A 63,696-nucleotide genomic window follows, 5' to 3' on the forward strand; every position below is an offset into this window, starting at 1 on the left:
CGAGTAAACCTGCACTCTGAGAACGGAGATCTCTGCCAGGAACATAAGGCACTATCAGGCCTTGCAAATATCGCGGAGCTAAGCCGTTTCGGGCTTTATACGCAAGTATAGCATTTTGAATTGGGTTCTGAATTTTACGGGGAGCCAATGGAGCGAAGCTAACACTGGAGAGACGAGAACCAAAAGCATGAATTAGTTTATACGCATCACTCTGCAAGAGGATTTTCCTAATCTTTGCGATATTACGGCGATGGAAAAACGCAATTTTACAAACCTGATTAATATACGGTTTAAACGACAAATCCTGATAGAAAATAACACCAAAGCTTCTCATAGTTGCACTGGAAGCCATCGCAACACCATCTAATCCCTTCCTAAAATGCTTTGGAACAAAAATAATAACCTCTGTTTTATCGAATTTAGAAGCAAAAGATTTCCGGACATCCAGTCCTTGATGTCCCTAAGACGGTTCTGTTTCATCCGGCTTCATAGACAAATAGAGCTGCGTATCATCAGCATAGCAATGAAAGTGTATGCCGTGATTCTGGATTATACTTCCCAATGGCTGCATGTATAAACTGAACAAGATTGGCCCTAGCACTGAACCCTGCGGAACACCATAACAGACCATTGACTGTTCTGAAGAAACCTCATGTACATGAACAAACTGGAACCTGTCAGATAGATATGATTTAAACCAACGTAGAGCTGTCCCTTTAATCCCAACAACATGCTCTAACCTGTGCAGTAAGATGCCATGATCTACAGTGTGAAAAGCAACACTGAGGTCCAGTAGAACCAGTATGGATACTAATCCCTTATCTGAGGCCATAAGAAGGTCATTCATGACAATGCTGTCTCTGTGCTATGATGCATTCTGAACCGTTGTGAGTTGTGACTCTTTGTCAGCTTGGCTACAGTGCTGAACAGAAAACGTGGGTTACTTTTTTATCCTCTATCAACGATGAATAATAAGCTGTTCTGGAGACCCCCCCCCCCCCTCCTCCTCCCGCCCAGTGCTCTTGTCTCAGTTCATCAAATTGAACCCAGGAGTATCAAACCAACGGTGACAAACCCAAATCTTGTGTCCAAACTAGTCCGAGCCTCTGAACTGGACTCTCTCAATGACCTTGTCATAACCCCAGCCATACGCGAATACACATGAATGTCAGAGAACGGTTCTGGTTCATTGCTGTCACTTCCAGATTATGTCTCTCATTCTCCCCATGTATAGCAAGTGTCTCTCTCCCTCAGGCTCAGACTCGTTCTGTCATTCTGGTTCTGGTCTCTTCAAAGATAAACTTCAATGTAAACCAACCTCATTCTTCATCATTCAAGCAGAAACTCTTCCTGTTCTGTCAAAACAGCAGTGCAGAGGTAGCTCTCTGCAGTCAGGAGGGACTTAAAGGGACTAAACCCAACCCAGATCTAGTCTGGTTTTGGTTCTGGTCTCTTAAAAAATAAACTTCAATGTAAACGAACCCCATTCTTTGTCATTCAAGGAGAAACTCTTCCTGTTCTGTCAAAACAGCAGTCCCGAGGTAATGATCTGCAGTCAGGAGGGATTTATAGGTGTGAAACTGATTCTGGTTCTGTTCTTGGTTCTGATCCTGGTTCGGGACATGCATTTTGTCCAATTTAACAATCTTCATTTATCTGACTACTGATTTTAATTGACAGGGGTGTGTTCTGGAACTCATCACAGTGTATATTCTGGTACCAGATTTAGTTCTGAGCTCACAGTCTTCTGATGCAGACGTGACAGTGGGCCTTATTTCAACTAGGTTTAATCATTCTATTTAACACTTGAAATATGCATCTGAATTCAGACTTGCCCCTGATCCTGCATTTGGACCATTACCAGCCTGGGTTCTCGTCCGTCTGTACAGGTAGAGTCTGCTGGTTTTTTTGATGGAAGGTCAGAGCTGCTGCATTGTCCTCCTGATCCCAGTTTGTCCTTTGAATGAGCCTGGACTGTCCCAGTCTACCTGCACCCCCTGACTTAACTGGGCTAACAGAGTTAATTGGGTTAGTTTGAGTAGTTGTCTAAACTGGGTTAACTGATGCAGCTGGGTTAGCTGGATGAGGTCAGTTGGTTTATCTTGGTTAACTGGTATACATATGTCAGCTGAGCAAGCCAGGTTAGCTTTCTGAGGTTCACCAGTTGGTTTATTTCTTAGTTTCTTGTTCTGCAAAGTCCCAGCCGTTCATGTAGTAGTCAGTTTCAGGTTACGGTTCTGTAATGAACCGATTTATGACGTCCACAACTGAGGATGAAGAGCTTATGCACATCCTCATCTTGTCATCAACAAATCCCGCCCCATATGACCCTTATGACCATTTTCATTTCCTTTTCTTTTTTTCCCCATCAAGATGTGTGTACCAAATTATTTTCTGAGATGATACAAATCCGTGGTCAAGAGTAGATGCCAAAAATTGACAATAAATGATACAAAGACAAATGCAGTTTTTTGTTTATCAATTGTTTCTGCTTCCTGAAAGAAATTCCATTTAGATTTTTATGTGAATGTATTGTGCAGGCACTTTTCTGCTGCTTTGTCGTCATTGCTTGCTGTTATGAGAATGTGCCTTTTTTCTTTTCTTCTTTTGCTTGGGGTAGGCCTCTGTTTATGTTTTAAATTAAAACGGTTGAAGACAAGTGAACTCTGGACAAGCTTGCAGCCTACATGAGTCCTGGTGGGCTCGCCAATAACCACCTTTTCACCTTCATCATGGCGCACATTCATGGTATTCTTGTGCCTGCCTGTCCCCTCTGTTGATGTGCCTGGCAGGCAATGAGTGCAGCAGAAGAAACAAATCCTGTGAATTGCAATAAAATTGATATTTAGCATTTCAAAAAAACAAAACAAAAAAAACAAAAAAACAAATCCCGCCCCCGACCCGGCACCCGGGATCACTTGTTATGGGCAGAGGCCACCCTGTGGCAGTTAATGTAAAAAGTACGAGCGACTGCTAAATTGGAGCGTTAACCATGGGGGATCCGCCAATGTAAAAGCTTGAGTGAGCTGGGTTTGCTGAATTAGGGAAAAGTGTTGTGACTTAGTGGTTAGTGCTGTTGTCTCACAGCAAGAAGGTTCCAGGTTTGACTCTTGGGTCCAGCAGGAGTCTGTGTGGAGTTTGCATGTTGTCCTCGTGCTTGCATGGGTTTTCTGCAGCTGCTCCAGCTTCATAGGCAAACATACATGCTCTGTTTTTGATTGAAGACTGAGTGTGAGTGTGCATGGTTTGTCTGTCTGTGTATGTGACCGTATGTCGGACCGGCAGCCTTTCTAGGTGTATCCCTGCCTATCAGCTGTAATGAGCTGGGATAGACTCCAGCAGAACTCCGTGATCCTGTACAGACTGAAGCAAGTGTTGGAAATGGATGGATAGTTAAATTAATTGAGCTAGCTGGGTTAGCTTAGTTAGCAGAGCCTGGTTAAATGCAGTGTCTGGTCACTGCTTGCTCAGTTTATGTAGTTTACATACCATGTGTATCATAAACCTCTGGAAAATGTTTCTTCTAAAATTTACAAGAGCATGTTGAGCATCACTTTAGTTTAGTTTAGTTTAGTTTTATTTAGCACATACAATAAAAATAACATCACACAAATAAGTGCAGTTAAAAGAAACTGCAGGGAGGAGCGAGCAAGCCAGTAGGCTTATGAGGAGCCCCCACCTAATAACATTTAACAATATAGTTATTTTACAAAATCATAAAATAAAAAAAAATAATACATCATAAAAATTGCATGCATTGCATTGCATTGCATGCATGAACATGAATGAAAATAAAAATGACTGTTGACCTATAAAGACATGATCATGAAAATATGAATATTATGCTGAACAAGTGGCAACACAGAATATGAAGTACAAAAGAAACATTAACAGTGGGAAAAGCAAGAGCTTTCTTGGCTACACTGTTGAATTAAATGTTCTCTTGAGACTTTTGAAGATGGATAGGGACCTACAATTGTTTGCAATTTGGTACCAACTATTCCAGACTTTGACACCTCTATACCTAAACAAAAATTGGCTTCTAGATTCCAGACATTTAAGCGGATGTAGGGCGAGGGCCTGCCGTGTTGAGTAAGAATGAAAGTTTGTAGCAAAGTATGTCCTAAAGCAGTGATTCTTAACCATAGGGCCGCGGCCCACACTTGGGCCGCGAGCGCCATCTAGTGGGCCGCCAAAAAAAAATCAGTTTTGTACGTGTGGGCCGCGAGGGCCGCGGGACTGCATAGCAACTCCCAACCAAATGAGGAGAAGAAGACACTCAGCTAGCTGTACGTGTAATAGTAAGAGAAATGGTGTGTATTTACAGAGAAAATCCTTCATTTTGCACAGAGTAGGTTTAGATCCGCCAGGATCAGGGATCGATTACTTGGGTCTGCGCCCAGAGCGAGCGAGCACGGCGTGCTCATTTATCCTGACGCGTCCCCGCGGCCGGGGAGGTCGGCTGAGGCTGCCGCTCGGGCGGTGGGCTCCGTCGTTACTGCTGAAGGATGGTAGATGTAGATGCGTGGGCCGTCGTGTCTGCTGGACTGGACTGTTTGGGCTTTCGAAAAAGCATCGGAAAGTAACTGCTGCAGCGCGACCAGAGAGCTGCGGTGCGGGCTGTGCCCGTCGCAGCTGATCAGGCTCGGATGAAACCCGACACACTGAGTCCTGACAACTTATTAATGTAAATAACTTAAAGTAAAATACAAACTAAGTTTTGTCCTCGCTGTATTTTTAAATATGCAACCCGGAATGGACAAATTCATCCTGTTCAGTCTTCCCACTGGGACAAAACCAGTGTCTCATACGTTCAGAGACCGTGGCGTTCAAAGTGCGAAAGTGAAAGGCCACTGAAACAAAACACAAAGTTTTTCATCAAACATATCCACTCAAGTCTGAACTGAAGTCACAGAAAAATAAACTGACCATCCTGCCCATGTTTGGGTCCAGATACAGCTGTGAAGCAGCTTTCTCCACAGTGAACATAATTAAAACTAAATATCGTTCCAGGCTCAACAATGAGCACCTTCACATGTGCATGAGAACCTGACACCATCCAGCCCAGATTTAAAGTCCTGACAGGAGAAGTTAGAGCTCAGTTCTCTCACTGAACGACAGAAAGTGAGGGCATAAGATTATAACAGGGGAAGAAAGAGAAACTGCAAAACTGTTAAATTGTTAAGATGTGTTTATATTAATTTAGTATAAAAATGTGTTGAGACAATTAACAAAGAAAAGGGGAAATTCAAACTGCTGGTAGAGAAATAAAATAAAATTTGAAAAATAAAATAAAATCTACTTTATTTTTAAGAGAAAAAAACATGTTTAATTCAAGTTAAACATGTTAATTGGCAAATATGTACTTTTTTTAATATAACAGTCAGATGCAGATGTTGATACAACTATGATTAACTATGACTATGATACAACTATATATATAATATATATAATATATATATATATATATATATATATATATATATATATATATATATATATTATGATGTTCTGGACCTTCGCTTGATATTTAATATGTAATGGGCCCCGGGCCACTCTGTACTGAAAAAATTGGGCCCCAAGGTCAGAAAGGTTAAGAACCCCTGTCCTAAAGTACGGTGGCCGAAACCCGCCATTGCTGAAAATAAAAGAAACGCTGCAAATAAAAAGAAACACTGCGGCAAATAAAAGAAACGCTGCAAATATAAAGAAACGCCGCTGCAAACAAAATAAAAAAACAACGCAAATAAAAAAGCCACAACGGAAGTGAATTACCGGGGACTATTTTTACTGATGCACCGGTGTTTTTTACGTGAGAGGAGAAGAAGAAGATGAAGAGGACGTAAGTGAAAAGGAAGAAATAAGAAGAGCGAGGAATCAGAAGAACAACAAACGAGAAAATAAGTGAAAAGGTTAGTGTTCAATGTCGCTACGTGTAATTTTTAATGTGCAACACCGGTGCATCAGCAAAAATAGTCCCCGGTAATTCACTTCCGTTGTGGCTTTTTTATTTGCGTCGTTTTTTTATTTTATTTGAAGCAGGGTTTATTTTATTCACAGCAGGGTTTCTATGGGCTCAAATTAATGCCATAAGTATTTTGTATCTGTAAATAAACTTTGTACTTGTAGAAATATTTTGTGCGTGTGCAAAAAATATTTGTACTTGCAAAAAATATTTGTACTTGTAGAAATATTTTGTGCGTGTGAAAAAAATATTTGTACTTGTAGAAATATTTTGTGCGTGTGTAAAAAATATTTGTACCTGCAAAAAATATTTGCACTTGCAAAAAAAATTTGTACTTGTAGATACAAAGCTACAAACTTTTTTTACAAAAGCTACAAACGTTTTACAAAGCTACAAACTTTTTTTTACAAAGCTACAAACTTTTTTTACAACTACGAGTTTTGGCAGTGTTTTGACGTGCCAAAACTAACAGCCAATCAGCGATCTTTAGCACGGGTTTCAAAGCGTTTCTGGAGAGCCAATCACCACATTGCATCGCCTACTGACGTCGCCGCCATATTGGATGTTCAAGACTGCGCTGCAAACTAATACAAGTAAATGGACTTATTTTCATAAAACACCTTTCTACAAAGAAATGTACGTTTTACGTCTCATTTATTCATTCACACACGCACTAATATACTTGGGAAACAATTAGGCACCAAATATAATATATTTAATTTTCTCAGATGGCAAAAATTAAGAACTTTATTGATCCCACATAGGAGTAATTCATGTTATATCAGCTATAGAGAACAAGGTAGTGCCGAAAAACAATATATATCCCCCCTCACAAAAATAAGAAAAATACAGAAACATATTCTCTCATTAACAAAGCATATTTTACATCTTTACACATTACATTACATTTTATGTTATTGTTATTTTATTGTCTGAAAAATGGTTCAAATATGTTATTTTGTTATTTTAATTTTTTTTTATTCGTTTTGTTGATAAAAAAATATGTCTCTATTTTTGTGAGGGGGGATATATATTGTTTTTCGGCACTACCTTGTTCTCTATAGCATGAATATAACATGAATTACTCCTATGTGGGATAAATAAAGTTCTTATTTTTGCCGTCTGAGAAAATTAAATATATTATATTTGGTGCCTAACTGTTTCCCAAGTATATTAGTGCGTGTGTGAATGAATAAATGAGACGTAAAACGTACATTTCTTCGTAGAAAGGTGTTTTATGAAAATAAGTCAATTTACTTGTATTAGTTTACAGCGCAGTCTTGCCACATCCAATATGGCGGCGACGTCAGTAGGCGATGCAATAATCTGATTGGCTCTCCAGAAACCCTTTGAAACCCGTGCCAAAGATCGCTGATTGGCTCTTAGTTTTGGCACGTCAAAACACTGCCAAAACTCGTAGTTGTAAAAAAGGTTTGTAGCTTTGTAAAAAAAGTTTGTAGCTTTTGAAAAAAAGTTTGTAGCTTTCGTAAAAAAAGTTTGTAGCTTTGTAAAAAAAGTTTGTAGCTTTGTAAAAAGTTTGTAGCTTTGTATCTAGAAGTACAAATATGTTTTGCAAGTACAAATATTTTTTGCAAGTACAAATATTTTTTGCACACGCACAAAATATTTCTACAAGTACAAAGTTTATTTACAGATACAAAATACTTATGGCATTAATTTGAGCCCATAGGTTTCTTTATATATGCAGCGTTTATTTTATTTGCAGCTGCGTTTCTTTTTGTTTGCAGCGTTTATTTTATTTGCTAAGTGTTTATTTTATTTGCAGCAGCGTTTCTTTTTGTTTGCAGCGTTACTTTTATTTTCAGCAATGGCGGGTCTCGGCCACCGTACTAAAGTGCTTAGGAACATTTCCTTCTGAGGAAAATATCTTGTAAAGAAAAATGCATATTTTGTAACTGTTGATGTCATAAATAGTAAGAATCTGGAGATTTTTAAATAAGGGAGCAGCAGTAGCATCCCAGACAGATTGAGATGCAACTGCAAGTCTTACAAAATGATTCTGGAGGATTAAGATTTTATGGAGAGTAGTTGTAAATGTACTCCCCCAAACAATATTACAATATGAAAGGTGAGGATAGATTAGACTCTGGCTGCTCTGGTCATTCGGATTGCCCTGGTACCTCTGATCATAGACATACTGTACGTAGACGCCTCATGACATGCTGAAACGTAATCCAGCGTGGCCGCCATATTGGATGGGTCTCCTCACTCCAGGCAGAATTAACTACACTGGAGTTACAGTTACAGTTACAGAGTTACAGTTACAGTTACAGAGTTACAGTTACAGTTACAGAGTTACAGTTACAGCCAGCACACGCAAGAAGCTGCAAAACAGTTCTTTTTCAAGGTTTTTAGCTCCCCAGCCCCAGTTCAAGCCTAACAGGGTAGTAGAAGACCCTGGATTTACCTGGATTTATTTTTATAGATAGATTTATTGAGGGCAATAAGAGAAAAAAAAGATTTACAATAACAATAGAAATATCAATATTTTGCCCTTTTTTAACTTTTCAAAACAATAATTAAATAAAAATAAATAAATAACACCCCTCTCACACCCCTCTCCCCTTCAAATAAATTCAAATGAACAATCAAACTTGTTTCTTTATTTTTTATTTTTTATTTTTATTTTTTACCTTGTCTGCACACATATTAATGATTGATACCATGTAGGTAAAAACCATATATATGTGCATTATTGCTATATTTAATATATATACATATATACGCCTACATACGCATACACATACATACATAAATATATACATACAAACCCAGTGATTTTTTTTTGTTTATTTATTAAAATATAAAATTAATTCATTTATACATTTATCAATATGCCATACCATATGTCTTTGTTAAAGAGCATAATACAAAGTCTTTGTCTTTGGTCTCAAAGTCTTTGGAGACCCATCCAAGATGGCGGCCGTGCTGAACGTCCGCTCCAATAGGCAGCGTCAGTGTATGAGGCGTCTACGTATATATGTCTATGCCTCTGATCACTCTACTTGACCTCTGGCTGCTCTGGTCATTGGGATTGCCCTGGTCCCTCTGATCCCTCTACTTGACCTCTGGTTGCTCTGGTCCTTCAGCCTGACCTCTGATTTCTCTCATATTTCATATCTATGTTTCCCTCAGGCTGCTCTCTGGCGGCTCTAGTCTCTGTGGTCGACCCCTGGTCACAGATTTCCTCCTGGTAGCTCTGACTGTGCGGTGTAGTTTTCAGGAGCACATGCAGCGTAGCAGAACACCTCTTCTACAGTACTAGTGGCACAGCAGCGGTTTGTTTGGATATTTTTGAAGTCACTTCAAAGGCACCAGCATGTTACTGCCATTGCTGCTGTTGCCAATGGCGGGAGGCCATGATGGCACTCCTGCCTACGTGATGTTTCTGCAAGTCCTGACAGCGAGCCGATAAGCAGATAAGGATGCATGGATAGAGACAGATAGAAGATGAGCACGTTCAAAGGTAACAGGAATGACTGGTTTCACATAAACAGCCAGTGGTCAGCTGATGTTTCCCAGCATTCAGTGGGCAGGACCAGCTGTGGGCCTGTGATTGGCCAGGATACATTTAGTTTAGTTTACTTTATTTCGGTCATGATATCACAAAAAAAAAGAATAAAAATGACAACAAGGAAACGAATACACTGTTCAAAGAAAACATTACAAAAAAGTTTCCAATATAATAACATCTAGACCGAAAAAGGTGTAGGCTGAAGCAAAGCTTATTATTTGCCCTCAAAAAGATTATTTAAAGTAATGAAATAAAAGCAGGAAGTAAGAGATAAGACTGCCAGTAAAACAAATTGCCTCCATGGGGATAACAAAGATTCCTCAAGAAATAAAATAAATAAAAAATAAAAGGTGCAGTCTACATGTTTCCTTCATCCTTAAATAATCAAATCAAATCACTAATTAAATAAATACCCAGCTCAACATAGCAGCATCACCACTCATTAATTTGATATAGAGAAATCATCCTTCTTTTCAATGTTTGTTTTAAATAAGGTTAAGGTTCTACATAATTCCAAATCCCTCTCCAACTTATTCCATCCATCCACCGCTGCAGCTGTAGCATCTCAGTTTGGTGTTGGTTCTGATTTTTGATTTCCTGTATCTGCTCTCCCCTCTGAAGTTGGAATTGCTTTGTCTTAAATACATTAATGAGCTGAAGCATGAGTTTAAAGCTGTGAAGATGCTGAGGGAGTCCAGCTCATAGATGGATGGATGGATGGAGGGATAACTGATTTGATATTTGGATTCAAACAGACCCATCACAAAAGACCAGGGAACAAAAGGTGAACTGATGAGCTAATCTCATTGTTTAAACAGCGTTGCAGCGTTGGACGAACTAGACACACCTCCTCTGATGTCATCAAAAGGTTTCTGAAGAATGCTCTAAAAGCCTCTTTCCCCTTCCTTTACACTTATTCCGATCAAATCTATTCCAACAGTGTCACAACTGAAAGATCACCTGAAACAAGTGTTGCCACATGTGAAACCAAGACTAACAGCAGCACAAAAACCAGGGTTATTAAAGGTGAAACCAGGACTAGCAGAATAAAAACCAGGACTACCAGAACTAAAATCAGGACTAACAGAACTAAAACCAGGACTAACAGAACTAAAACCAGGACTAACAGAACTAAAACCAGGACTAGCAGAGATGAAACTAGGATGAGTGCAACTAAAAACCAGGACCAGGACTGGGTGGAACTGGGAGTTGGGGGGGTTCCCTGATGGGGCTGCCAGGCTCTGCAGCTGGATGTGTTTGTCTGCAGTTTATCCTCCAGATTTGCGCGTAGAACCATGGTAGATTCTTCTGGCTGAGATTCCTATCAGAGTCTGAGTCACAAAGTGATGCAAACATCCTGCGACTGACAGATGCTATCAGAGGCGATACACATCAGACCGGCACTGTCATGCCTGTTTAAGAAGACAGTACATTTCTATGAGTCGTCCTGCTCTGATAAGACTTCTCACGGCACCAACAAGAGCTGGGGTGAAACACAGCTACAAGAAAACACACGTAGAGGCTCACGGGAACTCCCCAATCGCTGCAGCACTGCTGACCTGGATGCGACGAGCAGGGTCTCGGTCCACTCTCAGACTTTTCATCTTCTCTTTCATCTCTGTGTCCACAGTTTTGCTTCTTTGGCTTTGAAGCTGATATGATTTTCACTTCTGTGAGCAACAGCAGCATGTTTATAGGGGCCGTCCTCTATCATCCATCAGCTGCCCGTCTTCCATCTTCTGCCTCTGTTCCAGCTCCACATGTGGCTACAGAAGCCGAGTCTTAGAAAGCTGCACACTTTTACTGTGAAATCTCCTCATTCCAGCGGACGCCCGCTCCTTTTTCAACCTGGAAAACTCTTCCAGGATTCAGGCCACAGTCCACAACCTGAAGCAAGGCCGTAGGTTTGGTCTCAACATTGGTATGGAGGATATAACAGCATAACCTGCATGTACACTTTTAGCTGGGGACGGGACATTAATAAGACCAAACAGATTGGGTGAACGGGGGTCGGGGCTACATTTGTCATGAATATGAACCTAATTAATAGATAGGCTAAATCAGGGGTCCTCAACCCTGGTCCTCGAGGGCCGGTGTCCTGCATGTTTTAGATGTTTCCCTGCTTTAACACACCTGATTCTAATTAATCATCGTCATCAGCTTTTCATCCAGGGCTGCACAATTCTGTTAATGACACAGTCACTTGTATCATGGTGCAATGAAGCAGGGAAACATCTAAAACCTGCAGGGACACCGGCCCTCGAGGACCAGGGTTGAGGACCCCTGGGCTAAATGATCAATGCAAAATAAATCTGTATTGACTTATACTAACTGGTTCACCTGATACAGGGTTCCATTCAAACCTTTGTTTTCAAAAAATACTAAAGAAACATTTTGAAAACTTCCACAATATTCCAGGATTTTATTAGCAATTTAAATTGCAATATTTGAACATAACTTAAATTATATTAACATACACAATAAATGTATTAAGTGTACTTTAATAATCTCTTAACTATCTAGAATGCAAAAAATAAACATTTGTCTTAAGACATCTCAACATTGTCTGTCTAAATAAATAAATTAAATATAACTAAAAAAAAACAAAAATAAATAAAAATGGAACGTTCCTTCAGGTTAAACACTACTGCTTTTGTCCACAAGCACAGCCAAACTCATCAAAAAATGAGAGTTCCTTTGGGCTGCTTTAAGACCACATAAATAAATGGCATGGTCAAGTCATCAGCCAATCAAACGTGCGTTTGAGGAAAAAAAAATGGACCGGCAAATTCAGCAAGTGAAAAAGGGTAAATGTAAGTCTGAAGATAATGAAATTATTCACTTAATAATGGTAGGGTCAATTCTATCCTTACAACATTTGGGAAGACAATCTAAATTACCTTTATATCTGAACTCATTATATAATGCAAATAAAGTTGCTTAAAAGTTGGTGGGGACAATTTGAGCCTCCTGAAAAGTTGGAAGTGTTATGTCCCTACCGTCCCTATGCAAACCTACACCCTTGACCTGAAGTACCGGATCCAGACCTGAAGTTAGCGCCTCCTCCTTGTTTCTTTTGAGTATAAAAACATAATAAAAGCTCAGACATACAGTCATACACTCACTTCCACGTTCAGGCACACCTGGTGTAGCTACTACAGCGGTCAGTGAAGGTTCAACATGTCTCTCTATTTAACAAACCAGAAACCAAATCCTGAGTACCCCCTTACAACTTCCACAGCATGTAAGAGTAGCAGCCAGTAGCATCAGCCTTTGGTGATCTTAAACACGTGTGACACCTCTATAAAAGCAGATTTAGGTCTGTGTGTTAGCATGATGACTAGAGACAACAGTAATTGTCTCAGAAGAAATTGTTGTTGCACATCAATAAAAATAGAGTGTAGAACATAGAAACCAAATCATAATAGGAAAAAAAGGTTATTTCAAACCATTTGGAGCTCAATGTACTAAAGTGACTATTGACAAAGATTATTGATATTTATAGATTATTGACAAAAGGAAACATTGAAGACACCTGCCAGTCTTCCCAGCAGTGGTGGTAACTGCAGATTTACCCCAAGGTCAAAACCAGACCACCAAACTGGGACTAGCAGAGCTGAAATTGGGACTAATACAACTAAAACAAGGACTGGCAGAACTGAAATCAGGACTAGCAAAACTGAAAACAGGACTAGCAGAGCTGAAACTAGGATGAGCACAACTAAAACCAGGACTAAAAGAACTAAAACCAGGATTAGCAGAGCTGAAACCAGGAGTAATAGAACAAAAATCAGGACTAACAGAACTAAAACCAGGACTAGCAGAACTGAAGTCAGGACTAGTAAAACTTAAACCAGGACCAGCAGAAGCAAAATTAGGACTAACAGAACCAAACGCACACTAACAGAACTAAAACCAGGACTAGCAGAACTAAAACCAGGAGTAGCTGAACTGAAACCTAAACTACGCTGGAAGTGAACATTTTCAACAGGACCTTCCAATAAAATGTTGTTTCAATTGTGAAATCAAAAATTACAGTTTTTTTTGGTCTGCATATATATAAATGGTTAATACCATGTTGGTACCCAAGGAAACGCACAACGAGCACACGAGCCCCGGAAATCTGTAAGAGAAAAAAAACAAACAGACACGAGAACAGGCAGAGACACAGAAAAAGGAAGATGACACAGTTAAAGACCCGGGGGGAAACAATCAGGGCAGCTGGGAACAAGGGAAGTCAAACGTACAATACAAGGACACAGATTTTCAAAGGAAAACAGGAACTAATAAACAAAACCATGACTCTTGCAGAGACTAACGTGAGGACACCTGTCTGACACATAAAGACTGGCTGAAACTGGGTCATGTGACAGGAAACATCCCAAACACGGCAGCAGATCGACATCAGAATGATTTTTATCAACACGTGTACTTGTATGTACTTGTGTATTTTCTTTGTACTTGAGACGTGAGAGGTCATCATCTGCAACGGTAGTTCTGTTCCAATTCTTAAGTCCTCATCTCAAGTTCGGTCCAGATCTCCAGATGTGTTCCTGATCATTTTATCAAGGATGCAGCCAGTGGAGACTTGAGATGTGGAAGTATCCCAGAATGCATTTTGCACCAACAAGCAAAAGGAGAGGAGTACAAAAAACAGTTATAGCTTTAGTCTTAAGATGAGTTCATGGAAAAATATAACTGTTATAACTTCAGATTTTCTGAACAGTTATGACGATAGAGGCTTATTTAAAACGTCCTCTGTTTTCAGTTTTAAGGGAGTTTTTACCTGCCATTGTTTATGTAATAATTGCTCGGGGATCATTTTCTAGGTCTCTGGAAAGATCCTAGAGACACTTGTGTTGTAATAGACGCTATAAAAATAAAACTGAATTGAATTAACACATCAGATAAAGTCACAGTTATAAACTACTACTACTGTAATTTAGCAGACACTTTTATCCAAAGCGACTTACATCTGAGAGAACACTTCAGCACTTCAGCATAAACACTTCAGCTAGAACCCTATAGGACTAATATTAATATTAATCTATTGTGTTGACTTGTAACGCACATCCGACCGACCACGCCTCGACCAAAATCTTCCTCCGCTCAGAAGAAACTAGTCCCGTTTTGGTCCCGATCACGGGACTCTTGCAGGGTTTTGAGCTCTGAACTTTTACTTATGTAAGGCTGGTGTACAGTTAAGCCTTACCTTATTAAATTAAACCTTTTTGGGGTGGTGAGTAGGATAAACACGGGGACAACTTCTGCTGAGTTCCAGTGTACTTTAATGTCCCTCAACAGTGTAGGATTTTAGAACATCAACACAGCACCTAGTGCCGTACTGTGGCGTATCACTCCGCCCAATCTAAAACAGACTAATCACTACAGATAAACTGACTAGTGTCATTATAGTCCCTGATTTACAGAATATAAAGAATAGATTTATAAAATAATGAACCCTGAATTACCAAAATAACCTCCATCCATCCATCCATCCATCCATCCATCCATCCATCCATCCATCCATCCATCCATCCATCCATCCATCCATCCATCCATCCATCCATCCATCCATCCATCCATCCATCCATCGTCTGCCGCTTATCCGTTCCCGGGTCGCGGGGGCAGCAGCCTCAGCAGAGATGCCCAGACTTCCCTCACCCCAGACACTTCCTCCATCTCTTCCTCCAGCTCTTCCTCCAGCTCTTCCTCCAGCTCTTCCTCCAGCTCTTCCTCCAGCTCTTCCTCCAGCTCTTCCTCCAGCTCTTCAGAGGGGAGTCTGAGGCGTTCCCAGGCCAGCCGAGAGATGTCTTCCCCGGGGTCTCCTCCCAGTGGGACATGCCTGGAACACCTCCCTAGGGAGGAAGGACATGCCTGGAACACCTCCCTAGGGAGGAGGGACATGCCTGGAACACCTCCCTAGGGAGGAGGGACATGTCTGGAACACCTCCCTAGGGAGGAGGGACATGCCTGGAACACCTCCCTAGGGAGGAAGGACATGCCTGGAACACCTCCCTAGGGAGGAGGGACATGTCTGGAACACCTCCCTATGGAGGAGGGACATGCCTGGAACACCTCTGTAGCACGGTGAGTGCCACGGGGGCCCGACCGACAGGATGGAGAGACACAGAGTTTCGTGCAGACCCTTTTATTTACCCAAATCACACGCGTGCACAAGCACCTTCACAGCAGCTTCACAGGAGAGCCCTTGCTGCTGTGCAGCTATGCCTTATGAAGGCTGGCAGGGTGGAGAGGCTGATTGGGCCCACCTGTGCCCTAATCAGCCTGAGTGGGTGCAGCTCCTCCACCCTGCCACACACCCCCAACGCCAAACTCGCGCTGGGGTCTGTCCGGCCGAGCCTACTCCCCCCCCCGCCCTCTCGGAGCGGGGGAGGAAGCCCGGAACCCCCGGGCCTTCCTGGTCGGGGGGGTCGTCCCCGGCGTCGGCCCGCCCGCCGTGGAAGCCGCTCTCGGGGCCGGGCCCATGGTGGTCTTGGGCCACACGGTGCATCCAGGACCACCTCCTCCTCCGTGACGCGGCCCCGCGCCAGCTGCCGGTGCGCCTCCGGGACCGCTTCCTTCACAGCGCAGCCCCGTTCTGGAGCTGGTGCGTCCAGGACCGCCTCCTCCTCCTTGACACACTGCTCTGGCCGCTGCTCCGGCCCCGTCTCTGCAGGACCCGCCGCTGCTGGCGGCTGCGCCTCCGCACCCGCCTCCCCAGCCAACTCCGCCTCCATCTCCCCCTCCATCTCCGTCACCGACTCCGTCCCAGGAGCCGTCGCCTGGCGGCCCGCAGCTTCTGCCTCCCGGCCTCTAAGCTGCGGCACCGCCAGCGCTGCAAACCTCAGACGGGGTGCAGGGGTGGGTCGCTCTGTTGGCCACGCCGCCTCGGGAGCCGTCGCCTGGCGGCCCGCAGCTTCTGCCTCACGGCCTCTCAGCTGCGGCGCCGCCAGCTCCTCCCGCGCTGCTGCGGCAAACCTCCGGCGTGGCGCAGGGGTGGGTCGGTCCGCGGGCATCAGCGCCGCCAACACAGCGAGCTGATGCCCGCCCTGGTCCCGGCGCAGGGCGGCCAGGTCCGTAATGGCCTGGGCGAGCGCGTCCAGGGCCCGCTCCATGCCTCTCCTCCCATCGGGCCCCACGTTGGGCGCCAGTGTAGCACGGTGAGTGCCACGGGGGCCCGACCGACAGGATGGAGAGACACAGAGTATCGTGCAGACCCTTTTATTTACCCAAATCACACGCACCTTCACAGCAGCTTCACAGGAGAGCCCTTGCTGCTGTGCAGCTATGCCTTATGAAGGCTGGCAGGGTGGAGAGGCTGATTGGGCCCACCTGTGCCCTAATCAGCCTGAGTGGGTGCAGCTCCTCCACCCTGCCACAACCTCCCTAGGGAGGAGGGACATGTCTGGAACACCTCCCTAGGGAGGAGGGACATGCCTGGAACACCTCCCTAGGGAGGTGTCCAGGAGGATCCGGTACAGATGCCCAAGCCACCTCAGCTGACTCCTCTCAATGTGAAGGAGCAGCGGCTCCACTCCGAGCTCCTCCCGGGTGACCAAACTCCTCACCCTATCTCTAAGGGAGCGTCCAGCCACCCTGCGGAGGAAACTCATCTCTAAGGGAGCGTCCAGCCACCCTGCGGAGGAAACTCATCTCTAAGGGAGCGTCCAGCCACCCTGCGGAGGAAACTCATCTCGGCCGCTTGTATCCGCGATCTCGTCCTTTCGGTCACTACCCAAAGTTCATGACCATAGGTGAGGGTGGGTGCGTAGATTGACCGGTAAATCGAGAGCTTCTCCTTTCGACTCAGCTCCTTCTTCACCACAACGGTCCAGTACATCGACCGCATAACTGCGGACGCTGCACCGATCCGTCTGTCAATCTCACGCTCCATCGTTCCCTCACTCGTGAACAAGATCCCGAGATACTTGAACTCCTCCACCTGAGGCAGGACTTCTCCACCCACCAAAATAACCTTCTTAACAAAAATAAATGTCCTCTTACACTTATAAGGTGAGCATGAATCAATCTTTTTTTATGATGTAAAATTGTATGTATTTATTTACTATTATTTATTTATTTGATTTTAGTTGTTAAATTTCCGGAAAAGAAAAAATTCTAATCATACATGAGAGAAAATATTCAGTTTGTGGCTAAATATTTGTACTTGTATGAAACTGAAGATGCATAATGCAAACCTGACATTTACATTTAGTTCAGTTTGTGGAAAATGGTTGGCCTGGCTTTCTCTTTAAAACTTAAACAGTTATAAAGCATTACAAACTGTAACAATAGGGCAAACGCACAGCATTGTTTTGTATTTTGTGTCTTTCAAATAAAAGACCATTTTTTCCAGTCACATGTTCCTCATTCAAGGTTGTTAAAAAAACACTGCTATAATATCGTATCGTTATCGTGACCTCAATATCGTGTATCGTACCGTATCGTGAGATTAGTGTATCGTTACACCCCTAGTAGAGAGGAACCCCTGACCTGTGGTTGTACGGTCGCACGGCCTCTGGGTGTGTCCAGTAGGTCCTGGCGGCTGGTAGGGTGGGACTCCTGCAGATGCTTGTTTAAGGACCAAGTTATTACCCCAGACCTTTGTTCTCAGTGTTCCTGGTGGGTTTAGTGTTGTGGCTGGAAGTGTGTTTGGTGTTTCTCAGACACGTTCTGTCATAATACCTCCTCTCCACTGTGTCAGGGAGCGGTCACTTCCTTTTGTTTGGACCTGCATACACCTGCACCTGAACAACACAGAGAAACTCCAACACCTGTACTGCCCTATCTGCGACCGCATGGGGCTGGTTGATCAGTCTCATTGATCTGATTGGTGGAGCCCTTCACAGTGCAGAGGACTCTCTGTGCTTGTACAGTTGTGGACATCCGTCTGTACATGTACAGCAGCTCATTGTTAGGGGTGACTCTCCATGCAGCCAGCCCCGCCCCTGCCGGCCCACTGGGAGTCACAACCATGTAGCATCAAATTGAAAACATCCATTAGAGCGAAGCCACATCAGAGTGGAGGGATGAAGGGTGGAGGGCAGATGTGTGGTTGTTTGGAAAGGTATCTCATGTCAGCAGACGGATGATTTATTTAGTGCAGAAGAAGAAGAGGCCAAGGGATGAAATGATTTGCGTGTGAAAGAGCAGCGATGGAGATCAGCGGAGAAAAGAAGAAAAAAGGGGACAGGGAGATAAGAGGATAAGAAGACAGGATGAGGCAGTTGTTGGTGGAAAGATAGAATTACACAGCTCAGGATTATCTGCACTCAGCTCACCTGGTTTACAGGTGAGAGGCAGGTGAGGCTGCAACTTTAAAACATCTCTTCCACATGTCAAACGCCAGCAAATCAGAAGAAAAGGAAGAAAAGGAAGAAGGATTCTGTGGTAGTATCTCAAGTATATTGATCACAGTCTTCAGTGAATCCATACCATGCAATGTTATACACACGTAGCAGTCTGAATGAAAGGAAAGAGGCTCCTTTTGAAACTTTAATCTTATACTGTAATTGCATATAAAGAACACCAAACACATAAGCAAACATGTCTTAGACTCTGGTCTACTCTGAAACTACTACTACTACTACCACTACTACTACTACCACTACTACTACTACTACTACTACTACTACTACTACTACTACCACTACTACTACTACTACTACTACTACTACTACTACTACTACTACTACTGACACTTTTATCCAAAGCGACTAACATCTCAGAGAACAGCACAAGCAAGAAATGGAAAGGGTCCAGCATGGATCAGTGCTGGTCAGACTGCTGTGAGTCCAGTTGGAGAAAGGTGCTGCCATGCTAGTGCTGGGGTTTTTTTGTTGACGTGTTCCCTTCCCACCCAACAAAACAGTCCCTTTATACAAAAAAACTATGTCTTAAAAGACACCATCATACGATCATCTTGGCATAAGTGCATGGAGCTTTTAGAATCATGCAAAGAGCTGGACAAATCAAACTCAATATGATGCCCAGAGAACTGAACTAGATGCAGAAATGCTCCTTAAAAAGCTAAGTATTTAGCTTGCTCTTTTTTTCTCCTTTTTAAAATTATTATTTTTTTATTCCCTGATTTTTTCCCTTTTTTATCAACCGGTGCTCCTACCTAAGTAACAATCCTGGGCATTGCTCTCCCTCTGCCAACCCCGGAAGGGAGCTTGCTCGTAAAAGTGCGTATGGACCCTGTAGATCGGACAGTTTGGTAGGTCGTTCCACCATCGGGGAACAATGGAGGAGAAGAGTCTGGTTACTGATTTTAAGCCACGTTGTGGTGGAAGAACCAGGCATCTTTCACTGGAGTTGTCGAGAGGGAGTGCAGCTCTTGATGAAGGAGTGAAGGTATTGAGGAGCCATTTGGGTAATTGTTTGGTAGCCAGAAGCAGAGCTTTGAACTTGATGCTGCAACTGGAAGCCAGGGCAGGGTGATTAGCAGCGGAGGGACATGAACTCTCTTGGGTTGGTTGAAAACCAGACGTGCTGCATTCTGGATCATTTGCAGAGGTTTAATTGAGCACGCAGGGAGGCCAACCAACGAGGAATTACAGTAGCCAATGCGTGACATGACCAGAACCTGGACCAAGAGCTGTGTCGTATGTTCTGTCAGGTAGGGTCTGATTTTCCTGATGTTGTAAAGAGCGAATTGGCAAAGACTGGGAAACCGAGGCAACGTGCTCCTTAAAGGTCAGCTGGCTGTCTAACATGACACCAAGATTCCTAGCAGAAGATGTGGGCACAAGTGTGGTGGAATCCAGCTGCACGCTTATCTGAGGAGGTAAGGAGTGACTGGCTGGACAGACAATAAGCTCAGTCTTGGACATATTTAGCTGAAGGTGACGGTCCTTCATCCATGCAGAGATATCAGAAAGACAGGCCGATATTCCCATAGAGATGGCCGTGTCGCCAAGTGGGAAGGAAAGGAAGGGCTGAGTGTCATCAGCATAGCAGTGGTAGGAGAAGCCATGAGAGCTGATGATTTCACCTAGTGAGCGTCTAGAGACAACTCTGTTGTATTAGACGCTATATAAATAAAATTGAAATTGAAATTGAAATTGAAGAGGTGTATAGTGAAAAGAGAAGAGGGCCAAGCACCAATCCCTGTGGCACCCCTGTTGCCAGCTCATGCGATCTGGACACTCGTCCATGCCATGACACACTGAAGGATCTTCCTGAGGTCAGACATGAACCACAAGAGGACAGATCCCGAAATGTCAAGCTTTGAGGGTGTGGAGAGGAGGATGTGGTGGTTGACCGTGTCAACGGCAGCAGACAAGTCAAGCAGTATGAGGACTGAGGATAGACCAGTGAATCTGGCAGCCCGTAGTGATTCGGCAGTATGAGGACTGAGGACAGACCAGCAGATCTGGCAGCTCCTAATGACTCAGAAGGGGCAGTTTCAGTTGAGTGGCCCTGCCTAAAGCCAGACTGATGTGGATCAAACAGACAGTTGTCATGAAGGAACTGTGAGACCTGACTGAAGACGGCTCGTTCTAGAATTTTAGACATGAATGGGAGGAGTGAGACCGGCCGGTAGTTTGTAATCTGGGCAGGGTTGAGTGTGGGTTTTTTCAGCAGTGGGGTGACCTGAGCTTGCTTGAAGGCAGAGGGAAAGATGCTAGATTTAAGAGAGGAGTTAATAATCTGGGTTGTTGTAGGTTTGATGGTAGGTAAAATGCTCTGCAGGATATTGGTAGGTACAGGATCAAGAGGACAGGTCGATGGTTTTGAGCCGACTAGAAGTTTAGAGACTACATCCTCAATTAGAGACTCTGGAGTACTCTGAAACTCAGACTCTGGTTTACTCTGAACCTCAGACTCTGGTTTACTCTGAACCGTAAACTCTAGTCTACTCTGAACCTTCAGACTCTGGTTTACTCTGAACCGTAAACTCTAGTCTACTCTGAACCTTCAGACTCTGGTTTACTCTGAACCGTAAACTCTAGTCTACTCTGAACCTTCAGACTCTGGTTTACTCTGAACCGTAAACTCTAGTCTACTCTGAACCTTCAGACTCTGGTTTACTCTGAACCGTAAACTCTAGTCTACTCTGAACCTTCAGACTCAGGTCTTCTCTGAACCGTAAACTCTAGTCTACTCTGAACCTTCAGACTCAGGTCTTCTCTGAACCGTAAACTCGGGTCGGGCCAGAGTTTGAGGTTCAGAGTAGACCAGATTCAGAGTCTGGGCTTTGTTCCAGCCTCTGAACTCAGGTTTTAATCATGCACTGTTGGATGTTAATGTAAACCAAGGGCAAGGTAACGAGTGAGATGAGGAAAAGAGCGCAGGAATGAGCCATTTTAATGGAAGGTAGTGAAAGAGAGGAAGAAGAGGAGGAGGAAGGAGGGTGAGGCTTTGTCGGGTTTAAAGGTTCACGGTGAGGACAGGACAGGGAATCCTGTCTGGACGCGTTCTTGTCAAAACAACATTTATTACTCATACACACTGAAACCAGCCAGCGCCTAAACACAACCTCTTTGATCCTGGAAGGTTCTCAGACTGTGGCTCCGGGTCCCGAGAAAGTCCACCCGTCCCATTCCGGGCTGATGACTTCATATGGACGTCCGACAGCGGACTTCACCGGTTCTTCATGTAGGTCGGTCATGGAGGGCTTTCACATCCGTCCGTGTCGATGTGTCTAGAAGCTGGAACCAGAAACACAGAAGTGTTGCTCATCCTCAGATCTGGTAGACTGGGTTCGGGTGTGTTCAGGTACCTTCCTCAGTAAACACTGTAAATGAATAGAATAGACTTTATCGTCATTGTGCTCAGGTTACAATGACATTGGTTGGGATGTTCCCACCAAAGTGCAAAGGAAGCAATCAAAATAAGAGGAATAAATAAGTATAAAAAGCACAGTATAAAACATAAAAGCAATACAAACAATGTATGGATAAAGTGCAACAAACTGTGATCCAAATATCACTCCCACAGCATTCAAAAAATACACCTGTTCTGTTGTGTTATGTTCTGTTACTGTATGTTATGTTATGTTATGTTCTGTTACTGTATGTTATGTTATGTTATGTTATGTTATGTTCTGTTACTGTATGTTATGTTATGTTATGTTATGTTCTGTTACTGTATGTTATGTTATGTTATGTTATGTTCTGTTACTGTATGTTATGTTATGTTATGTTATGTTCTGTTACTGTATGTTATGTTATGTTATGTTATGTTATGTTATGTTCTGTTACTGTATGTTATGTTCTGTTACTGTATGTTATGTTATGTTATGTTATGTTATGTTATGTTACTGTATGTTATGTTATGTTTTGTTATGTTATGTATTGTTGTGTTATGTTATGCTATGTTATGCTATGCTGTGTATTATTTAACAGTCTAATGGCCCAGGGATAATAGGTGTTTTTGAGTGATGACCACTGTGACTCCAGTTTTTAGATCTTTACACTGGCTTCCTGTCTGTCCCAGAACAGATGTTAAAATCCTGCTGTTGGTTTATAAATCTCTGAATGGTCTCAGACCAAAATACATCTCTGATCTGCTGGTCCATGATGAACCAATCAGAACCCTCGGGTCTTCAGGGCCACGCCTACTTTCTGTACCCAGAGTTAGAACCAAACACGGTGAGGCGGCGTTCAGCTTTTATGCTCCTCACCTGTGGAACAAACTCCCAGAATGCATCAGGGCTGCTTTAAATCAATGTTGATTTCATCTCATTTGTTTTATTCTTTTGAACTCATGTTTGTCTTTAATTTCTGCTTTACTGTTTGGTTGTGAACCTGCTACAGCTTCTACTGCATGTGGCTGCTGCAAGATCTGAAAACATTGAACCTTTATTACAAATAGAACATTTCAAATAATTATATTATAGCATGAACACATCTTAAAACGGCCTTCTGTCAAACAAAAATTAAGTTATAACTTTATATTGACTCCTCTTTCTTTTTCTTTTACTTATACGTTCTGGGATACAGTACTTTGCCGTCTCAAATCTAACAAGTCTCCACTGGATGTATCCTCCATACACTTTTGAATGTCAGCCTGAGCTGCACTTTTTGCTTTGACTCTTACATTTGGGTCCTCATCATGACCCATGATATGACAGAACCACATGGACAAGGGAACAAGGAAACACAGAGATATGTTCACTAATGACACTTCAACATTTACTGTGGGAAACACAAGCTTCGGGTTAGGATATTTCCTGGACAGTAAGATTCCTCTGTAAGAACTGGCATCCATGTGCTGCAGAGTCAAAGGATTGGTATGATCCTATGTCCAGAGTGCAGACTCTGTCTGGTCTGGGGTTCGGATCAGTCTTCTTGGCTTGATCACATCTGTTCCAGGGATGTCTGTGAATGTTTTCAACAAAACTGTGTTAAACCACACATGACTGAGGAAGAAGAGGCTATAGTACTGGACCGATGCGGTACTGGAACGATGCAGTCCTGACTAGGGCTGCAATGATTCGTTGTCGACAAAAATCAATAATCAAAATTGTCGACAATGAATTCCATTGTCGACAAATGTCGCCAGACGTGTTTTTCCAATGGAGTGAGGCGTCTCACCCCAATACAATCTCTGCGTCTCAGCCGAGCGTTGTAGCGGGTAAACAAAAATGATGGCAAAAAATGACAAAACTTCAAAAGTTTGGGAGCATTTTAGCCTGGATATGGCGAATAAAAATATTAGTTGCAAGGTTTGCAAAGCAGACCTTGCTTATCACGGGAGCACGTCGGTAATGCACGAGCATTTGAAGAGAAAGCACGTCAGACAGTTGAACGAAACGGACTCGCCTTGGTAAGATATCAAACTTATTTTGGCTTTAAAAGAGAGCTTTAACGTTATGCCTGACTGTGCCTGACAAAAGTATTTTAAATTAAATGAATGCAGTCCGAAGAAGAGCCACCATGGACCCCTTTCTGCAAAAGAAACTGCTGACGGGTTTCAACAAATGATACACCAGTTCAACCCAGACACGTCCTGCCATCCAGAACCCATTTCACCCACTTGATGGAGAAAAAATATGAGACGTTTTATTTTATTTTATCATTTATTTTTTATATAACACAATTGCCTGTTTTAAAAAAAATGAAAAATAATGGACACAGGTTTATTTATTTATGTCTATACTGACTGAGCACTGTGCCTGTCCTTGGTTTTAGATAGGACATTTTATTTACTTTTTGTATGAACAGCAGCAAAGTTGAATAAAATATCTATTTTTCATTTAAGTACCCATCTTTCTCGTGTTTATTATCATTTGCCACATAATTAAAGCAACCTTATACTAAATTTAAGAAAAAATTACTAATTATCCGATTAGTCGACTAATCGTTTCAATAGTCGGTGACTAGTCGACTATTAAAATAGTCGTTAGTTGCAGCCCTAGTCCTGACCTGTCCTCAGTGGAGAACGTTGACGAACTTTGAAACCAAAACTACAACATCTTCTGCAGCCGCGCTTTACTCAAACTCCTGAGTGAACCCAGTTTGGGTCCTGTTGTGTTTACTAACTGGGTTCCTGATAGAAATGTGCGTACGGACTGGAACTGTGGTCCATTTGGCTTTAAGAGGCGACGTTTGAGCACCAGTGTCATCCTGCAGCAAACCCACAGCCCTCACGTTGTGGACCGATTCAGAGAAAATGAACAAGCTCGCTGTGACATCACACAGAGGATTCTCAGGAGTGCTTTAGAAACCTCCTTTTCTCCGTGCTGTGCAGTGCTGTGTTGGAAAAGTGTGGAACTAACAGGCCTGGGCACGCCCACGTCATGTCAATCACCGTAAGGCCAAATCACCTAAAACGGGTCCTCCGGTTAGCTCAGGCAGCTGCTACCTGCAGCCCTGCCGAGCTTCATCCTCACACCCTTCCAGTCTCTACCAGAACCACTCTCACTGGTTTCTCATCAGTGGACATATCTAAAATAATAGTGTTTAGGACTTGTCTTTATTTACAGCTCAGGTGTTAAGAGCAGGTAGCTGAACTGGTGACATCTAATCAAAAATCAGGCCCCTAAATATTCATAGATGTGGGGATTTATATAATTTTACCTGATCTGCTTCAAAACAATTCCCCCGTACAGTTGTGATGGATGTTAAATCTAACTTTGAGAGCAAAACTGTCTTCAATGAGCAAATATGTACATTTATGCTGTAAAGTTGGATATTTTAACCTGGAGGTCAATGGAGATGAACTCAATTCAATTCAATTCAATTTTATTTGTATAGCGTCTAATACAACAGATGTTGTCTCTAGGATCTTTCCAGAGACCAGAACATAAACCCCGAGCAATTATTACCATTGGGGGCTAAATCCACCAATCCTCTATTCCTTAAATTACAGATTTTGAAATGTATGGACTTAGTGAAAATTAGAACAGCAATAATAATGTTCAAAGCAAGAAATAATGCACTGCCTGAAAACATTCAAAAAATGTTTCAAGATAAAGAAGGAAACTATCATCTAAAAGGAAAACTACATTTTAAACAACCTTGTGTACGCACTACTTTTAAAAGCATGTGCAGATCAGTCTGTGGGGGAACTTTGTGGAATGGTCTGGATGAAGAAATCAAACGAAGCACTAACTCTATACGGTTTAAAAACACATACAAGAAAACCATTCTTTACAAATATAAAAATAAGGACCTCTAAAGAACTCAATTTACCTTCTGTATGTATTTCTTTTATTATTATTCTGTTCCTTATGTGATAAATCCTATATGATACAAATGTAACTCCTGCATTCATGGCTGGTCCTGGATCATCAAAGAAGTGACTGGAAATTACATGAGTTTAGGATATTGTAGGAGGCTAGTTTAATTATGCCTTGATCTTTGGTTATTAATTGTTTGTGTTATATTTATTAATTTTTTGTTATTATTTAGTTTTTTCTTTCTTTTCTTATTTTATTTTATTTTAATTTGTAATTTTTATATTTTCTATGGCATATGATATGATACTGTGAGGAAGGGACAGGACTAAATCAGCGTTCTGCTTCCTCCTGTTCCCTCTCTAACACATTATGTTGCTGTTGTTCTTTATTTCTGGATGAGACTGTTAAATTGTTTTGCTTCTTTTTTTCTTTTTTTTTTGACATTTTGAAGCTTTTAATTTGATTTGTTGTTCGAGATAAAGCCAACAATAAACAATAAAATAATAAAAACTCCCTGTCATTAGCAAGTGCTTCCAGTGGTGTGAATTTAGGCTCATTTATCCTGTCAATCACCCAGGCCTTCCTGAGATACGTCCTTGTTCAACAGAATTCTGCTGTGTTCCATCTTTACTCTTGCCTGCATGGATGCATACGTCAATTTATTTTGATAGCAGATTCATTCTGACACACTCTCTGTCTGCCCGTGGACTCGTATTAAATTAGCTTTATAGGTTTTGAGCAAAAATCTCAAAGTTCAGACATGGTGTCTGTGAACAGCAAGCTCCCTACGAGCCACTGGCAACTCTGTCTTTGCCACTTTAGTGCAACAGAACTGGCTTTATCTTTTGTATGTTTGTGTTTGAATGTCTGTACTTTCAGAGGGAGAATTAGTTTTTCTAAAGCAGACTCTTAGACTGGGATTAGAGGTTTTACATAAATGAAGATTATCATCATCTCTAGTTTGTTTGAAATGTTACAGTTGAGTGAGAGATTAGAATAAATCTGTCACATGTGAAACCAAAATAAAGACGGAAAGGTGGCTTTTGTTGGTGATTCATGGAGTGAATCGTTGTGTGATGGGAGCATACAGGACTGTCTCAGAAAATTAGAATATTGTGATAAAGTCCTTATTTTCTGTAAAGCAATTAAAAAAACAAAAATGTCATACATTCTGGATTCATTACAAATCAACTGAAATATTGCAAGCCTTTTATTATTCTAATATTGCTGATCATGGCTTACAGCTTATGAAAACTCAAATATCCTATCTCAAAAAATTAGAATATTCTGGGAATCTTAATCTTAAGCTGTAAACCATAATCAGCAATATTAAAATAACAAAAGGCTTGCAAAATTTCAGTTGATTTGTAATGAATCCAGAATGTATGACATTTTTGTTTTTTTAATTGCATTACAGAAAATAGGTTCCATATTCTTTTTCTTTTCAAAGATTTATTTTGTGGCTCTAGTGGCCTTTATTTCAAAAGTGGCTAGACGGGAAGTTTGGATGGAGAGAAAGGGGAAGACGAGTAAGGGGTGACAGGCAGGGACTCAAACCTGCATGAGGGTGACAGCCTCTCTATATGGTACACTGAGCCCAAAGGTCCAATATTCTCCTTTTCCTGAATTTCAAATATTCATAATTGTCTTAAACGTGTGCTGATGAAGACCAGAAGGCGAGTTTACATTACACCAGTTTTAGAATCACTGCATTGGCTCCCCGTGAGCTTCAGGATTGATTTTAAGGTTCTTTTATTCGTTTTTAAATCTCTTAACGGTCTTGGGCCTTCTTATCTGTCTGATCTGCTTTTACCCTGTAAACCCTGGCGGACCCTGAGGTTCTCCGGCACCGGCCTTTTAATCATTCCCAAAGTCAGACCCGTAACCCACGGTGAGGAATCATTTCACTACTACGGCCCACGTGTGTGGACCAGCCTGCTGGAAAACCTCAGGGTTAGACTGGTGATGCTTTTAAAAGCTCAAGACTCACCTTTTTAAATTGGCTTTTAGCTGATTCCTTTTAGTCTTTCTTATATACCCTTGTTTTAACTAGCTGTTCTTATTGTTTTAACCCAGGTCTTATGGTCTTAGGGTTTTAAGTGTTTCCTATGCTTGTTTTAGCAGGTCTTGTTTTCTAGATCTACTTTTAGGATTTTATGTTATGTTTTGACATGATGAATTTCCCCATTGAGAAAGAAATAAAGGATAATCTTATCCCTCTTATCTTATCTTATACTTTTAAACTCTTTTAGTGTGTAGTAACTTCATAGCCTATCTTGTCCTGCTTTCTTTTAGCTTTCAGCTCCAGTGTTTTATTATTAAGTTTAATTATTAAGTTTTATGTTTTATGTAAAGCGCTTTGCGTTGCATTTTTTATTTGTATGAAAAGCACTATACTACGACGGAGTATTAGGGCCAAACTAAGACGAAAAGAAAATTGGAAATTACAATAATAAAGTCGTAATATTATGAGAATAAAGTCGTAATATTATGAGAATAAAGTCGTAATATTACGAGAATAAAGTCATAATATCACGAGAATAAAGTAATAAAATTGCAAGATTAAAGTCATATTGTTGCGAGAATAAAGGCGTAATATTACGACTTTATTCTCGTAATATTACGACTTTATTCTCGTAGTATTACGACTTTATTCTCGTAACATTAGGCTATGACTTTATTCTCGTAATTTTACGACTTTATTCTCGTAATTTACAATTTTTTTTGTCTTAGTTTGGCCCTAATACTCCGTCGTATTATACAAATAAAGATGGCGTCCGTATTAATGGTGCCATCGGTGTAAACCGGAGTCAAGTTCTCTCGTCTGATTTATGTCTGACCTGGCAATAAAGCTTTTCTGATTCTGATTCTGATTCTGATTCTGATTTGTATTGATTTAATTTGATAAATAGTCATTTTTCCACTTTTCAGGCTCTCAGCTTGTTATTTTAAGACATGAACAGTATATAGAGGTTTTTTGAAGAGTGGCCATACCTGAAGTTTCCAGAAAGATTTTTCTACATCCACAAATGGTCCTCAATCATAGATGGACCCCACCCCTTCTGACCAGATACAGATCAAATAGAAACAGCCTGCAGATTGTCTCCGTCACCATGGTAACGTGACTGGCAGGACCACACACTGCATCTTTGTATTTTTGCGCATCTGCCCGTTCCAAACGTTGTTTCCATCACTATCCTGCATGCCTCCGTGTGTCCGACGAGTCAAGCACTAATCAACACTACAACTGTTGAGGAATTCGTTTTATTTGCACTAATTTGAAGGGAACAAAAACAGACCACTGAACACAAGTCAATATACAAACATTCTTTAGGTTAATTCCTGAGGCGTGAAACTAAAGCGATTGTAATTTTCAGTGTTTGAGGATGGACCCATTTTCTTTCATTTAGTTTAGAGATTGACTCAATGCTGAACCCATTGTTCCACTTTATCTTTATTCATAATCATCAAGACAAAACAAAAAGCCTCCGTCTGCCTGAGTATCTGTTTCAAATGTCGAGCATAAAAGGGCTTTCAGGCTGCAGGATCTCACAGAGTTTCAGAGGAACCATCAAGGGACCTTTAAAGCTCATTTACAGCAGTCCTTCATGAAAGCCGTCCTCCACATTTAGAAGGAAACTGAAAGTGTGAGGAGCAGCTGGTTTCATGATCTTTGATCGTTGATAATAAAGAACCGGTTCTATTTGTGATCATTTTAGGATCTGGATCTGGAAAATCTGATCCAGAAGACGTCTGGCTAACATTCTCCAGTGGTCAGCCTCATTTGGACCCTAAAAGATGCAAAAAACCACGCTTCAGTGTGCTGTGAAGTACAAATACCATGATTAACCATTTGATGGAGGCCTTTATTAACCAAAACCAGTTCATAACCAGTTCACCAGTTCATGCTGCACTGCATGTTCATGTCTTCATCTCAGGTTTAAAAGCAGATCTGACGCAGTTCCTGTGTGTCCCCCTCCTGTAAGAGTTCTTTCAAATATTGACTGTGTTTCTGGGGGTTCCTGCATTCCTAACTAAGAAACCAAGCTCTTTGATGAAGAGGGGGATGAAGACCCCAGGAACACCAGAACCATGGGTCTCCAAGTCCCAATCTGTGTGAATGCAGTCTTTAGACATAATTTATGTACACAGTTTGTCCGGGTAGAGCCCCCAAACAGACAAAAGGTCCATGGTTTGATCTCAGTGATGGACAGAGGCCAGAAGGTCCTATCCCATCCCAGATGACTGTTCTGACGGCAGTAGTAGGAACGCTTGCTCCGGCAGCAGTAGTCATGGCAACAGAGGTAGTGGTGCATCAGTAGTCATCGTAGCGGTACGTGTTGGGGTAGGCGTAGTGGTAGTCGTAGCCATCGGTCCGTTCTGTTTTGGCCTGAAGGGGTTCTGGCTGAAACGACAGGGACTTGATAACTCCACCCGACTCGTCCGTCACCTTCACCTCGGTGGAGTACGAGGACGAAGCTGTGTCATCCAGCAGGGAGGAGCAGCCGGGGAGACCGGGGGGTTTGGGAGGAGCACATGGTTGGTAGGACGGGAGGCTGGTCGGCTTGGGACATGATTGGTAGGGAGGCAGGGCCGCTGGAGGCTTGGGGCAGGGCTGGTAGGAGACCTGACAGGACAAAGAGACAGAAGGTTTATTAGTCAGCCCCATATGTACTGTTGACACACACAAACAGAAACACACACTCAGTTTACACCTACAACAGAAGCAGATTTTCCATCAACCATGGTGTCCAACTGCTGACCTCACTCCAGCATCCTCAGTCCACACTAAGACGCAACACAACAAGGTCCGAAACCGCCTTAAACAAATGAATCCCAAAACAGGTAGCACACCTGAGCCCTGGGGAACGTGGAAGAGGTGACACGCCTGACTGGTGAGCCAGTACTCGACTATTTGTCTGCAGCTTTGTTGCCCCTGAGACTTCGTCATAGCTAGGGATGGGAATCGAGAACCGGTTCTTGTTGAGAACCGGTTCCCAGTGTTTCAATTCCTTGGAATCGTTTGCCTTTTTTGCAAACGATTCCCTTTATCGATTCCATTGGGCGCGAATGACATCACCACGCATGTTGCATAGTTACACAACGTGCGCATTCGCGCCCAGCAGGAAAACATGGGGACAAAGCGGCATAAACGCTCGAACGTTTGGTTACATTTTACCAAAAAGGATGACAACAGGGCGACAATACTTGCAATGTGGACATTTCAACAAAGGGAGGAAACTGTTAGGGCTCGACCGGCTGGGCTTTCCTCCGCACCCTGGGAGCGCGGAGTCGGGCAGTGTGTGGCAGGAAGAGCCGCACGCTCGGCTACGAGGACGAGCCGGGCTCCAGCGGATGCTGCAGCTCGTCAGCTGATCTATGGGAGAAGGTAAAGAGCAGTCTAGCGCTAGCTTCTCCTTTCATCAAGGCAGGGAAGAGTATCAGGCCAGAATAGATGAATGTCACCAGCAGTGACTAAGTTTGGGGTGTTGAACATGTTACTGGACATTCTTGTGGAATTGCCACAGAATAATTTGTTGTATTTAGTTAATTTCTACAGAAGAATATTCATTTTATTATTATTATTTTATATTAAATACATATTTTATATTACAAATAGTTTTTCGGGGACCCCCTGGCACCATAGAGGAGCCCAAGGCTGGGGGCGTCTGAAGACCTCACTTGTATATATAAAATAAAGTTGATGCTAATCGACCTGTTTGTTCTCCTTTTTTCCAAATGAGAATCAATGAGAGAATCGATAAAGAATCGAATCGTTAAACAGAATCGAAAATGGAATCAGAATCGATAAAATCTTATCAATTCCTATCCCTAGTCATAGCTGGGGTAACACTGGTCAGTCTGAAAGAGTACAGGCCCACCAGGAGGGGGGCTCGGCTGGACCCAGACGTGACCCGGGGTCTGCAAGACTTTGCTAACAGTGCACAGTTAGCCCTGGCTGCCTGCTGCTTAGCAAGCTTCATCCCGAGACCCTTCCAGACCAACCCACAATCAGTCCCGATGGTCTGTTAGTGAAACTGACTACACAACAGGACATGTTCTCTTCAAAATGTGAAGATTGTGCTCTGAAAGGTCTTAATTCCCAATTCATGGTCAAGACACTGCTACGTATCTGAAGTGCTGACAGCTAGCCTACAGGGCTCTCAAGTCTCACGCATTTCAACAAGTTCACACCCTCTCACGCCAAACACAGCATTTCTCATGCTGATAAAGTAACTTCACCGCACAGAAACTCCAACAGTCCATCTTACAAACAAGTCCAAGGTAGACTACGCTGCTGTTTGCCAAGTGTTTGTGTGAAATAAGAGTCAGGAGACTCCTTTGTGTTGTCTCTTACAATGGAACATCCCCCTACCGAACGCTGAGCTCTCAGCTCAGAGAAGCTGTCTGGAGTTAGATGCACATCTAAATCAAGCTATTGGCAACAATCTAGCTAAGGATTAAACTGGAGTTTCAGAGAAATCCAAGTACACATGCACAAGAAGACAATCGATTATGTGTTGATTATTAGTGAGTTGCGTTTAATTCCGTGATGCTAGGTGGCGCCGCATGCACATTTGCGTTGGTGTTCTTCCGGTTCCTTTTTTGTTATTCGTTCTCTGCTTCTCCTTCGGTGTTGATATTCTGGCTTTCGCGTTGTCCTCACTTCTGGAAGGGGGTCAGTTGCTAGTTTGGCTAAGCGTCGGTTGGTATACATGCCGGAGTAACTTGAATTAGAACCACATTATCTGGCACTAATAGCTTGATCTCCAGACCTTCAGTCCGGTTCGACTACAGCCCGACTAAGACTAATTCATGTATACATCTGTGACGAGCTGATTCATCACGTCACGGTTCTGAGGATAAAGAGCACGTGGACATCCTCATCTTGTCATCAACAAATCCCTCCCACGACTCCTCCCCCCCGATCACTTCTGGTTACATCAGACTTGACCCACGATTTGCCATACCCTCAGAGGTGGGTTACTCGACATGCCACCCCAGTTAGTCAGTTAATGTAAAATGTACAGGCGACTCCTCGATTTGCGTGTTAAATGTGGGGTGTCGCTTCAGGTTTACTTTTGGTTCCTGGAGTTTCCAACAGAGAAGCAGTGCCTTCAGTCCCCAGGCTCCAGGTTCTGATAGAGCTACACAACCCCTCGGAAACCCGCGGCTCTAGAGCCGCCCTAGGGGCTCCTGGAGCTTTTTCAAAAATGTTTTGTTTTTTTGTTTTTTATCCCGGTTTTTCCCCCCATTTTATCACCCAGTGCTCCTACCTACGTGACAGTCCTGGGCATTGCCATCCTCTACCAACCCCGGGAGTTCCTGCACTGGGTCAGGTCTCCTCCTTAACCTGAGGAGTGAGCAGGCCGCATCTTTTCACCAGACAGGGTGGGGTTTCTCCGGCCGAACGTAGCGCGTGGAAGGATCACGTTATTCCGGCCAGATCCTCCCCACCCCATCTGGCGCCCCGGTTGGCCAGAGGGGGCAGCAGGAGTAGCCCAGGACTGTCAGCATGTTTTTGTGAGAGTAGCTCACATTGCTACCCAAGGGAACACGGGGAGAACATGCAAACTCCACACAAAAAGGCCCTTTCGCTAACCCCACCCAGGGTGTGGACGCTGAAGTCATGGGGGAACTAACAAAAAAAAAAAATAAATAAATAAATAAAAATAAATGTTTGACCTTTTTTCCTTTTTTTCTTCTTTTTTTCTCTTTTTCTTTTTTCCATTTTTTCTCTTTTTTTCTTTTTTTCCTTTTTTCTTTTTTTCTTTCTCGACTTTTTACTCGACATTTCGGCTTTTTTCTCGAGATTTTGACTTTTTTCTCGTCATTTCGACTTTTTTTCTAAACATTTTGACTTTTTACTCGACATTTCGACTTTTTTCTCGACATTTGGCCTTTCGCCATTTGCCTTTATTCTAAGGCTGATACAAGACTTTTCATTTACATTTTTTGCGGCTCCAGACATATTTGTTTTTTGTGTTTTTGGTCCAATACGGCTCTTTAACATTTTGGGTTGCCGACCCCTGTGATAGAGGGTTCTTCTTGTTCAAGGCGCCTCGTGCTTGCTCAGGATGGGCGATTGATCCAGTGAACATTACATGTCCTTCTCTGGGTTCCTCAGGGTAGCTGCTTCTATGAGGCAACATAAACTTGACTACACTGAACTGATTTCACTCTAATGGCAGTGTCTTATTAGCAGGATGTCCTAAAATGTCCCTGAACAGCCCCCAGCGGATAACCCTGCAGCAGAGTCGGATGTGGATCAGCCGGAGACATCAGATTTATACTCCTCACGTATGAAACCTGATGAAACCTTGAAGGCCTCATCGTTCCAGAATCAGATCATCCTAATAGCAGAGCGTTTTCAGATTCAACCCTGTTACTATCCTTGGATGAAGACTTGTGACGTCATCACACTACAGGCCACCGATTGGTCGGGGGGTTGGGAGTCAGACGTCTGAGTCAGGAGGAGGAAATCAGAGAAAGAGACTCTGACTGATTCTTGTTCATTTTATTCAACAGGCAACGGCAGCAAAAGTCTGTTTCTTGATCCAACTCTGAGGGTCAGATGTTCATAAACCTGGTGCTGAGGAGAGAATTAAAAAGGGATCTAGACGGCGATAAGGAACGACCAGATCTACCAGGAGTTCTGTCTCTTCATAGCTGCTCACGGCTCCAGCTGACTTTTCAGCAGCACAGAGACAAACTAACAAAAGAAAGCGTCGCCGCTTGAAGCTTCTCTCACTCTCATTTTTTAACTTGATATCAAACCCAAGCCACAGACCCAGCAGCACATCTATCATCTCCTCCAGGTTCTACATCTTTAGTGTTGTTGTCTTATTCCTTTAGATACACAATCAAATACGTCACAGCAGCTTCACTCCAACCTCCTACTTCTGCTCCAGGTGTGAATTGTTATGGAAAAGAAATTAGGCCGAGTTGATATGAGTAGAGCCGAGTAGGTGCTGGTGGAAAAGCGCCATAAGAACTCTAAAACTGACTTGAGAGGACAGAAACAGCCCAAGTCCTCAGCGAGCCACCGTGAAAACCCCAGCCTACCTTGGTCGTTGTAGTGATGATGGTCTGCAGGGGTGCAGGGGACCCCGGGGTGTTGCTGGGGTATCTGCAGGGATACTCAGGGCTGTAGTAGTGGTGATTATCACTGTAGGGGGTGGAGCTTTTCAGCAGCTCCTTCCAAGCTGGGGTGGGTTTGGTCTGGGGGTCAAAGGAGGAGGCGGAGGAGGACAAAGGAGCTGATGATGATGAGGGGGTTGATGAGGAACCCAAGACGGGTGCCACCCTGAAAACAAATCAGAAGCCATTTAATACCCTCCTAGACAATGAAGTTCTCATTAACAGTCAGGAAGTGTCTGGGTTCAGATTATCTCTGGATTTTCAGGATTGTTTCTGCCATCACGAGCTGCTTTTCACTTTATGCTCCAAATGTCTTCACAACCCCCTCTGAATCCCAAGATCCAATCTTATCAAGGTCTGTCGGAACTCTCAGAACCTGGTTCACATTGGTTCAGGATCTGGCTAAATTAATAAATAAACACATGGGCTAGACGGAACCTGGTTCAGAACAGTTTACATATCTGTTGTCTCTGGGAATGAACCTGCCACAGGTTTCTTGGAGCTAACCCTAACCCTAACCCTAACCCTAACCCCATAACCTAACCCTAACCCTAACCCTAACCCCCTAACCCTAACCCTAACCCCCTAACCCTAACCCCCTAACCCCTTAACCCTAACCCTGTCTCCCTACTCTGGCTTTAATCTGGTTTGGACCCTCCGTACACAGCTAAACTCTGATAAAAACCAATGCAAAGGCACTGAAAAAGAAACCTGTTAAAGAAGTTTAATGGACAGGACTGTGGCTTAGAAAGATTTTTTTTGGTTTAGACCCATCGCTTATATCTGGATCGGAGAAGTTAATAATATTGTTTGATTCCATTTTAACGTGTTTTAAACACATTCTGAAATATAATTTCTGAACTAGATCTGAATCTGATTAAAAGGTCCAGGATTCCTGGATAGGATCATGTTTGGACCTGTTTGTGAACAGTTATAAATCTTAATTTAAGCCTGAATTCGATACCTCAGTAAAAGATTCTGGTGTGGATCACGTCTCACTGGCAGATTCTGGATTCGATCTGGTCTCACCAGCAAATTCAGGTTTGGATCTGGTCTCACTAGCAGATACTTGTTTGAATCTGATCTCAAAGGCAGATACTTTTTTTTGGATTGGGTCTAACTCGTTTGGTGTTTGTGTTGGAGACTGACCTTGGATCACACAGCTCAGATGCCATGGGATATGAAGGCGAGGTCAGGTGGTACCCTTGGAACTCGTAACTGGGTCGGCTCATATACAGCCTGGGATTGGACGGTTTTTGCAGTGTGGATGGGGCCTCTCCCAGTGCATTATGGGGGCTGTAGTAGGGCTCTGGGCTTTGGAATGCTGGGTAATGCTGTGGGAAGTTGGGCTCCATAAAGGAGATTCTTTCTGCTGGTTCGACACAGAGAAGGGCGGGGCCCAGAGCCTGAAATGATGAAGCAAAAACGCAGCATTAGTGCTGCTGCAGTGCTGCAGTTGTCTCCGTTTGTTTGGAGGGGCGTACAGTACCTGTGTATCGATGAGTCTCCTCTTTGGTGTGAACTGGGGTGAACTCACTCTTCTCTTTACTGAACTTCTTCTAGCTTCAGTTTCAGATTTGGATTCTGGCCTCGGATGATCATGAACACCTTTAGCCTAAAAGACCACAATGTTACACAGATATAATATCAGCAACAGAGAGCAGCATGGCATACAGTATATCTAGACCAGGGCTCGGCAACCTGAGGCTCTAAAGCCGCATGTAGCTCTTTAGCGCCGCCCTGGTGGCTCCTGGAGGTTTTTCAAAAATGTTTGACTTTTTTTAATTTTTTCTTCTTTTTTTCTTCTTTTTTCTTCTTTTTTTCCTTTTTTTCTCCTTTTTTTCCTTTTTTTCTCTTTTTTTCTTCTTTTTTTTCTTTTTTTCTTTTTTCCTCTTCCTTTTTCCTTTCCTTTTTAATCTCAATATTTCAACTTTTTTCTCGACATTTCAACTTTTTTCTCAACATTTTGACTTTTTTCTCAACATTTCGACTTTTTTCTCGACATTTCGACTTTTGTCTCAAGATTGTACTTCAACATTAGATTGTACTTCAACATTAATCTTCTCGAAGTGCATAATGAAAATAAATATCTTCCCCCAGTTATAGCTAATATAGAAACATGCAGTACAAATATGTCTGGAGCCGCAAAAAATGAAAAGTCTTGTATAAACCTTAGAATGAAGGTAACACATGCTGCATGTAGCTATATTAGTTATAACTGGGGGAAGATATCACGAATAGGCCTACACAGCCACAAACGGTCAAGGAAGTGCACTGGCAAGTATCCATAGTCGATAAACGACTGACGGAGGCCGACGGGGGAAGATATTTATTTTCATTATGCACTTCGAGAAAAAAGTCGAAATGTCAAGATTAATGTTGAAGTACAATCTTGAGACAAAAGTCTAAATGTTGAGAAAAAAGTTGAAATGTCGAGAAAAAAGTCAAAATGTCGAGAAAAAAGTCGAAATATCGAGAAAAAAGTCAAAATGTCGAAAAAAAAGTTGAAATATCGAGATTAAAAAGGAAAGGAATAAGGAAGAAAAAAAGAAAAAAAAGAAGAAAAAACAAATATGTCTGGAGCCGCAAAAAATGAAAAGTCTTGTATAAGCCTTAGAACAGGGGTAGGCAATTCCGGTCCTCGAGGGCCGGTGTCCTGCATGTCTTAGATGTTACCCTGCTTCAGCACACCGTGATAAAAGTACCTGTGTCATTAACAGAATTGTGCAGCCCTGGATGACAAGCTGATGACGATGATTAATTAGAATCAGGTGTGTTAAAGCAGGGAAACATCTAAAACATGCAGGACACCGGCCCTCGAGGACCGGAATTGCCTACCCCTGCCTTAGAATGAAGGCAAATGGCGAAAGGTGAAATGTTGAGGAGAAAGACGAAGTGTCGAGAAAAAAGTCGAAATGTCGAGAAAAAAGTGAAAATGTCGAGGAAATAGTCAAAATTTTGAGAAAAAAGTGGAAATGTCCAGAAAAAAGTGAAAATGTCGAGATTTATGTTGAAGTACAATCTCGAGAAAAAAGTTGAAATGTTGAGAAAAAAGTCAAAATTTTAAGAAAAAGGTAGAAATGTTGAGAAAAAAGTCAAAATTTCGAGAAAAAAGTTGAAATGTTGAGAAAAAAGTCAAAATGACGAGAAAAAAGTCGAAATGCCGAGAAAACAGAAAAAAGGAAGAAGAAAAGAAAAAAGAAGAAAAAGAGAAAAAAGGAAAAAAAGAGAAAAAAGAAAAAAAGAAGAAAAAAAAGGAAAAGAAAGGTCAAACATTTTTGAAAAATCTCCAAGAGCCACTAGGGCGGCGCTAAAGATGCGGGTTGCCGAGCCCCGTCTTAGACTGTCATGAGCTGGTTTAGAATATGCACACAGTGGTTTAGATGCATTTACACAGTCAGGATCCAGTTTAGATTAACCAGGTGATGGTTGACAGTGTCAGGATCTGGTTTTGATCATCCAGAAGGTGTTTACACTGTCAGGAACTGGTTTAGATTACCCAGACACGGTGGTTTACATGCATCAGGATCTGGTATAGTTGTGCTGAAGACCATCACATTCCTGATACATTTCTCCAGCCTTTGTAGAACTGGTTCAGTCTAGTTCTGCCAGCTAGCATGGTTAGTATATTAGATTGTGTGTTGTGTGTTGTGAGGTTTTCCACCTGAAAGAAGATGGACTTCCCGTCAACTCTCCAGAAGTTGGTGACGGGGTAACCGCTGTGACCGCGGCACGGCAGCAGCTCCAGAGCACTGTTGCAGCTCGGACACAGCTTCTCTGAAACACACACAGTCTGGTAAACAAACAAAACCATGGAACTGCAAAGAAGTGGATGTGGTTCTGGTTCTCACTCTGCTGCTTCTGGCGGGCTTTGTCGCAGATGGCAGGGCGGAGCTGCAACCTGGAGCCGTCCGGCAGCGTGCAGCCCCGGGAACACACCACCACCCCCAGGCACGACTTCTTCAGGATCTGACAGTTGTGGTTGTTGGTGTTTCTCATGGCCCAGCCTGACAGGTGCCGCTGAGCATTTTTATCTTCAACTGCCAACCAGAGAAACATCAGAGCTTAGGTCATGGAGTGTACAGGCCCAAAACACACGACCCAGGATAGTCTGTGTACTTGTTAGTCAGACCCCTACGGAAGAGTATTAGGGCCAGGCAGGAGAAAAAATATTTGAGAGGGGAACATTTTTTTTATTATGCACTTCGAGAAAAAAGTTGAAATGTCGAGATTAATGTTGAAATACAATTTCAAGAATAAAGTCAAAAGTTCGTGAATAAAGTTGAAATTTTGCCTTTTTTCTCAACATTTCGACTTATTTCACAAAATTTCGACTTTTGTCTCGAAATTGTACTTCAACATTAATCTCGACATTTCGACTTTTTTCTCGACATTTCGACTTTTTTCTCGAAGTGTATGATGAAAAAGAATCTTCCTCCTCTAAAATATTATTTTTATTTTTCTCCTGCCTGGCCCTAATACTCTTCCGTAGACACCTGCTTGGTTTATGTGTTCAGTATTCTTGTATACTAATTTTAAAAGGTTTTTAAAAGCGACTTTAAGACAGTTACGTTGTTGTGGTCTAAGCTGGAATTTCACCACCTATTGTTAAATACATTTCTACAGTATACAGAAAGTCTGACGATCCTATAGGCTTCATTTTCTTTGTTGGGCTGGTTGATCTGAGCGTAGAGTTTGGAGGACCGATCTGCAGATGCAGTTACTGCAGAAAGATTTTCTACGAAACAAACGAACAAAAAAGAAAACTAAACTAGAAGCTCCTGGCATGACTGCCCTTTCAAAAGCATTAATTCAAACTGCTTATATGACAATTTAATACAATGTTGAACTTTCGAAAGTCAGGAATAACAGAATAACTAAAGAACATTGACCCCATAAAGTTCAGATTAGGATATTGCATGGTGGTTTTAACCAGTCACCATGTTCCTGCCATCAGAAACTGGGATGGACCTCCTTAAAGTAAACCTACGATGATTTCTGAAGTGAATGGAAGTCTTTGTCCATGGGAAGACTTTAGAGAATTTGAGATGTTTGGATGTAGCCAAATGTGGACAATGGTCTTCCAGCAGACCAAGAGTGTTCTAGACATTGTGAAAAATACCCATAACATATTTAAGGGTTTGCTGAAGATGATGTCTGTCCCAGTCAGCTGGACAACTAGTCTGTGAAGCTGTGATGGTTCTCACCGTTGTAGATGTAGCGAACGTAGCCGTCTGTCCACTCCTGGAACGGGTCAAACTGCTTCAAGTCCTGCCAGAAAAAGGTAACAGTTGATCTTGTGGACCTTTTTTATGACATTTAGAGAGATTTAAATCTGTGATCTGATGAACTGTCATCTCTGACAATGTTCACAAACTCAATCTTTAGTGCCTTAACAGCGCTAAACCATAGGATTTAAAGCCACGATTCTGCTTGCTATCACTAGCTTTCAATCAATCAATCAATCAATCAATCAATCAATCAATCAATCAATCAATCAATCAATCAATCAATCAATCAATCAATCAATCAATCAATCAATCAATCAATAACTTTATTTGTCCCCAATGGGGCAATACATTTTGCAGCAATATATACACATAGTAAAAAAAAAAGGACAACGAGTTTAAATCTAAAAATCTAAGCACCACAACAGCTACCTTTTCCTCATGGAATTGAGGTGGGAGATGCACAAGGAACAAAATAATGTTTATATCTGTTAGTTTTGACAAGTGGAAGTCTGAACAATGTACCCGATGGGAGTAACTGAAACTCTTGGTAGAGGACGGAACAGTCCCATAGGATAGTTTATCTTTCCTATACAGCTGTTTGTTCTACAGGTCCTGTAGAGTCACCTGAGCAGAGCCAGTTATTTTACTACAGATATTAACCACCTTGGTAAGATCAGTTCTCTGCGTGTGATGAAAACCAACAAATGAAAGAAAAAGTTAATACAGACTCAATGAAAGAACGATAGAAGAAAGAAGGAAAGCTTCCCTTAGTACTCCCACAATGGGGAAATTCTTTCTCTGCATTTAACCCATTTTCTAGTTGAACTAGTAGCAGTGGTCTGCCATGCAATGACACGGCACCAAGGGAGCAGTAAGGGTTAAAGGCCTTGCTCAGGGGCCCAAGGTGGTTGACTTTTGGTTGCAATCCAGGGGCTGGAACCTGGGTCCTCCAGACTCCAGCCCTCCTCTGTAACCACTAGGCTGCCACTCCCAAACGTGTACTGGCAGTGGTGGGATGGACATCAAGGATGAATCAACATGGACAGTTTTCTAAGACAGTACAGACGCTGCTGACTTTTCTTGTAAATTAAGTTGGTGTTACTCTCAAATGTCAGCTTATTGTCTATTATAGTTCCCAGATATTTATAGGACTCTACAATTTCTATATCTTGTCCGTTAATCACTGTCCAATCCGGAGAGGGCTGAGAACGTCTAAAATCAGTACATCAACTCATCATTTTAGCTACTTAGCAACAATGAATAGAAAAGACCTTGCGGAGTATAACCTTGCTTATTCCAAAGAAAACATGCTGTTTCATGTGGTTAACCGTACTATCTGGACCTTGAAAGTTCCTGGAGCTAAACAGTGATGCTGGGCTCCTGTTGGCCTCCAGGATTCATTAAACATTCTACAAACACTCAGCAGCCAATGACAATAATCAGTTCCTGATTGATTGATTGATTGATTGATTGATTGATTGATTGATTGATTGATTGATTGATTGATTGATTGATTGATTGATTGATTGGTTGATTGATTGGTTGATTGATAAGTTGATTGATTGATTATTTGATTTACTGACTGACAGACTGACTGATCAACTACTGCTCTAGTAGAAACAGCAAATCATTGTATAATGGTTAAAGACATTCATCAAAAATCAATTCATGGAAGAATTATGAAAAAAATGAAAACCTTCCACTTCCTGTTTCACGGCGAATGACAAAGGTGCCGTAAGACATAAATCCATGAAACTGTACGTATTACATGAAGACAAGTTTGGGTACATTCATCACGAATCTCAGGCTGATGTGATGAAGCACGGTGTAATTACTGGACATGATGTGGCAAAAACCATTTTTCTTTCATCAGAAGGTGGCGCTATGGAGTTCCTCCAAAATTGTCATATCCACTTGTTCAGCAATGGAAGCTTCATCAAGAGTATACACTTTGGTTCAGATTGGACAGCGCATGGGCATCTCTGTGCGCGCACTCTGTCCTCCGTTCAGTGAGCTCTTCAGCCATATACTCTGGCTCAAAACGGTAAGGACGTCCATCATATTCAAAGTCGTCGTCCACAACCTCAGAATTTGACAAATATTCAGACATGTTTCAAATAACTAACAGTAAACTAACAGTAGCGAACTCCAGCTGTACACAGAGCTGTGTCTGCGATGCGCGCACAGAGATGACGTCATGAGTTCAGAGGTCTTGTTTACAAACTGATTTCTTTGTTACACACACAGCCCCGGATGTAGACAACAGGTCCTGGAAGCAGATCTAGTGATTCATAAAAGAAATGAACGAGTTTCGCGGCAATCATGTGTTATTTAGACGCTGCATCGTCTGTGTCCCGCTGTGCCCCGTTCACTACTGTTATATGGAGAAGCGGCTCGCAAAAAAAACCCTAATATCTTCCGAAGGACTCCAAATGACACCAAACTTGCCTGGGTGAGTATACGACCATAAAAAATGCCAGAAATAAGGTCCAGGTTGTAAAAAACCGAACTTTCCCTTTAAGGTAGCAGATTAAAAAAAACGAGCGGCAAAATAAGGCGCAAATATTAAAGTTGTACTGTATCTAGTGTTGTATGTTCCAAAACGATGTGGGGAGAGGGGAGACCACGCCCACTTAGGAGACAGGAAGTGTAGACCATTTCATACCAGAAACGAAACGGTAATGCGTGATCTTCTGTATAGAGTATCTTTGGATTAGATTGGCAAAAAGCGTTGCTGTGGCAACATCTTTGCTGCTACATTAGCTGTGGCTGCGCTCGGGTGCTTTGCGTTTATGTGGTTAAACTTCGGCGGTGAGCAAATTCCTTTCCACAAAGAACACATATCACTCTACCTTTATCAAAGGTGCCGTCGGGGCGTTTGAGAAATATACATTTCCCATTCACTGGACCGACAACTGTCATATGCTCCTCCATTTTCACCTCTCTTCTCCGCTACTCACCCCCCCAGGCCTGTCCAGCTACAAAGGGAGCCCACCAACATAGCTAGACAAGCCCAAACACAGGGACAGCCAATCAACGTCCACTTCAAGGTGGGACTGACCGTTGTTTTCCACCCACAACTCAAGCACAATAAACCCACCGCACAAACACAAAAGTAAAAAGTAAAGTTAGAGATTAAAAAACATATAACATTTTTCACCAGACCTGATGGGTGAAGAAAGTATGGCAAAGCCCAGAACAAAGCCAGTTTAATTCAAACTTTCATCAATCAAACTTTATTTGTATAGCACTTCTCATACACATAATGCAACACAAAGTGCTTAACATAAAACAAATAAACATAAAACTTATTAATGCCCCCCCCCCCCCTCCCCCATCCCCGCAGACACAAGCACACTACAATTCACCTATACACACAGACACACACACAGACACACGGTGCAGACATGGCTAGGCACAGAGGATCCAGGTGAGGAAACGGTAACAGGGAGCCGTCCACGCCAGGAGGTCTCATAGCCCGCAGCTACAAGGGGGGGGGGGCCCACAGAGACCATCCCGACCCGGACGGATAGAGGAGTCCACACCACAGCGGTGAAGCCGTGGTGCAGAGCTCCACCACCATCCTGGCCAGAACCACCCCCAGGACGACCCCCTGCAGGCCAGAGTCACTCCCAGCATGGAGGCTCCCCATGAGGAAACACTGGAGATAAAAGCTGCAAGAAAGCAGGATAACATACACTAATAGAGTTTAAAAAAGTGTAACATAACGTAAAATCCTAAAATAAAATCCTAAATAATGTTATTTATTTTCTTTAATCCAATCCTGCACACAAAACATAAATAAATAAATAAATAATAATAATAATAATAATAATAATAATAATAATAATAATAATAATAATAATAATAATTATTATTATTATTATTATATTATTATTATTATTATTTAGTTATTATTATTATTATTATTATTATTATTATTATTATTATTATTATTATTATTATTATTATTATTATTATTATTAACACTACAGACACAAAAGGGTAATCACACCATCGTGCTCGACCTCTAATTATTATTGTTAATTCATTGGTTTTGTTTTTATTGATTTGGAACAAGTTGAAATGTGTTGTTGAAGTGTCTTGAGACGTTTGTCATGATTTGGCGCTATATAAATAAAGTTGAATTAAGGAACCGGTCAGAGATATTGATCAATGTGGGACTGACTTGAGATCAGCTGACGATCTCTCATTTGCTGTTTTGGTTTAAGTAAAAACAAAAACATGAAAACCAGTTCTTGTGTTTGAGCAACAACAAATCCAGCTGAGTCAACAGTGCTCGTGCCACCTTCACATGACCTTCACAGTTTCACATGAGTGAAACTCCAACAGGCAGACAACGTTTTAAAAAACACACATACATAACCATGAGGAAGATGAGCCAGCAAAAAGAAAAAGAATATGCTACATATGCTGCCGGAAAATTTACCGTCTGTTCTGACATTTTCAATGTCACTCTTCTAGTTTGTCTTGTTTTGTTACTTGCATGTTTTTGTGATTTTCTGTTTAAACGTAAATAACATGGTTTGTATAAAAAACATTTTGAAGCTGTTTCGGCAGTTGTGAGGAGCTTCATGTGGTGCAGAAACGACAGCCAAGAACTAAGCAGGCGGCTGTCAAAGAGAAACGTACTACTGTACACCAGTCCTTTTGACAAAAGTCAAACTTTATTAGTACCGGATTCTGTCAAAGACTAAGGTCACAGACAGTGAAGGGCAGACGGACCGATGGGGATGGATGTTGTGTGTGTTATTGATAGTGCATAGATGTTTGCGTAGTGTGGTGTGATGTGTGGAGATGTGATGACTATCACAGCTGACTATGTTAACTTAGCTCAGATTTACCCGTGATCCACTGATCACATCTGTCCAAACATCCTCCTATCAAGAGGCGCCACCAAAAGAACGTCTGAAATGACTGCTGACTGAGATGAAGCCAGGACAAACAGTTTAACCAAAACCGGAGGGGCTGGAACCAGGATAAGAGAAACCAGGACTAGAGGAACTGAAAACAAGACTAGAGGAGGGAAAACCAGGACAAGAAAAACCAAGACAAGAGAAACCAGGACTAGAGGAGCTGAAACCAGGACTGGTAGAACTGAAACCAGGACTAAAAGAGCTGAAACTCTCTTCTCTCTCCACCACCTGCTCAACCACCCACTGGGTTGTCTTCAGAAATGTTTCCATCCTACATAAGGCCGGGATGAACGATGACCTGGGAAAGTGGGTGTGGCCGTTTTTCCACCAGGGAGTGGTCTTGGTGAAAAATAAATACTTTCAATGAACTCAGAATATTGAAAAACCCCTAGTTTGACCGCTCGCAAGTTAATTAAGGCCAAATTAAGCATTTTCGATTTTTCAAAGATCGGTTATTGGTACCCTGACTTTGTGCCGTTTTTTTTTATGAGGTTTCCCCCAAGAGTTGAATTTCAACTTTTTAGGACATGTTATTAGACACCTTTAGAAACACATTGGTGAAGAGATTTCTTGGTAACGATTTAGTTCCCAGATTTTCAGACGCTTCCCTTACTCGTATAAAAGAACTGTTGTGTTGGGTATTCAACAAAAAAAATCTAGCACTAGCATGGCAGCACCTGTGTCGAACTGGACTCCCAGCAGTCTGACCAGTACCCATCCATTCTGGACCCTCCTATGTGATTTCTTGCTTCTGCTGTTCTCTCAGATGTAAGTCGCTTTGGATAAAAGCCTCTGCTAAATGACAGTAGTAGTAGTAGTAGAAGTAGAAGTAGTAGTAGGTTCAGAGTAGACCACAGTATAAGACATGTTTGCTTACGTGTTTGGTATTTGTATGTCCTTTTCGAGCCCATAGAGCTGGGGCCTTATTTATAAAGCTTTCTTGCGCACAAAACAGGGCTTGAAAGATGTGCAAGCCACCTTCTACGCAAAGGTTGGGATTTAAAAAGAAAAAACGAACTGAAAAATGTGCGTATCCCTACGCCAACCCTGACCCTCCCGTAGGAACTTACTTAAGATCTGGGGAACTGGTGACGCAGACGGTGAGGTGGTGAAATGAAGCCAGATTCATGTCATACTCTTAATGTCATCACATATCAGACTTATAATATAATAGCACTGATCGTGTCCCTCTGTGTGTGAAGCTCAGCGTCAGTCAGGACTCTGGTGCTGCTGGTACTGGTACTGGTGCTGCTGCTGCTGCTGCCGCGGTGCAGGACACGCCGGGCTGGGAACCTCCTTGTGACTGAGGACAAATGACAAATAAGTGCCGGGCCACTCTACAGAGCCCCTAAAGGACTCAGATTTTTTTTTAAATATATATAATGAGTTTTATGCGCGCATGAAACCTTTATGCGCTGGCGTAAGCCTAAATTATGGTTCTGCGTTAAAACGACGCGTAGGGTACGCAGCAACGCGCACCTACGCCGTAGGCTCTGCGTTGGTGTGACGCAGAACCATAAATCAGCCTAGAACAGCACTGAGGGGAGGAGGGGGAGCGGGGCTGCCGTCCCGCCTTCGCACAGTGTCTGGATGATTTGCAATTACAGGCTGAGCCTACCGTTAGTATTTAAACTGTAAAAAGTGGGGGGGACAAAAACATGATTTTGAAAAGTGGGGGGGACATGTCCCTCCTGTTGCGCCGGGGCACTCACGGCGTTTAGCGCAGCAACGGCGTGCTGCCACTCACTCGCTTTATTTTATGCTATTTATATACTTTTTCTACTTTTACTGTGACCAACAAATAATGTGGTTTTCCTGTCCTCCACCTCATCAACAACATCTCCATCTCAGTCTCCGTGAAATTTAGTGGCACGGTGGCTCGACACGTCTCATTCATGCCCAAACAGGCTGCAGGAAGCCACTGCGCATGCTCAGCAGCTCATTCATATGCAAATACTACTTTGCATTGCCCATACATGGTATAAAGTGGGCGTGTAGAGGGCGGGATATGAGGCGAATTCACCTGCACAACCTTCCAGCTCGAATGTGATTTATAAAGAAAACATTGCGTGCAAGTGTGCGTGCACACGGTTTTATAAATCAGGATTTTTTTTTGCGCCCGCCAATTTTGGCTTTTGGGTTTACATGTACTTTTAGTATGGATCCTACACACTCTTTTATAAATGAGGCCCCTGGTCTTTATCTTCGGTTTCTGTAGGGCAAACAAACAGGTGGTAACCACCCCCAGGATAGGACGCTAGTCTAGTCGCTGGATACTTCCCCTAACAAAGCTAGGTACCCATTCATACACCTGGGTGAAGTGAGGAAAGCCGAGAGTAAAGCATCAGGATGCACAAAGTGACGCCAGTGCCAGGGTTCGAAACTAGACCTTCGGATAGTGAGCCCGAAGCCCCAACCACTAGGTCACTCCGCTCCGTTTTGTATTTGGGTTAAACCAGACTGAAACCGGGACTAGAAAAACTGAAAACATGACTAGAGGAGCTGGAACCAGGAATATAGAAACCAGGACTAGTAGAACTGAAACCAGGACTACATATATCATCTCAAGCAGATCTGAAGCCAGGATAAGAGAACCCAGGACTAGTACTGTAGATCTGAAACCACGATTAATAGAGCTTAAACCAGGACTAGAAGAGCTTAAACCAGGAGTAACAAAGCTTCACCAAAACCAGGAATAAAAGAGCTGGAACCAGGTCAAGAGAAACCAGGACTAGTATAACTGAAACCAGGACTAGTATAACTGAAACCAGGACTAGAACAACTGAAACCAGGACTACAAGAGCTGAAACCAAAACTAGAAACATCAGGACTAACAGAACTGGCACCAGGATTACAGGAACCAGCACTAGCAGAACTGAAACCAGGACTAGTAGAACTGAAACCAGGACTAGTAGAACTGAAACCAGGACTAGTAGAACTGAAACCAGGACTAGTAGAACTGAAACCAGGACTAGTAGAACTGAAACCAGGACTAGTAGAACTGAAACCAGGACTAGTAGAACTGAAACCAGGACTAGCAGAACTGAAACCAGGACTAGTAACGGAAACCAGCACTAGCAGAACTGAAACCAGGACTAGTAGAACTGAAACCAGGACTAGAGAAAGCAGATTTCCTCTTTAAACTGGATGTAGCTGATACTCTAAACTGAGCTAGGTCGATAATAAACTATAAAACTAAAACGATGATAACTAAAACGATAATAACATAACAAAATGAGTCTTTCATAACACATGAATTGTTGCTTTATCGGGTCTTTGTCCACAGCTCAAAACCCTGTACAGCACTTAGGGCCTGATTTACTAAGATCCTAAATAAAGAGTACTAAATTACGTGTGCACTGAAAAAGTTTGCACGTGCTGTTGTTGTGTGTTTTGCGGGTGATCAAATAAGAATGCTTGCGCAATTGATAACAGGTGCAAACCGCAGTATTTAAATGAGGTGTTGCGTGTCTTACGGTTTGCGCCATGGAGAGTCTGGATGGAAAGCAGGATAGTCGCAAGCGCAAAATGAAATTTGACGAGTTGGAGTTAGAGATATTAGTGGAAGAGGCAAATAAACACATTCATGAACTACAGCAAAGAAATTTAAACATTACCAAAAGAAACGCAATATGGGAGAAAATCTGCGATAGAATAAATGCAGTTGGTAAGACAAAAAGAACGGCAGATGAGGTTAAAAGAAGGTGGCAAGATATAAGGCGAAGAACTAAAGAAAAAGTGGCCTTTAATAAAACTTGTGCAACCATTTTTAAAATAGCATGCAGCAGAATGAAGACTCTCTCTCTGCGTATTCTTTGATTTTGGCGATGTCGCCTCCTTGCCACAATAACAGCAGCCATCCCTGCGTAATGCTGGGCAGATTAGTACCTTCCTTTCGAACGTATTAAATGCAGACGCAATCACAATCCCCGCAACTACTTTCTGGCTTGGTAAATCTCATTGCGTGTGGTAAATTACCCTATTTGCATCTTCCCCTCCCAGTATTTAGCGATTTCTGGGGGGTACGCCCCATATTGATTATTCATCAGCGCAAAAGTACTAAATGAACAGCGTGTGCTATTTTGCTCATTTGAGAGACGCAGTCGTCTTTGCACGCTGTTAGTAGATCAGTTTGCACATTGGTTTGCGGGTGATGTCAAGTTTGCACACGTTTTTACGCACGCAAACCTTTAGTAAATCAGGCCCTAAGTAGCTAAAGTGATGGCAGCTATGATGAACTGATGGTAATAGAGATTACTTCACAAAAGAGATAAGAAATGAAATTATGAATAAAGTGGTTGGAGTTATTATAGATTCATGCAAACAGAAGGGGTCTTTGCACATGTTTTTTTCTACCAAAGTTTGGGTGAGAGCGAGGGGAGTCAACACTTTACATAAAAGCAGCATGGGAAGCAGAACTAAAAATCTAAATACAAGACGAGGAGTGGGAGCACATGGGTGAGACACAATGTACCTCCATAAACCCATTAACGTGGAGGGAATACTACGGAAAAACCTAACTCATTATTTTATGACACCAGAGATGAAGTCAAGGCAACCCGCTATATAACTGCTGCTGCTGGAGGCTGTGTGACTGCAGACGCACACTGTGCACGTCTTCTGCAACCGTACAAAAATAACTTTATACCTGCAAAATGTCAAGTGGGTTGGAAATAATGTCTTGGGGTATGGAATCCCAAATGCTTGTTTATTGAAGTTTCTAGGGAACATTAAGAAAATGTTTACCTGATGAAAATATGACAAGAACATGACAGGAACCTGACAATAACTTGACAGGAATGAGACAGGAACATGATAAGAACATGATAAGAACATGACAAGAACACGATAAAAACACGACAAGAACATGACAAGAACACGACATGAACGGGACAAGAACACGGCAAGAACACGACATGAACGGGACAAGAACACGGCAAGAACACGACATGAACGGGACAAGAACACGACATGAACGGGACAAGAACACGACAAGAACACGACAAGAACACGACATGAACGGGACAAGAACACGACAAGAACATGACAAGAACACGACAAGAACACGACATGAACGTGACAAAAACATGACAAAAAGATGACAATAATATGACAAGAACATGACAAGAACATGATAAGAACATGACAAGAACACGACAAGAACACGACAAGAACACGACAAGAACACGACAAGAACACGACAAGAACATGACAATAATATGACAAGAACATGACAAGAACATGACAGGAAACTGACAGGAAAAACTGCAATCAGTTCAATCAGACCAAGTAAAACACCTAAGATCATCCATGATCCTGAAGGTGACGTGATCATGTGATCAGAACGAAGGTCACATGACCACCTCTGCACACAGACCAGCCATTTCCTGTCCTGAGGTTTTTATGGAACCCAGTTTTGTCCTGTTTCTAACCTTATATGCTGTCATGTGACTCACGTTTGTTTAATTTTAGGTGCATTCATATCAGATAATAGTTCAAATTAAATTGTTTGTTTTTTTATATATATATATATATATATATATATATATATATATATATATATATATATATATATATATATATATATATATATATATATATATATATATATATATATATATATTTGTCAATTTTTTATCCTTATGTCCTTGTCTGTTATTTCTCTAAATGCGACAGGTTTAAGAAACAATGTTAAACACAAAGCCATATTTTGGTTTTGTAAGCAGGTTAGTGCAGATAATCTTTGGTGGAGACTTTAATATTGTGTTTGATAATTGTTGAGCTGAATCTCAGGAATGGAACTCCACTTCCCAGAATGCACCAGTAGCAGCCAGCAGGCTGCTGGTCACCTGATCAGTCATTATCACTGATTTGAACACCTGAGAAAGACTGAGGGAAGCTCAGTTAGTCAAACCAACAAACTTCAGAGGGAAGAAGCTCCAAGTCACTCATGGATTCAGTCCAAAGACGCCAATGGTCCCTGAAATGGTTTTATTTGCTTTTATAGTTTGTGAAATGCTGCTTAATATGATCAAGTTTATGTTTAACTGCTGTGTAGATTAATGTTTAATGAAAGCATTGCAGCATTGACTTCATTGGGTTTGCACTAAGATGATATTTCATTTATCAGTAAGAAAATATTTCATTTTGAGTTTGAAAATTAAAAGTATAGAATACAGTATATAGAATATATTGTTGAATATAGAATACAGAAGGATAATTCAAAGGTGGAAATGTTACAATCCTTTACTAAAAATGTGGAAAGTTCATGAAATAAGATTTTTCTTTATCCCATTTAAAAGGTTTAAAAGGCTTAAAATGTAGGAAATTCATGAAATTAGATTTTCATTATTCAATTTAAAAGGCTTAAAAGATTTAAAAGAACTTTTGTTTCTGTTTTTAAAGGGTTACAACCTATTGTGATGAAGTGACCAACCAACCAACCTAAAGAAAAATAAAAGTATGAGTTGGAAATTGGAGTTATCCTTGCGTCCTTTGGAGGGAAAAAGAGGTGGACTTGACAATAATTGCATGGACAGGTGATTTCTGGGAGTTTGGACTCTTCTAACTCACATGTAAGGATGTTTCCACAAAGATTGAGTGTAACTGATTCTTGGAGGGTTCTCATCCTGCTCAATCAGCAGTTCCATGGTGGAACAAACTCACACCTGGATCTGGAATCGTCTGTCTTCTATGCCAGAGGCTAGAATAGCCAAAAAAGTGTTTAATTGGGATAAAACACATAACTATCCTTTGTGTCAGGGAATAAATTAGAGCTGGGTATCATCACTGACCTCCCGATACGATACGATTCCGATACACTAGGTCCCAAGACGATACGATTTCCGATACGATTCGAAATCGATATTCTGGTTACAATAAGGGAATAACATGATCCTTCCACGCGCCACGTCCGGCCAGAGAAACCCCAAACCCAAAGAAGCAGCCTGCTCACTCCTCAAGTAAGGAGGAGACTTGAGCTCAGTGCAGGGCTTCCCGGGGTTGGTAGATGGAGCAATGCCCAGGACTGACTTAGGTAGGAGCACTGGGTGATAACATGGGGGGAAAAAATCGGGATTCATTTTTTATTTTTTTTATTTTTTATTTTTTTAATCGATACTTGGATTTATGTGTCGATAATCGTTCCTACAGATGCATATCGATAAAATATAGATATTTTTAACCCACCCCTAGAATAAATGCTATTTTTAATGAAATTGATCTACAACATATTTTTATAAATGGTCAGCGGTGTAATATTCACTATGTGAAGCGTATGTTCTTTGAGTATTAAAAAAAATGGGCCAATGACATCTGGCATAAACCGAAATTTAGAACTTACTTAGGATGAATAATAGTTATTGTCCTGAACCTTATGCGACTTTACCCCTGGATCGATCAGAAAGATCATTACGTATCAATTACGAACTGGGATTCTCCCTCTGGCCATAGAAACAGGTATAACTCTGTTCCTGAAGAGGAAAGACTATGGAGTGTTTGTGATTTAAATGTTGTTGAGGATGAACTTCATTTTTTGTTTTATTGTCCATTATATGATGAAGCCAGGAAGCTTTTATTTCAGAAAATGTAAGATTGTAAACGTGAGTTGTTTTGGACTGAGGATGATGCTAAGTTGGAATGGTTTTTCAGAGAGGTTTTCTCTATAGCTACCTTTTTATAAACGGAGAAAGGACAAATTATATGGAAACTGAGAAAGGATCTGTTATTTATACGTGGAATTTATAATTTTGTGTTTTTGTTTGTAGCAGCTGATGTTTGTTTGCTGGCGTAGTTTATCTGTGTCTTGTAAGCCCTTATAGGCTGGAACCTTAGAGGTGTATGACACATGAATAAATAACCATTCATTCATTCACGGACCAGGCACTCGCGCAGTGATTATTGGCTTATTTCAAAAGACTTGACAGAAGGTCAAACGGATATTTATCATTCTGTTATCAGATCACAGAATAATTAACTGTTCCTTTGTCATCCTTGAGCACGAAAACCCCAGGGTTTATAAATGAACAGATTGTTTTTAGGTATAATGTTCATAATTATAACACTAGAGGTTCCAGTCAGCTCAAATCACCAATTCCAAGGACCAATCATCTTAGATCTTTTATTTATAGATCAGTGACTTTGTGGAATAACCTGCCTCAAAACCCCTGCTGCATATACATCAAATTAACTTTTAAAAAGAATCTTAAAGTCTCTGTAAAGTTTTTGTTGTTTTGTTCTTTTTGCATTCTGTATTTAATAGTTTTCTTTAATGTAATTTTATCTAGTATCGAACTTATCATTGTGCATTGAGTTAAATCATGTAATCACTTTGTATTTGCAATTGTATAATTCTGTATGTTTCTTTTTTGTGGACCCCAGGAAGAGCTGGTTGCTATGGCACCAGATAATGGGGATCCTCAATCAAATCAAATCTTTTGGGGCTAAAACATCATCAGTACTGTCCTTGAGCAGATAGATGGATAACGCTTCACTGGAATAAAGCTCTAGCTGAAAATATGCAACAACTGGAGCTTTTGAACTTGGTACAGTCTTTAGAAAATCCAGTATTTGTCAGAGAGAAGAACAGCTGATGAATGAAGTAATACATAATATTGCTTTTGTTTTTACTTCCAAACCAGTAAAGGCTCTGAATGAATGAATGAATGAATGAGAGACTTGCAGCACAGATCAGATGAGATCTGCAAGCGTAACGTTCTGCTTTCAAAGGCAGATTACTTTTGTAATATTGAATTTGACCCGGTCTTTGTACGTTTTGATCGTATAGAAACATAATTCCTACCATTGTAAGAATGAGATGTACCTGCTGTACTCTACTGCCCTTACTTTTAACAACTAGTGCTTTTTATTATTTTACCTCTTTTCTTATTTTATTTTCATTGTATTTATTATTTACTGTTTAATTGTGTCTTGCTGCTTTTAATGTTGATGTAAAGCACTTTGAAATACCTTGTGTTGAATTGTGCTATACAAATAAACTTTCCTTGCCTTCAAAGGCAGAAGTAATCTCTCGTCTAACCTGCTGCTCAATCTCCACACGTTAAGGAAACTTGTGAATCAATTCATACAATATTACACCCTTTTTTTTTATGGAAAAGCAAAACCCACCACCTATGGAAATCTGTCACTTTAAGTGACAAAGGTGGTTGAAGTTTTTTACTGATTTTGGCCCACTTAATACCTTCAAGTTAAACTGGATCAAAAAGTATCTGAAAATCCCCACATCGGTTTACATTTCATTTCACATCATGTGTTCTCCAGATAAGGTGGCTTTCATTTGCTGCCGCTCTGTAACTATAGCTTTTAATTACCATTAAAACTTGTTGAAAACGGTTTGAGCAGTACCACAAAGATTCTATTTAACAAAGAAAGTCAAAGAAATCTCATTTAAATTGATATGAAAAACAATATTTATCACAATTTAAGAAAGATTTAGATGTCAACTGTCCTTTCTGCCAAAAGCAGCCTGAAAGTGACTTATTTTGGTCGGGGGGATTCAGGGTTTACTGCTGACTCTTGTCTGATTCTCCCCTTTACTATCAGAATGTTGTTTTTGGTTTTCATCATTTTAATAAAAGGTAGTGATGCATTGCTTTTTAACTATGTTTTTATTTTTATTAAAGATTCACATACACAAACGCAATGCAAATTCATTAACAGAAAGCCTGAACTCTTTTACTTTAAAAAAAGAACTTGAACAGTACAGGACAGTCTTCATCAGAACACAACCTGATCAGCATCTGTAGCCTACATCTAAACTTCTTTATTTATGATCTGTTGTTTTTATTTCTATCAATTTACTTTCTCTTTATAATTTATATGTATCTCTCTCGTCTTTGTTAATTTTTCTTTCTTTCTTTTCAATCTGTGTTTGGATGTGTCGTTCATATCTGATGTTGCAGTGATTAACTGAACTCACTGAAGATGCAATAAATACATGTGTGTATATGTATATACCGGTATATACACACACACATATATATATATATATATATATATATATATATATATATATATATATATATATATATATATATATATATATATATATATATATATATATTACTAGTTCAGATTCCGTTTCGGACACACGTCAGTTCATCAGATCAAATCCCATGAAACAACAAGAACAGCTGTTGCGTAACTAACCAGTATTTTACTTTCTGGGATTTAATCCCAAAGAGAGCACGTTTATTTAATCCCCTTTTCTGCGCAGAAATGATTGATGGTTAGAAAGTGTAGATGAAGAGAAGGAGCTGATCACTGACAACACATGAGCGCCTTCATCTCAAGCATACACAGCATATACATCCATGAAATCAGGGAGTTCTTTACCACTATATGACTAAACTAACACAGAAATCAATATTCAAAAAGCAAATGAAGAAACACCTTGGAATATCATATGTATAGGATACCACACACTCACACACACTTATACAGATACATATACATACTGGACAGGGTCAGGTGTATTTTTAATCGTTTCATTACTGTATATTGGAATGTTTCATGTATGTTTTTTTGTTTTAAGATAATGATTTACACGTACGGTAAAGTTTAATGTAGGTTTGTCGTGTTATTTCGTTGTATGTCTTGTTTTTAACTATGTTTTAAATGTATTGTTTTTGAATGTGGACCCCAGTAAGACCTGCTGTGTTTAAGGGCATAGCTAATAATCCTTACAAATAAACTAATACACAAACTAATCTCAGCCTCCTCTTCATCAACGAACACAAACACCGAACTAATGGTGTCTTATTCTGACTAACTTTAATGTCTTTAACTTTAATGTTTAATTGTTTTGTTATTTCCTTCATGGTTCACATCAATTACTAAAACACTTTATGACAGTTTGCGACCTCGCTCAAATATGAATGATTGAATTCAACTTTAGGAACCCGCTTCAGAATTAAATAAGATTAATATACTCTCTCTAAAATATTACCTCATTTTTATCAAATAAATGTAACATCAGAGCAATTTGTTCCCTTCATTTTATGAACATAAAACCTGTTTTCTCCGAAGTTTTATCTTCGCATATGTTTCAGTATTAAACGACTATCTTTGTGTATTGATTTGGTCTTGAAAGCTAAAACTAGATTTTAATAAAAGAGTTTTATCCGCCGGGACCTCACACCAAACTCCATTTATATTTCACTGAATTTAAGAGTAAAGAAAACGTGTTGTTTACCTGTAGGCCCTAATTCATCTTTTTTTCTTTTTTATCATATTTCGTACCATTTTTGGCTTTTCAACGCTTTTTCTCCATATTCTGAAGGATTTTTTATCTAATCAATAACAATCACACTTATTTTGCATGACTTTTAATTTACACGTTCAGAATCAATATTTGAGTCCTGATGTTCTGATTTGTTTTTACTGTACCTTCATTTTTTTAACCTCCCTAAATGTTTTTTTAATGCTGTGATTCGGTTTTAAAAAACGAAACTACAACAGAATAAAAGGTTTTAATGCCATTTAATTGGCTGCGACCTCAAACCAAACTCCATTCAGATTTACTTGAATTTAAGAACATTCAGATTAAATTGGATTCGTTTTGTTTCTTCCTTACTTGCCTTTTTAAAAATTCTGGAGTTTTCATCAAAATCTGAACAATGTTGACTCGTATTTTCAATATTTCAATGAGGCTACACGTCTCCACATATTTAATTTCCGTGGTTTTAAACGTTAACTCTCTGCTGCAGCCCTGATTTTAATAAATATAGTTTAAAACGTGCAAAACGTTTCTTTTATTGATGTGATTTGCGCTCAAAAACGAACCCAAAGCGCGACTTAATGAAAGACTTGAATCGGCTGAGAGTTCCCACCAGACTCCGTTCAAATTTGACTAGATTTGAAAGAAAAGGCCTTTAATTCCTTTCTTCGGGTTTCTCTTAACCCTCCTTCATGTTTATTATTAAACCGACTCGGGGGAGGGTTATTCCGTTTAAGAAAATCTGATTTAATTCGTTAGTTGTGTATATGTTTACTTTTTGGAGCTGAATTTAAAACCTGTGATTTTAATTTAGGGTGTTTTATTTGAAGAATTGTACTCTCACAATTTTTACATCACATTAATAATAATAATAATAATAATAATAATAATAATAATAGTTCAAAAACCAAGTAAAAGAAGTCCAGTTTAAGCCTCTGAACCTGGGAGAGACCGGACCAGCAGCGTCTCTGCAAACACGCGCAACGGTCTCATGCAGCTAAAGACAGAAACCCCCTCACCCCCTTCAAATAAAAAATACATTAATAAATACATTTAAAAAAATAAAAAGAAATATATATATACACAGGACTGTCTCAGAAAATGAGAATATTGTGATTTTCTGTAATGCAATTACAAAAACAAAAATGTCATACATTCTGGATTCATTACAAATCAACTGAAATATTGCAAGCCTTTTATTATTTTAATATTGCTGATTATGGTTTACAGCTTAAGATTAAGATTCCCAGAATAGTCTCATATTTTTGAGATAGGATATTTTAGTTTTCTTAAACTGTAAGCCATGATCAGCAATATTAAAATAATAAAAGGCTTGCAATATTTCAGTTGATTTGTAATGAATCCAGAATGGATGACATTTTTGTTTTTGTAATTGCATTACAGAAAATCACAATATTCTCATTTTCTGAGACAGTCCTGTATATGCAGGCAAAAAAAAAAAGACAGAAACCCCACAATGATCCCAGAAAAACCCCAAACCAACCAAAGCACGACTAAATAATACTTTACTGGGCGCTGACAAGCAGACGTTGCTTTTAAATTGTGGTCCAACAGAAGTCTTTACTTTGACAGTAAACATGTCTCATGTCTTCCATCAGGGGGACATTTACAGGTTAAACGTGTCCCTGTGATGTTGGTTTCATGGACATCATGGACCAGAGACAGTCACGGACAGAAGAGGAGTCAGGAAGCTTGGTCTCAGTCGCAGGTCACGGTCCTCCAACAGGATAACGACCCAAAACACACAACCAGAACCACCCAGAACCAGCCAGAACCAAACACTGGACTGTTCTCAACTGTTCTCCCATAAATCCTAATCTAAGTCCTGTTGGACATCAGTGGATCCGCAGTCTGGAGAAGAAACCCTTCAGATTTACTTGAAATTTAAGAATATTCAGATTAAATGGGGCTCTTTTTCTTCATTACTTACTTGCCGTTTTAAAAGTCCTGCAGTTTTCCTCAAAATCTGAACAATGTTGACTCCTATTTTTTCTTGTATGGTTCTTTCATTTAGGCATTAACTCTCTGCTGCAGCCCTGATTTTAATAAATAGAGTTTAAAACGTGCAAAACGTTTCTTTTATTGATGTGATTTGCGCTCAAAAACGAACCCAAAATGCGACTTAATGTCCTCCGACAAGATAACGACCCAAAACAGAACTAGAACCCCCCAGAACCAAACACTGGACATGTGGAGAAGAAAGCCTTCAGACCTGAGACATGTGGACACGTCTGTCCCTCAGCTCTGGATTTCAGACACTCAGATGTGTTTTAATCTGATCCTAATTTCCATTTTTTGCTCCTGAATGGTTTTACTTTTGTTCCGATTTGGTTTTCAAAGCTTTAAAACATGAACAGGAAATCCCGACATTTGTTTTATGAAAATGTTTTCATCTGATCTGATGTTTTTAAGATATAATGTCATGTTTAATGTTGTCATATTTAAGAGTATTCTAATTCTTAGTGTCATGGCTATTACAAATTTACTAGAGCGACTCTGTAGTTTTGTCAGATCACACCACACTCCATTCCAATGTAGTCTAATTTAAGAGCATTTTAGGCGTCTGTTTCAAATTTAACTACATTTAATTCAGTACGGAAGATAAATAAATATAACCACAAACCAAGGTCTGTTGTTTTTTTTCTTCCTTTTTTCATTTTAGTTAAAGAAATCTAGGATTTTTTATTGATTTCTGATCCACAGAGCACATCGTTGTAAAAGCACCTGGAACTCATACGAGGATTTGAATATAATGGTCTATGGACGTTAAATAATAGTGTTATTTCCATGTTCGGTCATTGCAATCTGTAGTTTACTCCTTCTGATCGGACTTTTTTGTTGAAATGTCGTTTTAGTAAATATATTTATGTATTCTCTTTTTTATTATTCACGTTTTAAAACTAAACTGAAACCAGATTTTTTTTTCCACTCACCAACTTTTACTGAATATGTAAAAGTTGTGTTACTTTCAAACTCGAGAACGACCGTCCTTTTCTCTTTTCCTTTTATTATCATCACTATTATGGGATGAATTGAACTCAAATAAAAGAGTGGAAGCAGAGGTGGATTGTTCTGATCGATCAGAAATATTCCCGATAACAGAAACACAGCGCAGTTCAGATTCTGTTGAACTGGACGCGAAACAAAAAGACCCGAACTCTCTCTGGTGCTGAAACAGTGACCAGAGATCGATCAGCTGTGATCGGAGATCACCGCAGCCTTTTAGGTATTGATCAGCTGTGATCAGGCATTGATCGGTACCTGCGGGAGTTTGGGGTCGTTGATGTCCCAGGATAACTTCATCCCCACCGAACACACGCAGTCCGCGTCCTCGCGCTCCTCCGCCCGGGACATGGTCCTGGTCCTGGTCCTGGTTCTAGTTTTAGTTCTAGTTCTGGTCCTGGTTCTAGTTCTGGTCCTGGTCCTGGTCCTGGTCCCGGTCTTGTACTGGTCCAGATACGAGTCCTGCTCCGGGTTCTGCTGACTCCAGCTCTGCACCTGCTCCCAGTCCTGGTACGGTTCCTGGTTCCTGGTTCCTGGTCCTGGTCCTGGTCCTGGTCCTGGTCCCTCTGTAGTCCCACCGGTGCTGCCAATGCAGAATCTCTCTGGTGCAGAATCGGAACCAGAAACGGAGTGAAACTATGAAGGACGCAGCATGCAGACGAGAGGAAAAGAGAGCAGAGCTGCACCGGGGGTAGGACTGAAGTGAGGGAGGGACAGACCAGGGGGAGAGGAGGAGAGGAGGAGGAGGGGAGGAGGGACGTGAGAAAGTGAAGACAGACGGAGTGAGAGAGAAACAGAAAGAGACACAGAGAGTGTGTGTGTGTGTGTGTGTGTGTGTGTGTGTGTGTGTGTGTGTGTGTGTGTGTAGTGTGTGTGTGTGTGTGTGTGTGTGTGTGTGTGTGTGTGTGTGTGCGTGTGCAGTACTCGAGTTGTAAAAATAAATCAGGGGGGGTGGTGGATTTGATCATATGGACACAGATAATTTGTGCTGATTACAAATAATAAATGTTAAAATGTTTATACTGTAGATAGTAATACCACATTTGTTTATTGTTTATTTGTTTATTGTTTATTTTTTTACTACCAAAGAGCGAAATAACCGAATCAAATTCCTTGTTGGACAATGTTCGAACCTGGCCAATAAAGCTGATTCTGATTCTGATTCTGATAATATATTACAAATAATAGCAGTGACCAAAACACCTGCAGAAATACTGCAGGAATGACATAGCAGCAGTTAAATGCAGCCTTCTGTAAGCTTTAAATATCCACTGGGCTTACATCAAATACATCAAAACACAACAATAAAAAACACTTTTCTGAACTTATCAATATGACTCTGTCCTTCACAGGATAAGTAAAATGGATCACTGCAAAAACTCACAATCTTAACAAGAATATTTGTCTTATTTCTAGTTAAAATGTCTAATTTTAGTAAAAAAATCTCATTACACTTAAAACAAGACTCATCACTGGAAAAATAACAATTTTCACCTGTTTCAAGTAGATTTTCACTTAAAATAAGTAGAAAAATCTGCCAGTGGAACAAGATTTTTTTGCTTGTAATAAGAAGATAAATCTTGTCCCACTGGCAGATTTTCCTACTTATTTCAAGTGAAAATTTACTTGAAACAGGTGAAAATTGTCAAATAAGTTATTTTTCTGGTGTTATTTTTCTGGTGATGACTCTAAATGTTGAAATAGCAGTAAAACCACATTCATTGATGAAATGACATAAGGGATGGAAAGGAGGGATGGCAGTTTTACAGGGGGGATGATTTGGACCGTTTTTATTTCAGGGGGGGATGATTTGGACCGTTTTTATTTCAGGGGGGGATGATTTGGACCGTTTTTATTTCAGGGGGGATGCCATCCCCCCTCATCCCCCCTCATCCCCCCTCATCCCCCCTCAACTCCAGTGTGTGTGTCAGAGAGAGAGAGAGAACAGGTGAGTCTTCTTCAACCCCAGGAATTATATGAGTGTGTAGTTATGCAACATATTAATACTAGTATTATATTGAGATTCAGCAGCAAGTATTGAATTCAATTCAATTCAATTTTATTTATATAGCGTCTAATACAACAGATGTTATCTCTAGACGCTTTCCAGAGATCCAGAACATGAACATAAACATAAACATAAACCCCCGAGAAATTATTATATAAACAATGGCAGGTCTAAGCCTTAAGCCAAACAGTGGCAAGAAAAACTCCCCTTTAGGAGGGAAGAAACCTTGAGCAGGACCAGGCTCATAAGGGGGGACCCTCCTGCCGAAGGCCAGACTGGGGGAGTCAGGGACGTCAGCAGCACACAGCAGGCAGGTGGAAGCAGCAGCGGGATGAGCAGAGGGGGGTGCAGGCAGGCGGAAGCAGCAACAGCAGACATCCACGTAGGCAGGTAGAAGCAGCAACGGGATGACCGGGGATGGGGGGTGGGGCCAGGAACACAGGCCAGAACGCAGCTCCCGAGGCTCCAGCCTGCAAACATGCACAAAAAAGAGAAAAAAGGGGGGCCGGCACAAGAAACTACAGGAACGATGGACAAAAATGATAGCTATGAGATATTTATAATAAATAAAAATGGTAATGGAGAAGAGAAGAAGAGGAGAAGAAGGGTGAGAGGCACCGCCCAGCGGATCATGTCGGTGCCCCCCTGCAGCATAAGCCTATAGCAGCATATCTACCGCGAAGCTATATTTGAGACTAACTATTATAGTCTTGTTCTATAGCTGCAACTATGACTACTGACTCTAACACACTAGAGCAGGGCCATTCAATTGGCGGCCCGCGGGCCACATGCGGCCCGCCAGGAGCTTTTATGCGGCCCCTGGTCATATTTCAAAAAAGGGCGTGTTTGTTGAAAAAAAAAAAAAAAAAAATTTAAATAATATTTTTATAACTGGCTACTATGGACTAAAATGGTTGTGCTCAATGCTTAATATAATATTCAAATAAGGAAATCTTGGTGGAAAGTGGTGCTTTGTCATTATGGCGTGTTTTATTAAAAGTAGGTCAATATCAATTTCATTAAGTTTGCACAATGCATGGTTTCAAAATGAACTTGCATTCAAAATAATATTTCTTTATCTGAATATTATATTTAACATTCACAATTACTAAATCTGGAGACAATTAATACATAATTCATATGTAAACTAGATATATTCAAATGTATAATAAAAATGTATTATATTTACATAAGTCTTCGTCTTTGAGTGCAAAATACATTTTGAAAACCCCCACATTTTCAAATTGTGCGGCCCTCTCCATACAGTCCTTTTGCAGATGTGGCCCCCGGCCGAATCTAGTTGAATACCCCTGCACTAGAGTTTACACTACCTAGAGATTTACCAACACCAGCTAGAGGTTTACTAAACACTAACTATAGGCTTTACTAAACAGAAGGTTTTAAGTTTAGTTTTAAAGGTGGAGGTGGTGTCAGCCTCCTTAACCCAGATTGGAAGTTGGTTCCATAGTAATGGTGCCTGATAGCAGAACGCCCGCCCTCCAAATCTATATTTGGATACTCTAGGAACTACGAGTAAACCTGCACCCTGGGAGCGGAGAGCTCTGCCAGGAACATAAGGCACTATCAAATCTTGTAAATACTGCAGAGCTAAGCCGTTTTGGGCTTTATATGCAAGTAATACAATTTTAAATTTAATTCTGAATTTTACAGGTAGCCAATGGAGCGACGCTAATGTCATGCTGAGTGCCAGGCTGTGTCTAATTGTTTATTGTGTTAAACATTTTAGTTGCATGCATGTTTTTGTTTTGTTAGTTACCGTTTGAAATGTAACCTTTTCTGTGTTTTGAGTTGACATGCAATTACCTTTTTGTTTGAGTTGATTAGACACAGCTGAACACAATCAACTGAATCCTGACAGACAGCTGCAGTGGCCAATAAACCACTGCAGGCTGGCCCCCCAGACCAATGGTGAACGAGGGGAGGGTTTCCTTCCCCTTTTATATATTCAAGGCAGACATTCAAGCT

General features: G+C 41.2%; 1 protein-coding gene across 1 annotated transcript; it reads right to left on the bottom strand.

Annotated features, from left to right (window-relative positions):
• Positions 1-29,387: 29,387 nt before the first annotated feature.
• On the bottom strand, positions 29,388-60,387 carry gcm2 (glial cells missing transcription factor 2). The gene is made up of 8 exons (XM_061713750.1): positions 59,961-60,387; positions 40,482-40,545; positions 39,126-39,314; positions 38,939-39,051; positions 36,764-36,889; positions 36,424-36,680; positions 35,200-35,440; positions 29,388-30,760 (listed from the first exon to the last, which is right to left on the bottom strand). Exons 1-8 carry the CDS (start codon positions 60,051-60,053, stop codon positions 30,449-30,451), a joined length of 1,395 nt encoding a protein of 464 aa, XP_061569734.1. The 5' UTR covers positions 60,054-60,387; the 3' UTR covers positions 29,388-30,448.
• Between the last annotated feature and the right edge of the window lie 3,309 nt (positions 60,388-63,696).

This window comes from Cololabis saira, chromosome 22, assembly GCF_033807715.1.
Source record: "Cololabis saira isolate AMF1-May2022 chromosome 22, fColSai1.1, whole genome shotgun sequence".
Classification (NCBI taxonomy): domain Eukaryota; kingdom Metazoa; phylum Chordata; class Actinopteri; order Beloniformes; family Belonidae; genus Cololabis; species Cololabis saira.

Excerpts from the sequence above, each read along its gene's own strand:
- gcm2 (XM_061713750.1), bottom strand. The coding sequence starts at position 60,053 with ATGTCCCGGGCGGAGGAGCGCGAGGACGCGGACTGCGTGTGTTCGGTG. Across the intron at positions 36,890-38,938 it reads GGAAGTCCATCTTCTTTCAG|GCTAAAGGTGTTCATGATCA; the intron begins GTGGAAAACCTC and ends GTGGTCTTTTAG. Across the intron at positions 30,761-35,199 it reads TCATCACTACAACGACCAAG|GTCTCCTACCAGCCCTGCCC; the intron begins GTAGGCTGGGGT and ends TTGTCCTGTCAG.